This window comes from Salmo salar, chromosome ssa25, assembly GCF_905237065.1.
Source record: "Salmo salar chromosome ssa25, Ssal_v3.1, whole genome shotgun sequence".
In the NCBI taxonomy this organism is placed as follows: domain Eukaryota; kingdom Metazoa; phylum Chordata; class Actinopteri; order Salmoniformes; family Salmonidae; genus Salmo; species Salmo salar.
The window spans coordinates 11,180,968-11,237,727 of record NC_059466.1 but is presented as its reverse complement, the minus strand read 5'-3'; the positions used below and the strand labels follow the sequence as shown (position 1 = coordinate 11,237,727).

Here is a 56,760-nt window from a genome sequence, read left to right as displayed (position 1 = left end):
AACAACCAACACAATGTCAATAAGTGTGTACACAAAGTAACTTCACTGGCCTCACTGCCTACGGTTTACAGTGGGGATTCCACACTGATTGGTGATTGTTTTGACAAAATGTGCGCCCACAAATTCATTCAACTGACCTCAGTGTCTCCAGATTCCCCAGCTTGTCAGTATGCAGTCTCACTCCAGAATCCTTCAGGTCACTGTTACTCCAGCTCTCTCAGTTGTGAGGGACTTGACCTCAGAACTGAGGCCAGAGAAGCACAGCCTTCCTCTGTTATCTGACGGCCTGCAGAGAGTTTATCATGATTGCAGACTGGTACTGAGGTACAGTACAAATCATTTCAAAGTGTGAACAAACTAATACTACCCATCTCAGTGTCTCCAGTCTACAAGGTGGATCATTTAGACCATAAGAGAGTGGTCTCACTACTGAGTCTCCTAGGCAATTGTACCTCTGGTGCAGCTCAGGTCCCTGTGTAAGCATTCTTACACAGGGACACTCAAAGTCAATTTAAAATGAATCATTGTTTATTTGTCAGCATGCTGGAGAGGTTCCAACCAACTCAATGCACCACAGTACACATGTCAATCAGGAGCTCTCCCTGGGCAGACCCAGCAGTTGTCTTATATACAGCTATACACAGACAAGTTATATTTGCATGATTTAGCATAATGAATTAATCGTGACAGACCAATACCTCACGGGGCTTCTTCTCTCTAAGCTGAGACCTTGAAACCGAGATATCTTTCGTGGGTCTGGGCGTACTGCCAAATTGCAGCTATTGATAAGTGAGGATTTGTTCAGTCAGTCACTTGCATGAACACAGAAATTGGTTAATAGAACAGCACATAAATAGAACACAGAAATTAGCTATAAGAAAAACACAAACGTTAGGTTTTGAAGTGTCTGTCCTAAACTCAGCAAAAAAAGAAACGTCCTCTCACTGTCAACTGCGTTTATTTTCAGCAAACTTAACATGTGTAAATATTTGTATGAACTTAACAAGATTCAACAACTGAGACATAAAATCAAAAGTAACAGTCAGTATCTGGTGTGGCCACCAGCTGCATTAAGTACTGCAGTGCATCTCCTCCTCATGGACTGCACCAGATTTGCCAGTTCTTGCTGTGAGATGTTACCCCACTCTTCCACCAAGGCACCTGCAAGTTCCCGGACATTTCTGGGGGGAATGGCCCTAGCCCTCACCCTTCGATCCAACAGGACCCAGACGTGCTCAATGGGATTGAAATCCGGGCTCTACGCTGGCAATGGCAGAACACTGACATTCATGTCTTGCAGGAAATCACACACAGAATGAGCAGTATGGCTGGTGGCATTGTCATGCTGAAGGGTCATGTCAGGATGAGCCTGCAGGAAGGGTACCACATGAGGGAGGAGGATGTCTTCTCTGTAACGCACAGCATTGAGATTGCCTGCAATGACAAAAAGCTCAGTCCGATGATGCTGTGACACACCGCCCCAGACCATGACGGACCCTCCACCTCCAAATCGATCCCGCTCCAGAGTACAGGCCTCGGTGTAACGCTCATTCTTTCGACGATGAACGCAAATCTGACCATCACCCCTGGTGAGACAAAACCGTGACTCATCAGTGAAGAGCACTTTTTGCCAGTCCTGTCTGGTCCAGCGACGGTGGGTTTGTGCCCATAGGCGACGTTGTTTCCGGTGATGTCTGGTGAGGACCTGCCTTACAACAGGCCTACAAGCAAACAGTCCAGCCTCTCTCAGCCTATTGTAGATAGTCTGAGCACTGATGGAAGGATTGTGCGTTCCTGGTGTAACTCGGGCAGTTGTAGTTATCATCCTGTACCTGTCCTGCAGGTGTGATGTTCGGATGTACCAATCCTGTGCAGGTGTTGTTACACGTGGTCTGCCATTGCGAGGACGATCAGCTGTCTGTTCTGTCTCCCTGTAGCGCTGTCTTAGTTGTCTCACAGTACGGACATTGAAATGTATTGCCCTGGCCACATCTGCAGTCCTCATGCCTCCTTGCAGCATGCCTAAGTCATGTTCACGCAGATGAGCAGGGACCCTGGGCATCTTTCTTTTGGTGATTTTCAGAGTCAGTCGAAAGTCCTCTTTAGTGTCCTACATTTTCATAACTGTGTCCTCAATTGCCTACCGTCTGTAAGTTGTTAGTGTCTTAACGACCGTTCCACAAGTGCATGTTCATTAATTGTTTTTGATTCACTGTACAAGCATGGGAAACAGTGTTTAAACCCTTTACAATGAAGATCTGTGAAGTTATTTGGATTTTTACAAATTATCTTTGAAAGACAGGGTCCTGAAAAAGGGACATTTCTCTTTTTTTGAGTTTATATCTAGGAAATATAAGAAAGCTCAGGATATATTTGCTTTTTGGCGCTGTTGAGACTTCTTCACCACACTGTCTGTGTGGGTGGACCATTTCAGCTTGTCAGTGATGTGTATGCCGAGGAGCTTAAAACTTTCCACCTTCTCCGTTGCTGTTCCCTCGATGTGGATAGGGGGGTGCTCCCTCTGCTGTTTCCTGAAGTCCACGATCCTGAAGTCTACTCATTGGTTATTAGGAGCCGGTTTGGTCAGCATGTTAGTGTAATGTGCAAATAATTAGTTGTTAATAGTTTCCTTGTTTTTGTGATATATACCAAATTCAGTGTGGTTCATCCATGATAGCGATGACAAGTTTCAAAGTTGGTAAGCCACGGTGGAGTGGATTTACAGTGGTTTAAATGGGCATGTAAAATCTGATTTTCTCAAACTAAGTTAAGACATGTACCATGGGCCTACATTCCAAAGTTGGTGTCATTTAGTCCTATGGTTAAGATTTTTGAAGTATTTTTTGCATGGCCATCTTTGAATGCATCAGCATCATTTCTGAAACTCTTTAGGGACTATTGTGATGAGCCCAAAGACCAAATGTGGAGTGACTCTGACTTATAGTCCATTAGAAGAAGATTTTTTAAGATATCAATGCCAAACGTAACATGGCTCATCGTGGTAATGTCTTTGATTACCCTAAAAAGTTTAAAGTTCATAGGCCATTGTGAAGTGGATTTACAAAGGATTTAAATATACATGTAAAGTCTGATTTCCTGATTTATCAATAGCTCAGCCATCTCTTAACCAATCCCTTAGATTTTCTGAAACTATGTTAAGAGATGTACCACGGGCATAAATAATGAATATGGGGGTGTTATTTGAACTTATGGTTCATGAGAATATGTTTTTCAAAGGTTTTCCAAAATGTCCAAGACGGAGGAAAAGTTATCCTGACAGACGTTATGGGTCTCTGGGGCATATTTTTTCAGCATGAGGAGAGACACCTACTCAAAGTCTCTAGGTCAAATAGGGGGGTGGATATTATGGTTTAAGTGAGACTTCTTATAACAGTGCCACCGATAAGCCCATCGGTGACATTCTTTTTGACCAAGTTATTCATGGGATCTAGTTTCGGCGTGGCAAAGTAGAAAAAAAGTTACCAATCGATGCTTGAGATTTTTGACCATGTCAAAACAATTATACGAAAAAAAAAACTATAATATAAGAATAATAATGTTTCACAGCTTCGCTGTGAACCCCTAACATCTACTTGTGTCCGCATACGACATCGTGGTGATTTTGTCTATCCCCAACAGACGTGATCATAACACACAAGTTAAAATACCAAATCAACTGTGAATCAATTATATACATTTTAGGGCAGGTCGAAACACACAGTAAACGTTCATGGACATTTAGATAGCTAGCTGTTGCAAGCTAGTTTGTTCTGGGAGATGAACATTGGGTTGTTATTTTACCTTATATGCATATGGTCCTCTTTTTAGCTGGTTCTTTGTAGAATTTTTACCCCGAGTCATACAAAATCGTGTTTCTCTTCTCTAACTATTAATCCACAGATAAAATGAGAAACCTAGTTTGTTTTTAGTTAGTTATTTTTAATGAATCTCTCCTTGTTTGTCTTTCAAGCATCCACGTGGGTTTGTATCTTCCTGATATTCAATAAGGAAGGGACTTTCAGCATGTGGAGCATCTCAAATAGAACGAAGTCCAATTTTTAGCACGCCAGCGGTGTGGGTGAAATTGATATGTAGGCAATGTGTACCGTTTTTAAATGTATGTAGTTCTATCCTTGAGCTGTTCTTTTTTATTCACGTTCAGTATGGTGTATTGCTTTCGCAATAGCTAACAGGATACGCAACGTGGCCGGTGTGGTTTGCTTGTGATGATCAACAATTTATAATATGGCCGGAGCAACGCAATCATGTAAAAACGACATGTCCCATAGTTCCGCGCGGTATTTCGTAAGCGGAACTAATTTATGTTTGCGACGAGACGAGAGCGTTGGACGAAACTGCTGTCTATTCATATTAGTAAAAACGTATTGAAAATGGAAAAGGATTGCCTTGAAAGTTTAATCTTAAAGTTACATGATGTTCAGGCCGTGAAATTCGGAACGTTCACGCTGAAGAGTGGAATAACATCGCCGATTTATTTTGATCTCAGAGTTATTGTTTCCTACCCAACTCTTATGAACCAGGTTGGTAAACACGTGTTTCCTATGAGTGGCACTGTATTGGAAACAACATCGACAGTATGTAATCTGTTCGGAGGTAATCGAACCAAGACCAACTAGTTGTAAAATATGTATTTTAATTAATGTATATTGGAATTTGTTGGCGTTTGTTTTGCCTTTTAGGTGTCAGTTTATCTTTACCAACGCGCCAAAGATGAGGACTTGAAATACAACTCACTGTGTGGTGTACCATACACTGCTCTGCCCCTGGCTACAATCATCTGCTCCAAACACGAGCTGCCTATGCTGATTCGAAGAAAAGAAGCCAAAGACTATGGTGAGATTTCAGACCTGTCTATTCTCATTATGACAGTGTTTTTGCTGCATCCCATCAGTTCAGTCAACAGTTAAAATGCTCTAGTCTAACACGTTCTAGCTAGCTATATTAGATTTCAGATCACTCATCTCAGACATCAATCATCTCTTGATTCTAGGAACTAAGAAGATTATAGAGGGGACCATTCACCCTGGAGACACTTGTCTGATCATTGAGGATGTAGTGACCAGCGGCAGCAGCGTCATGGAAACGGCCCTGGTGCTTCAGGCAGAGGGTTTAAAGGTCACCGATGCCATCGTGCTGATGGACAGGGAGCAGGGAGGTAGGGCCATGCTGGCCAAGAAGGGCATCGCGCTCCACTCTGTCATCTCCATCTCCAAACTCCTCAACGTCCTGCTCCAGGCTGAGCGCATCGATTATTCCACCGCCCAAAGCGTGCGCAGGTTCATCCAGGAGAACAACACCTACAAGCCCTCAGGGGAGGAGGAGAAGAACGGCTCTCCTGTGGCTAAGAAGCCCAGCAAGCTGGCGGAGTTGACCTATGGCGACAGGGCCCAGCTCCAAACAACACACCCTCTGGCTGCCCAGCTCTTCAGGTTGATGGAGGAGAAGAAGACCAACCTGTGTGTGTCGGCGGACGTGACAGGCTGTGAGGATCTGCTGCAGCTGGCTGACTCTCTGGGGCCTCAGATGTGCGTGCTGAAGACTCATGTGGACATCCTGCAGGACTTCAGCCCAGCCTTCATCCAGTCCCTCAAGGACCTGGCCCACAAACACAACTTCCTCATCTTTGAGGACCGCAAGTTTGCTGACATCGGGAACACGGTCAAGCACCAGTATGAAGGTGATTAGTGGGCGCACTGATTTTGCATCGCCGTGTGCCCCAGTTGGGTGGAGATTTCACTTTAGGACCAATAGAATGGTCTAGAATGTGCAAACTCCGCCCAACCGGGCCACCGAGCGATGCAAAACTAATGCACCCATTGTTAAAATGGATGCATTGTCCAACCCCTGCAAATAAGGGCAATATTTGTCCCCTAAACCTTTTGAAGCATGCTTTTGAATCCTATTCCATCCTAATGAATGCCTTGTTGCTATGATTTCTAAGTCTCCTGACTGTTGTGTGTTTTCCTCTGTATTTCTCAGGTGGGCTCTACCAGATCGCCTCGTGGTCTCATATGGTGAATGCCCATGCGGTGCCAGGCCCTGGGGTGGTAGAGGGGCTCAGTGTGGTGGGCCTCCCACTGAACCGCGGCTGTCTCCTCATAGCTCAGATGAGCTCCCAGGGTTCCCTAGCAACAGGGGACTACACGCAGGCTGTGGTAAGCAAAGCGATCCAGCCAGCTGTCCTTCAGTGAGAATGCCATGAGAACAGAATGTTCTGTCCCTCTCTCTTACCTCCCACGCCCTCTGCAATGATTACAATTCAGGACATACTGTCACCTCGCAGGGCGACAGTGAAGGCCTGGTACATTTCAGTATGTTTTACTGATGTTTGCATGCGTAGCGTCATTTTACCATTCCACAATGGATGACTTTTTCCATCATCAGGCAGCTTAACTGAGGTACTAGTTGATTACCTTAATGTAATCCTTAAGCTTTCATCCTTGAGGATTTAATATGATTGTGTCTGTCATTCCTATAGGTGAAAATGGCTGAGGAGCACTCTGACTTTGTGTTTGGGTTCATCTCTGGCTCCAAGATCAGCAGCAAGCCTGAATTCCTACATATGACTCCAGGGGTGCAGATGCAGTCAGAAGGTACTACATTCTCTACCTGTTAACCACATCATTCATCCTGTCCAGTGTTCTTTATCACGTTTTACCAACAACATTCGCAGGCAATTTTTGTTCTTCCCTTAAGTAATCTTCCCCTTGCCACTAGATGGTGCTATTGCCCAAGAAATGTAGGCTGGATCACTTGTCATCTTGGTTGTTGTAGTTTCTTTTATTTGACCTTTATTTAACTAGGCAAGTCAGTTAAGAACAAATTATTATTTACAATGACGGCCTAGGAACAGTGGGTTAACTGCCTTGTTCATTTGTGACTGTATTGGCACCCTATTACCTACATAGGGCACTTCTTTTGACTAGGGCCCTACGTAGGTAATAGGGTGCGATTTTGAATGCAACCCTTGATTCCAGATGTTTGTTTTTTTAACCTCTGCAGCAACAAACTGTAGGGTGGCGTTTTCTTCAGCACCACACTGTTAATTGATCATCTCCCTCCTTTCTTATTCAGGAGACGGTCTGGGCCAGCAGTACTCCAGTCCTGATGATGTGATCTGTAAAAAAGACTCTGACATCATCATTGTTGGCCGTGGTATCCTGGGGGCCTCTGATAGGGTGAAGGCTGCTGCCGAGTACAGAGAGGCAGGCTGGAACGCCTACGTCAAGAGACTCACCGCATCAAGACAATGAAAAGTCGAACAATAGGGATACGTCCCAAATGGCACCCTATTCCCTGTATAGTGCACTACTTTTGACTAGAACCCTATGGGCTTTGGTCAAAAGTAGTACACTATAGGGTATAGGTGGTATTTGGGCTACAGACAGACTAGAGCAGGCACCACATCGCTAATGTGAAACCATGATTATTCCCTCCAAACAGCTGCTGGGGCCTGTTCTTATAGCTGCTTGTTATAACCCTTGCTTGCTAAATCAACTGAACTGCGACAATGCTCATTTTTGGCAACAGGGAAAGATTTCAGGATTTTTTTTTTCCCTCCATAGTGTTATTTGTATATGATAATTTTGAAACATTCAAATTTGATTATTTGTGTTAACCAATAATATGGAATTGTGAAATGAATTCAGTAGATACATTTGCTGTAATTATCAGTGTTCTTTTGAAGTCACTTTAAACATCCCTAGCCTAGGATTCTGTTCCTTTGCATCAAGGGTGGTTTCTATAGAACACAGTGGATGCTGGGGCTACTGTCTTTGTGATGGATAACTGTGGAAAGATTCAGTTTACAAAACAATCCTTGGCATTGTGTATTTGTTCATCGACATTACAACATTCACGTGTTCACAACAGTAGTTATTTGATGCCAATATGTGATGAACCACGTTAGTCCATAAACCTCTAGTGGTTCTGGGTGATGTGCCGGGTGTACGCTGTACCCTAATCATTAATAAACAGTGAATGTGCATGGCTTGTTTCAGCTATGGGATTACTTTCTTTCTACTATTTGTGACATCGGGCATGGCCTACATAACACACCCGTCTTTTTGGAAGGTAAGGTCTGACGTTGTGCATTAAAGGAACTCATTTGCAAGTCACATGATATGAAAATGTGTGTAAATGACATGGGAGTAGCTAGGCATGGGAACAAAGGTGGCAGGTGGGTTTTCTCCTACCTTCAACACAGGTGAATGAAGCCACCTTTCAATGGCCCATGCTCTGTAGGTTCTGCGCGAGCACAAAGGTCAGCGAATCCTTCCATTTCGTCAATTGGAGGGAGCGCAACGCACTGTTGGTTTGCATAGAGAGGGAAGGGTTGGCATAATAGAGAGGAGTTTAACTAATCTGCACTCCCCAGTCTATTGTGTCAATATTGGAACTGAGCAACGCGCCGTGCGACAGGTGTCCGCTGGAGAATCCTCTTTAAAACCAATCTGAAAAAAAAGAGGGAGAGAGTGAAGATAAATGGAAGGATGGCCTACGATGTCCCGAGTATATATAGGCTACCTGCAGCGGGCCACACTCCATTCAGTGTTGCCTACAAGATGAGCACAATTTGCAGGTGTTACCGATATAGTAGGTTTTTAAAATTCACTCGAACTTTTTTCGACAATAGATAGGCAATGGTAAGTTTTATCTAGGACAAATTTGTATGTAGGAATACATGTAAATGACCATTTTACAGACAATATAAACTTTTGCAACTTTCTTTCCAGGTGTGGGGATGGAGCAACATATGGAGACTACAAACCTGATGTAGTGTAGTCCAAGTACTTTTTTCCAAGACTGGATCATCATATTTGGATTGATTTTCTGTATTTGCCTCACGTTGAGCCATACGCACAATACCTGAAGATGAAGTTTTGTTCGTTCGGCTCGCGTTAAGCAGGTACAGATTTTCTACAAAGCAGCAAGAGCAAGTTCATATTGTGACAGATGTCGTTGTCGTTGATGGTGCTCTCTTGTCCTGTGACAAATACTGACTTTTTTGTACACTAAAATTATAGTCATACAACCTTTCGTGTTTTGCATTCGTTAGGCTATATTGAATATCGTATGTGGTTTGAACATTTGGGTTCATTTCCCCCCGAAGACAACGGATACAAATTATCGACCCCAATTTTTTAGCCAAGTGGGATAATTTTTATTGCTGTATGTATGGATAAAGTTTTCGTTACTATTTTTGAAAAAGTAGATATATTATTTTTTGCTCACTTAATATAACTTAGTATGCGCGCATTTCCGTGGCTTTTATGACTAGTTGTTATACTTTTATTAGGCTACCTAGTACTGCCTTTTATTAAATGCCATTTGGTTTTTCTTTATCGACATGGTTTAATGATGATAAAGTACCAGTTATGTTAATCATTAACCAGCCAAAGAGCATCTGATATGGACCATCTGCTGTTTGGATCCTCATCTGCCTGGGATCTGCACCTCTGTATAGGCTAGGCTACTCTGTTACATTAACTATGACATTCATGGAGGTGTGGACTTTATTCCAGTAAATGGAGAATGTAGCCAATAAACTACAGCTCATCATCAAAACACCACATGGCTGTAAAAAACATTTAAGCAGTGTTCTCCATTGCTCATGCACTGTAAAACATGTTGCATTTCAGTTTAGCACAGAGGCATCATACACTACAGGCCTATCATTGAAATCAGACACTTCCAGTTTCCTCCTCAGACAGTATCAACTGTATTACCCAATCCCCCACCACCCAGATTATTGACACCAGTACCTCAGGTATCTGTATAGTCCCATTCTATTTTGAGCGTAACTGCAGGTATGCATTTGCATATCCAGTTTTCGTTGCGTGAAACAATAAACAGCATGGTAAAAGCTTTCCCATGTCATTATTTCTGCTCTCATGTATCTCTATTTGACTAAGTGCCGGTAAATATTTGTTTAAAGTCGGATTAAGGGGATCTCACCGCCTGTATTCTGGTCACCTGCCAGAGACAGTTCATGCTGCAGTTACACCCTAAACCTTCAAAATAACACCTGCTCAATTTACTCTACAGAGCAGTTATTGGCTATGTAAAATATGTCAAACATTTAGTTTTTCTTAGTCTCAAGCAAGTCTTTCAGACTTTTGTAATGCAGTAGTTTATCATTTAATATCTGTTCTGTTTTATGGATAAACGTGACTAATTATTATTTGCCCTGTCTCAGCAACGTACAAACGTTTGGGCTGGTTCTCTCACAGATGCAACATAGGCTATTGTTCTAAAAAGTGAGTTTCAATTAAGCCTGACTTTTCAGCTATAAAACCAACCTTCTCTTAACCTATTATATACTTTTGAGAGAATTATGTATATGATCAAATAAGATCAGTTTCCCCCCCCCCCAGTATTATTCTTTCAACCTGTGGCTATCATAACACTTGGACATTTGTGTGTGTCTGTAGAAAAGCATGATTGCATTTGTGATGCCTGCTCAACTGCTACCTACTGCCTCTGTGGAAGACAAGAGTTGCCCCGTGGGCTGTGTGCTGTTTCAACTGACAGTTAAAGGGGTTGCTAATGGAATATGTATATGCCTGGGAGTTGTTTCTCCTGTAACTGCCTGGCTTTACCTGAGCAGTGAGCACAGAGATGGGGGTGGGGTATGGTGAGAGGGAGGGAGGGAGGGAGAGAACCCAGGACTGCAGCACCTCTCTGGACGCATCTGAAATGGCATCCTATTCCCTATATAGTGTACTACTTTTGACCAGAGCCCTATGGGTACCCTGTATAGGGAATAGGTTGCCATTACGGACGCACCCTTCCGCTGTCCTCGGGTAAAACCTGCCTGCCTGTTGTGGTCCACTCCGACGTAGAGCCATTCACAGAGCAGATGCCACCTGCATGCGCTGTCAGGTCCTTAGGAGGATTAGTTCCTATAGCAGCAGAGAGGGGAAAAAACACACACAGGGAGCAGAACATTTGGTGGTGGTCTTTGTCTGCTTACTCACTGACTATTCAAATGGTACCAACTCACATTGATGCAGAAAACAAGACCTGTCCATTTACAACCTTATAGCCATTACTGGAACTGAGTTTAGTTTAACAACAAAAAAAAGCAAAAAGAGAAATTGCCGATTCACGTTAGACAAAAGTGTGTTGTATGTGTCGCTTATCAACTAATGAGTTGTGTCTTCTCAAGGCAAGATTCTGAAGAAAGGTGCTACTACTGAATATTTGCACATGGTGAAATCAGTGTCTGATCAGGCACACTATAGATACAAAAGTATGTGGACACCCCTTCAAATTAGTTGATTCGGCTATTTCAGCCACACCTGTTGCTGACAGGTGTTCAAAATCGAGCACACCGCCATGCAATCTCCATAGACAAATGTTTGCAGTAGAATTGCCTTCCTGAAGAGCTCAGTAACTTTCAATGTGGCACCGTCATAGGATGCCAATATTGCAGTGGCGACCAGTCATTCAGGGCAGGTGGCCCACATTTTTTGCAACAATTGTTTTTAAATAAAAAATATATATTTTGGGCTTGCCTGTTTTGCATGTTATTTTGGCATTAATACGTGTCACATATCAGTTTGTAAACAATGTAAAAAAAAACATATATCATTTAGTTAATAAAGCCTCATACAAGCATGATCTCTTTTTTGTTTTCTTGAGTAAGGCAGCTTCAAAATGCAGGTGTTTCAGACTAGCTCAGTGCTTTCTGTGGTGATGGGGCAAGCCAGCAGAAAATATAGAGCGTTGTGCCGTGATTGGCTCAGTGTTCTGTCATTCATGGGGACACTACCGCCAAGTCTAAGGGTAGACCTCGAAAATTCTAGCCTCTTGGGTGCTGCCAAAGAGTTACATTAGAAGTGCTCATCCAAGGAGGCTTAAGGTCATTGGCCACAGATAAAATGACGTCAAATCACGTTATATCTACAGTAGCTTTGATTGGACTGATCATGTCAACATCATACTTTCAAAATCTTAGATAGCAGTCATCATCATGAATCAAGTCGACAATCTACTGGCAAAATCATTTTTAATCCTTGGTATATGAAGAGAAATAATGAAGAGAAATTATAGATAAAACGTATCGGTGCTCATTGGCCATCGGACATAAACATTACACAAGTTGGAAATCGCAAATTCAACAATGAGTGGTTTGGAAGGAATCAGTGGCTAACTGCAAGCGTTACAAAGCAATCATTAGCCTGCTATTCAGTGGTGTGGCTGTGGCTGTGTGATCCAAAGTCTGAGATTAAGGGTCTCTTTTCCTAGTGTAAAACTAAAAACATACAACATTGGCAATACTGTCAATGAAGCATGATTTTTACCGCGTTCAAAACAACTGTTAACTCTGAACTGAAAAATCTGACTTTAGTGAGTTCAAGACAACTGGGAACTCGGGAAAAACGAGCTACAAGTGGGAAAATACATTTTGAATTTTCATCCAACTCGGAATTGCAAATCGGGAACTCTGGCCTCTTTCTAGAGCTACGACCTGAAGAACACTGATGTCATCATGATTCAACATATTTTTTTTTAGTTCCCAGTTGTCTTGAAAGCACCATAAATACAAAGAATGACAGACTTTGATGACAAAGTTTGATGACAAAATTTGCCCACGAAGGACGCCACCTTCCTGTTCAAGTGAGCACAGAATCCAAAAATGTCTTGTATGCTGCTGCATAAATTCCTTAATATGCCAGGGAGATATGTATACTGTAGCTAAGAAAGTGATACTAAGTGTATGTTGTGTAGTAAACTGTTAGTAGCCCATGTGCCTCACCTTAATAATCTGGTCTATTTTCACCTCTTAAGTTCACCTACTGTTCTGACTTGATGGTGCACATGTAGCCTATAACCTGTTTTTCAGGAATGTAGTCATCGAATATTGTAAGAGCTTTCATTGTCTGCTTATATGCCCCCTTTATTTATCCTACGGTTCTGACTTGGTGTACAGGGAGAACACTGTAAGAATGGCCCATGTTCTGAATTCTGTCGATGTACATTTCAAAAGTGCTGAACAAATAGTTATATTGACTACGTCCATCCTACTAATGTCTTAATCGAAACAACGGGTTGCTTCTTATACGCTTGTCGTACTCTATGCCATAATTTGTACATCTCAATTGTCAGTAGAAACTACGTTTGTTTAAGCAAGTCAGCCATATCAGCTATGTTTTTTTAAAAGGCAGTAAAAGAGGCTGAATGAACTGTTTTGCTGCCAGACAAGGCTCCGCTGATAGCCAGGTGTAGCAGTGGTAAGGTGTTGGGACTGCTGATGGGACTCTACTGTTGGGACAGCTTTATGTAGGCCCTAACAGTTTGTGGGCACCATTTGTCACTGTTATAGTGCAGTTAATGTATTGTTTAGTGTTGTGTTGTGTAGTGGCTTTGCTGGAAAACATCCCACATTGCTTTTTTTTTGTCCCACCAAGATTTACATGCTAAAATCACCACTGCACCTTTCCAACAAGTCAGTTCTTCAAATTTCTGCCCTGCTAGAGCTTATTGCGAAGTGGAAACGTCTAGGAGCAACAACGGCTCAGGCACGAAGTGGTAGGCCACACAAGCTCACAGAATGGGACCGCCGAATGCTGAAGCTCGTAAAAACCGTCTGTCTTCGGTTGCAACACTCACTACTGAGTTCCAAACTGCCTCTGGAAACAACGTCAGCACAAGAACTGTTCGTCGGGTGGTTCATGAAATGGGTTTCCATGGCCGAGCAGCCGCACACAAGCCTAAGATCACCATGCGCAATGACAAGCGTCGGCTGAACTGGTGTAAAGTTAGCCGCCATTGTATTCTGGAGCAGTGGAAACGCGTTCTCTGGAGTGATGAATCACGCTTCACCATCTGGCAGTCCGATGGACGAATCTGGGTTTGGCGGATGCCAGGAGAAAGCTACCTGCCCCAATGCAAAGTGCCAACTATAAAGTTTGGTGGAGGAGGAATAAAGGTCTGGGGCTGTTTTTCATGGTTGGGGCTAGGCACATTAGTTACAGTGAAGAGAAATCGTAACTGTACAGCATACAATGACATTCTAGACGATTCCGTGCTTCCAAATTTGTGGCAACAGTTTGGGGAAGGCCCTTTCCTGTTACAGCATGACAATAACCACGTGCACAAAGCGAGGTCCATACAGAAATGGTTTGTCGAGATCGGTGTGGCAGAACATGACTGGCCTGCACAGAGCCCTGACCTCCACCCCATCGAACACCTTTGGGATGAATTGGAACGCCGACTGCGAGCCAGGCCTAATTGCCCAACATCAGTGCCCGACCTCACTAATGCGCTTGTGGCTGAATTGAAGCAAGTCCCCGCAGCAATGTTCCAAAATCTAGTGGAAAGCCTTTCCAGAAAAGTGAAGGCTGTTATAGCAGCAAAGGGGGGACCAACTGCATGTCAATGCCCATGATTTTGGAATGAGATGTTCGACGAGTATCATGTAGTGTATGTAAAGCAGACATCTCCAAGTTAAATAAGCCTGACTTACCATGTGATCTCAGGATATGTATGGATGTGTACTTGGTTCAAATATGTAACTAGCAGACTTCTCTTAAACACTACATGCATTGCATTTTTGTATGTTGTTTGCTTGAAGAGATCTGTGTCAATGTTGCCTCCCTGTATAAATACAAATCAAATAAATACAAAAAGCATTTGAAGGGCTACTTGAAGCTATGAATTTGGGAATAAAAACAGAGCGTGATGATAAAACAACATGTCTGTCTTCCAGAGCAATAACAGCATCACTTCCTGACGATACATCAATGCTTATGCAACCTCCCTGACTGGGCTGGCTGGCTCTGTTACCATGGAGAAACTGGATCCTGAGAAACAGTCTGCCTCACTTAATCCACACAGTTATCACACATACGCATGTTGTCCCATGGAGGGGTATTGATGTAAATGAAGTTGTCTCTATCCTGGTTCATCTCTTATCACTCTATGGTTTATTCCCAAACAGTGTAAGATACAATGAACGGATACGAGAAAATGCGGGGAGGGAGAAAAAAAAAAAACGGATATTCAAACAATGTTGTTTGCTCTAGTTGCTGCCTGGCTGACTGGTTCTTCCAGCCTGCACCCCAGCCAGCTGTTTGCAGGTTAGGCTACTCAGAAGTGCAAACATTGCTAACATTGCTAAATAAAATACTCAACCTGTTGAGGTGTGGTCTCTGGGCTTATAATGCATTACAGCAATGTACTATAAGGATGTTAGAACTACTTATGAGCAATGATGATATCTTATAGTGAGTCACTATAAGTGTATGAAAGTGTATTAGAAGGCATTACTAATGCACTTGTAGGCATTATCTGGGTATGTATCATGGAAAGTGTTACCGACATTTCTTTGTGTTGTGTCTGTTTTTATCAGACACAAATAAGTTATTTCTTAGAAAAAATGAATCCACTAACTGTAATTCACTCTGGATAAGAGCATCTGCTAAATGACTAAAATGTCAAATGCATCTGATCAGTTCATATTTCACAACATACTGACCATGTATAAATGTACAAATGCTACAAACGATATTTCCATACTTAATGAGCAATATCCCTCTTTCAGAGACCCATGTAACCAGTTCAGAAGAATCAACGAGCCTACTGTACTACCACTGCAGAGAAGATAAAGATTCAAAGTAGAGTGTTGAGCTATGAAGCTGTAGGCTACTATGGGCCTATGTTGTCAGATGCAAATAGGGAGAGCTACATTTCCCAGTGAAATGAGGCGTCAGCTGACGAGGTGACAAATCTAATCTATCCAATGGGGGATCAAAGACCAGCAGCTGGGCGACTAGAGCTCTGTCACCGTGTCTCATTGTCCACCTGCCCCAAGCCAAACAAGGCCACACAGGTAAGACAGAACAATGGAACCAGCCCACTCAAAGGGACCGCTGTACACACAAGCAATGAAGCATATAGGCACACGTATGGCCACACACAGAGACAGCAAAAAAGGGTGTAAATACAATAATAACACATTGCAGAGGAACCATCCAAGTCTGAAGTCTGATCATTTGTAGATTTCCAGCAGCAAATACAATATCGGGATGCATCCCAAATGTCACCCTGTTCCCTACATAGTGCACGACCTTTGTCCAGGGCGCTGGTCAAAAGTAGTGCACCATATGGGCTCTGGTCAAACATAAGGAATTGGTGTCTTTTGGGACACAAACAAAGACTAAAGCAGGCACCACATCGCTAATGTAAAAGCATATCTAGTATAACCTAACCTGACCGGAACCATATGTTTCTGTGATATGTTGCTTCACGTCGAATGTATCTTCATTCAAACAAAAACGGGTATTATCACCAGTCACTGTAATGAACTGTTATGCCACAAGATGTCACTACAGACAAGTACTATTCCAATTGACTTCCATCACTAGGTTCCATTTGTGTTATTATACTGACAATCCAGAACATAAAGTAAAGTTGCAACATCAAAGTGCCTTTTTAAAAAAAAATGATACACATTCATCCACATTCCACTTTGCATTCATTAGCCTCACAGAGGCACAGGAACAATTCGGACCCATTCACAATTCAGTAACTGACAAGCACTGAACATTAAAAACAACACTGTAAATGGCTGAGAAACGAGTGCTGCTAGAAACATGTCAGAATGTTTTCTCGTGATCTCTTTCAGTTCATATCAGAATAGATTTAGCATGGGAAAAACAACAGGTATTACAAAGGTTATACACTTCAAAAGCTTTCTTTTCAACCTCATGAAGTACAAACACGATCCAACATTAAAGAATATGAATAAATGATAAGCAAATCTGTCTGTCTTCCCATGTTGAATCCTATGAAAGACGACAGTGATGCCTTGTTGGGTGGGTGCTGTGCAGAGGCAGGGGTAGAGGTAGAGTCAGCCATACTTGTGGACTGAGGGAAGCATTGGTGCCCTTGTACCTACCTCTGGGGTAATCTCCCAGAATGCTGCCATAGTCCCCAATTTCCAATTAAACTGTCGTGTCAGTGTGTTGCTATTGTGGCCGGCCGTCAGGCAGGCACAGTCCCTGGGTGCCATTTTGATGAGTCAGTGGATCTAAGCCTCTCACAATGGGCCTCGGGAGCCTCCACAATGGTGTGGACTAATGCGCGCATTCAGTTTGCCGCTGCTGAGTATGCAAGGCTTGTACGAAAGCGGCATTAAATGAGGGGCTTGGTAGTATAAAAACAGAAGTGGGGGCCTAGGACTCGATATTGTTACTCTGGATCTGTCCCACCTCAGTACTCTCTGTAAGTATTCACACTACCTAGGTAGAACGTGAACATCTGATTTCTGTGCATTGGTGTACCAAGAAAGGGGATTGATGACATCCAATATGGGAGATATATATCTCATATTTGTATCGGATATTTCCCCAGTGCAAACTGAGAGCTCAACTCCTTTGAGAAAAACAAAATGGTAGTACGCTCTTGGTCTTTGCTCCAGAATCAATGTTCACTTTCATGTAGAGAAACCAGAGCACCCAGTGAAGCACTCCATTTTAGCCTAGTTTCCTCACCTCTGGTCTTCCTTGTCCCCGTTTGGTAGAGAGCAACCCCACGGTGGAAATAGCAACCATGAACACTCAGCAGATGGAGCAGATGGGCCAGTTCAAGATCACTGTCTGGGAGGAGGAGAACTTCCAGGGCAAGCGTTGTGAGTTCCTGCTGGAGTGTCAGAACATCATGGATAGGGGATTCCACAAGATCCGCTCCATCAAGGTCGAGAACGGACCGTAAGTGGATTTCTACCCTACTAGGCTACAGCCGAGGATCTGTACCACATTATTAGCAGAGTAGTACTTCATTACTACGACAGAGTAGTAGTAGTACTACATTACTACGACAGAGTAGTAGTAGTACTACATTAGACCCATGGAGCTTGTTCGGTCAACAAATGTTTTTTAGGTTTTTCAGGTAATTGATTCTAGTTGTGTGTGAGTGAGAAGTGAGACATGTATTCCATATAACATTCATTTCTAGACCTAGTTCCTCTCAGAAGCTAATGTATACTTGAATATTATATTATACATCGCATTTGTACCGCACTGTTGTGAACCGGCCCTCAAATCAAAGCTGTGTAATTCCATTTGTTGTGATACTACAATGTATGACAATGCAACATTTCATTATCATTATCATGTCCCTTAACACTTGACGGTCTGACTGTAAAATATGGAATCTTATAATGACTGTTATTTTCGATTCGATGATTTTGGCAAATTTCTTTGCAATTTAATTTCCGCATGCTTTTTTTACATTGTTATGGACCAAATGTTATAGCTGAACACTAGGAGAGATCACCGATTGGTGTGAGTTATTAGCCTGAAATGTAGCTTGTTGTTTTGTTTCTGACAGTCAGTCAAAGTCAAGCTACAGATGTAATCTCCATTGAGTCCCAGCTGCCTGCCTAGTGTTCTGTTGCAGCAGCTGACTGATGATCTGATAATGGTCCATATGCGCAGCATGTGGTGTTTGCTTTGGCCCTTTGTCCTCTAATCAACAAAGATCTCGCTGCCATGGGGCGTTGCACTTTTGTTAACTAACCTGATGCTCTGTTTTCTCTCGTTCTCGTTCCCTCTCTCTTTTTCTCTCTCCCTGCCTGTGTTTTAGCTGGTTGGGTTATGAGTACCCTGAGTTCCAGGGCCAGCAGTTTATCCTTGAGAAGGGAGACTACCCCCGTTACGAGGCTTGGAGCGGAAACAGTAGTTACAGAACCGAGCACATGCTTTCCTTTAGACCTATCAAGTGCGCTGTAAGTTCCTCCCACAGAAATATGTCATTTCAAGAGGGAAAAAAAGCCTACAATCTGAAGCACATTTAGGAATGAAGCACAGGAATACTAATGTTGTATTGAAGGCTACTAGATCCACACATGATTCTAGTATTTATATCGTATCATCACACCATCATACCACAACTCTCAAATCTGTCTGTTTTTGACCCCCCCCAATTAATGAAACCATATATGAAACGATTCAAGGCTCTCATCTCTGTCAACAGAACCACAGTGACAGTAAAGTGACTCTGTACGAGTGTGAAGACTTCCAGGGACGCAAGTTCGAGATGTGTGATGACTACCCCTCTCTACAGGCTATGGGCTGGTGTAGCAAGGAGGTTCCCTCAATTAAAGTCAACTCCGGAGCGTGAGTCTCAAATCAAATCAAGTTGTGTTTGTCACATGTGTCGTAAAACAACAGGTGTAGACTAACAGTGAAACACTTACTTACAGGTCCTTTTCCAACAATGCAGAGTTGAAGATAAAATGTCAATTAAAAATAGAAATAGTGACATGAGGAATAAATACACAGTGAATAATGAATAACAATAAGGAGGAAAAATAACATGGCTATTTACAGGGATTACCAGTATCCCATTATCTCAGCATCCGATATGCCTTCATAAACACTTTAGGGCAGGGTTTCCCAATCTCGTTCCAAGCTTTGATTATTTGAATCAGCTGTGTAGTGGTAGGGCAAAAACCAAAATGTGGGGCCCCAGGCTATTGATTCGTAACACATTGACAAGGACATCATTTCTCCACATAATAACAAGAAGTTCCTCAGTCACCCATTACTTTCCAAGACGATTGGTTTTGTAGATTTTATAACAGCACAGGACTGCATCGTGGCACATATTATCTACAAAGCAGCCGCATCAGTATTTTGGTCATAGAGAGAACAATGATCAACTGACTAACACATGCCCTTCTCTTTACAGGTGGGTGGCCTATCAGTTCCCCGGTTACCGTGGTTACCAGTACATCCTGGAGAGAGACAGACACCAGGGAGAGTACAGACACTACAACGAGTACAGCACTCAGGCTCACACCAACCAGGTCCAGTCTATCCGCAGAATCCAGCACTAAGTCCACTTGACCCTATCCTCCAGCGGCTACCATGTACCGACCATGCCATGTATTAAAATAGGCAATAAAGGCTTTATTCAAACTACGGAAACAGTGCTTGTGGCAATTCCAATTCCTTTTTGTTGTACTGCCTTTTCTCGATCAGGACACAGAGCTATCTGTTCAACAGCCTGTGGTAGATTCTTAACAACCCATCGCCAAAGTGGCTATTTCTATACTCCAACAGAAGTAAACCACAAAGGCATTTTATGATATGACCATTTCATCAATACATAACCCAGGGTAAATACCACCTGTCTGTTAGGATATGATGTATATTGTTCCTGTCAGGGTGTTATCATATTTCCAATAAACATGAGCACAAGATCACTATTGTTTCCACCATGTTGTGTTGTGTAGTTGCCTACCATGAAGCCTAACATAAGAGGGTTTGGGAGCTAAATTGACTTCACTGGGGGATTCGATAGATCCACTACCTTTTACTGTGGCATCAATCAAAAGAGCGATCCAATTTTACGAAATGAAATCAACAACAAAGGCCACGAGTATGCCCCTGGAGACAGCGGTTTCATTCTCCGAATTCCCTTCACTTTCTCTACTATATCCCTGTACTCTATCTCCCCATCTATGTATCTAACGTTGGTCGTGTTCCCCTGCTCAGATGTTGCATCCATCAACCAATGGTTGCGCGCCACGTCATCGACCGTGAAGTCAGGAACCAGATTGCTATAACATACGGTGTGCTCAGCTGATAGGTAAAATACCTATCCAGGCCTTGTAAGATCTGGCATACGGCAGCAACGTCTGACCAGAGTAACACGACCATTGGGTGCGACGACCACTGGATGTGTTCGAGCAGTAAGGCTAACAGCCAATTAATGTTTGACTTTTTAAAAAATGTTTAATGCTCTTAAATTGTGTAACAATGCCGTGGGCTCCTGTAGCTCCTCATTGACATGATTGGTTGACGGTAGGTACGGGCGGGAGGTCCTGTATAAACACAAACTCACGTCCTTGTCAACTTCCTTCACGACAGCTCTGCGCTGCTCGGCGAAGCTCATATCAACGTAAATGCTGCACTACCAAACGCAGACGGACGAAAGAAGCTGACTGTAAGAGAGAGTCCTTGAGTGAACTCGGGGGAGGGGCATCTGCGACAGCCAAAAGTCAGACAGTGGTGATTTTTCAAGAGCAAGACTCAGATTAACATGGCAGTGCTAACATGGCTACTATTGTTTCTTTAAAAATATATATTTCAATACCCCTGTATCACACACATACAAACTGAAAACATAACATGTGACAGTGGAGGCTGCTGAGGGGAGGACGGCTCATAATAATGGCTGGAACTGAGCGAATGGAATGGCATCAAACACATGGAAAACATGTGTTTAATGTTGTTGATAATTTACCACTTATTCAGCTCCAGCTCATTAACACGTGCCCGTCCTCCCGAATTAAGGTGCCACCAACCTCCTATAGTGTACAATGAATTGATTAGAGAGGTCTCTAATAGGCTCCCTTTCATTTGTATCCGCTGTAGCACAGTTGGTTCCTGTTTCAGTCCGGTCAGAGAAGAAGAGACGAAGCGCGAGGGTCGTGCAACATGGTAGTGTTGCCGTTGTTTATAAACGTTTTTTTAAATGTTTATAATGTTGATAAGCATGTCTCCAAGCCCAAATCACTCACTAACCTACACACAATACCCCATAATGTCAAAGTGGGAATTATGTTTTTAGAAATGTTTACAAATAATTTTCAAATGAAAAGTTGAAGTGTCTTCAGTCAATAAGTATTCAACCCCGTTGTTATGGAAATCTTAAATAAGTTCAGGAGTGGAAATTTGCATAACAAGTCACATAATAAGTTGCATGGACTCACTCTGTGTGCAGTAATAGTGTGTAACATTATTGTTTAATGACTACCTCATCTCTGTACCTCACACATACAATTATTTGTAAGGTCCCTCAGATTCCCTGAATTTCAAACACAGATTCAACCAAAAATACCAGGGAGATTTTCCAATGCCTCGCAAAGAAAAAGCAGACATTATTAATTACACTTTGGATTGTGTATCAATACACCCAGTCACTACAAAGACACAGGCATCCTTCCTAACTCAGTTGCCGGAGATGAAGGAAACCCCTCAGGGATTTCACCATGAGGCTAATAGTAACTTTAAAACAGTTACAGAGTTTAATGGCTGTGATAGGAGAAAATTGAGGATGGATCAACAACATTGTAGTTACTCCACAATGCTAATCTAATTGACAGAGTGAAAAGAAGGAAGCCTGTACAGAATAAAACTATTCCTAAACATGCATCCTGTTTGCAACAAGGCACTGAAGTAATACTGCAAAATAATGTGGCAAAGCAGTGAACTTTTTGTCCAGAATACAAAGTCTTATGTTTGGGGCAAATCCAATACAACACATTACTGAGTACCACTCTCTATATTTTCAAGCATAGTGGTGGCTGCATCATGTTATGGGTATGCTTGTAATCGTTAAAGACTACGGATTCTTTCAGAATAAAAAAAACTGGAATGGAGCTAAGCACAAGCATGGCTGCATCATGTTATGGGTATGCTTGTAATCGTTAAAGACTACGGATTCTTTCAGAATAAAAAAAACTGGAATGGAGCTAAGCACAAGCAAAATCCTAGAGGAAAACCTGGCTCAGTCTGCTTTCCAGCAGAGACTGGGAGATGAATTCAGCTTTCAGCAGGACAATAACCTAAAACACAAGGCCAAATCTACACTGGAGTTGCTTACCAAGAAGACAGTGTATGTTCCTGAGTGGCGGCCGAGTTACAGTTTTGACTTAAATCTACTTCAAAATCTATGGCAAGATCTGAAAACGGTTGTCTAGCAATGATCAACAACAATTTTTGAATAATGGGCAAATGTTGCACAATCCAGTTGTGGAAAGCTCTTAGAGACTTACCCAGAAAGACTTACAGCTGTAATCGCTGCCAAATGTGTTTTTATAAAGTATTGACGCAGGTGTGTGAATACTTATGTAAATGCGATATTACTGTATTTAATTTTCAATACATTTGCAAACATTTCTAAAAACATGTTTTCACTTCGTATTTTGGGGCATTGTGTGTAGATGGGTGAGAAGAAAATACGTTTTAAACCTCTACGGGATCGGTGTCCCTAAATCGGCACGGTTGTTGCTAACGTGCGCTAATGTGACTAGAATGACATTGTAAGTAATGGCCAACTTTCCAGGACATAGACATGTCTTATATGGGCAGAAAGCTTAAATTCTTGTTAATCTAACTGCAGTTTCCAATTTACAGTACCTATTACAGTGAAAAAATATAATTCTATTGTTTGAGGAGAGTGCACAACAGGAAAATACTTTTATCACGGCAACTGGTATGATACATTCACCTCTGAAGGTAAATAATATACTTACATTCATAAATTTTGCTCTGATTTGTCATCCTGAGGGTCCCAGATTTAAAATGCAGCATTGTTTGATAAAATCAATTTTTATATTCCAATGTAGGAACTGGGTTCTACAGTTTGAATCCCATGCCGTTGTCATGTAGGTGCAAGTCTGACAATTTTTATCCCCATAATGCAACCCTTTGGAAGGCGGTGACCAACGATGACTTGACAAAAGTGATCCGCTCGAACATGCAACTTTTGCAACACTGGCAACACTGTCATGTTGAGCTGAGCCTTGCTGTTGGAAAACCACATTAGTGTCTGACTTACATCTCCCCAACTTCTCTTCTCGACTTTCATCTACATTCAGTTGCTTAGTCTCACCACTCAAATATCTGGGCCAGCTATTTCTCTTCTTAAAATCTGATTTGAAACCTAACTTAACCCTAAACTTAACCACACTAACCTTATGCCTAACCCTAATCTTCAATTAAGACCAAAAAGTGACATGTTTTTTTCATACATTTTTATGATATAGCCAATTTTGTCTTCGCTGGTGGCCCATCTAGTGTGAACCCTCAATCAGTGCTGGTGGAATCGTTGCGCTATCTGACGTAAGACAATGCGTATCTATCCTAAAGCTGTCAATATGTATTTATGCCTTGAAATAACAACGTATGTAGCACTCAACCACAAACATATCAATGAACGAAGGCAGCAGGGCCATTGCCATGTTTTAGTGAGGTCCGGAAAAGAGCAAAAACAAGAAAATGTTACTACAGCCATTATCATATTGGTTGCTATAGGTTCATTCACCTCAGTTGATCTACAAACACATAGCCTATTGGCTATACAATTAGCCACTACACATTAACCCACATTAGCTCAGCACCGGGATTAAAAACTGGAATTTAATATGTACAGAGGGATCTGTTAGCAGAAAAGGTATTTTATTAACGAAAGGTTAAAAAATACATTTGCTTTACAGAACTTTTTTCTTGTTGCAGTTTTGCAGCTTATTTCCTGCAATTCTACACATTTTGACATGGGATGGAGACATTTTTTGCAGTTTTAAAGCCAATTTCCTGACATTCTACACATTTCGCCATGCCATGTTAATATGAAATCTGAGTGAGAGTGACTAACAAAATAAGTAGGGGGCTCCCTGGAGGTAAGGGCCCGCCCTGCATGCCTGGTCAGTAATTTGGCATGCAAGTTTAGATAGGTGGCTAGACTAACTAGACTAATTTACCAATCCAAAAATGTTTTAACTGGCATATGCTAATTGAGTGACTGTCAGTGAGGCATATCAAGAGAGAAACTGCTAATGCAAAAACCAAGTTTCGAAATTGCACTTTGTGTATTCTACTATTCTAACTCTCAACTGTAAATGTACGGCCCTGGAAGGCAGAGCTTATGTCTGTAGTCTAAAGCCTACTCTGAAATGACTTGCTACTCTCTGAACCTGGCCCAAGGCGAGACAACGTGCTGCCAGACCATGTGAGCTGTCCAAGGTGCTGACCTGCCAGTGTTACTAGTTACTATGGCCATGACAAACTCATTTACCAACAAATAAACTATAGAAATAGGTATAGGCCTATTATGTATCGTTGAGACTGCCATTGCATGATGCTGCTAATAAGTCTGCCACGTTGTGGTTGGATAATATATACATGTTTTCTTGAACATGATCACTTTTCAAGCAACACTTGTTACATCCTGCTTTGAATCCGTTGCTTTGAATCCTCTGTTTGCCAAGTCGTCTCACAGAGTCCCACACCCAGTCCAGGATCTTTTAATAAATGTTCAACTATACACACACCTTTCTCAAATACACATTTCTGTTCAGACTGATTAAAACGGCTGCACAGCGAAAAGGAGCTGGCCAGGCGTTTCGGGTGGTGAGGAGAATAGGGTAGGCCACTGTTGGTTTGTGTTTCAAATCCTGAATAAAAGGTCAGTCCAACAATAAGAGAAGGTAAAAACATATTTTAGGAAGCCTAACACTCTCTGTGCCTGTGAACCAGGTGGGAAGTATTTGAAATGCAGGAGGTAAGACACTTGGATACTCCCCATTGGTCTAATATTTGCAAAAATAGGATGTGCTCATTTTGTGATCAGCTATATAGACTTCTAAATGTATTTCTATGGGATTATGTTAAAGTCAGCACGCCTAATATTGAGTGTTATTGAAGGTTGAAATCCTAATTTGAGATTTGCGCGCGTAACTCCCGTTACAACCGTTGACGTTATTCCGATTTACCCACGCAGGTGTCAAATTATGATTCGACCTGAACTGTTTTATATCCTTTGTTTTAATAATGGGCAAATGTTAAGGTGAAACTGCAAAAACGATAGAGGACACCAAAACTTAAACCAGAACTTCTAGTAGCCTATAGACGCCTGAATGGACCAATAATATTTCATTCAAATCTTTCAGAAATGACCTAGCATTCGAGGCTTGTTTTAAGTTGCCTGCGACCTGTTTAAAGACTCAGGCAGCTAAAGCAAGTCTGGGACGCCAGAGACCACTCTTCAGAACACAGCGGCAGCGGCATAACTGGTGGAGAGGGAGTGGCGTGGTGGGGATGTGGAGTGATAGCCGACTCCAAGAGTCATATAGGCCTAGCCTTGCTTAGCAGTCACATGCTCTCAGGTCTCATATCGTTTGCTCCTGTTATCGCCCTACCGGGAAACGAATCATAACTTGACCTCCGCGCGGGTAACTGTAAAGGAATTTTCGTCAAAATATTTCATTTGAATTAATGCATAAGGATTTACGCAAAATGCAATTATGCACGCGTAAGATAGGCATTATCAAGTTTGGACTCGACCCATAATGTGTATTGTGATCGAAAATGTAATGTTTATTATGTCTGTTTAATTATTGCCATGTGTTGTGATTAGAAATCCCAAAAGGCCTACTATTGAGTTAGTGTAAGCAGTGGAAAACCTTTTAGAATGCAGGCATATGCAAAATATACAATTTGCTGTACATTTCGCATGTCCATGGTATATGCCAACTAATAACGTTTTTTTTGCCTTAAATACTGTTTGACTGTCATTGCCTTTTTAATGCACTTACTCACTGAATATTTTCACAGCTAATCTCAATAATGTTATGTACCCCAGCACATGTATACCCGCACATTGACTCTTTACCCGTAGCCCCTGTATATAGCCTCGTTAATGTTATGTCATTTCCTTGTGCTAATTATGTTCATTTTTGTTATTTTCTTTTTTTACTTGAGTTTATTCTGTAAATATTTTCTTAACTCTATTTCTTGAACTGCATTGGTAGTTAAGGGCTACAAAGGTCTACACCTGTTGTATTCGGTGCATGTGACAAATACAATTTGATTTGATTTGATCTACCCACAATGTATCTTCTTCATATTCCTTAGGCTTACAATAGAGGCAGGCAGTCTTTGTATTATTATTGTTTATCATTATTATTATTGTTATTATTATTAGGCCTATTGTTGTTATTATTATGCTATTATTCATGATTTTTTTTGTGGATGGGGATTTGTGAGGACAATGACTTGGAAGGATTGCTTTTAATTAATAGTGAATTGTTCTGTCATGGCTTTACATCAATAAACATCATAGCCTATAAGACATGGTTTTAAATCCACAACCTCATTACAAGACGATTGTATACAGCCTTATACCTATAAACAGAAGGTCGTGGATAAAATGTTCTTGTTTTCCCAGGTGCATTGAGGCATGTTTTTAAGGTAAATATTATTTTTTTCCAACATGAAATAGGCCTTTGTGTTTGCGAAGAGGTAAAGAGGCGGAAAAGAGAGAGGATCTGAACTGGCTTCCATGTCATACACTTAAATTCTCCATAGAAACTCTGATCTTAACGCGGAAACTTTATTAAACCCTGATGGTGGATTGATAAGAGCGAATTTCTCTGCTTCTTTTTATTGTGTAGACCGGGGAGGGATGACAGAGGTAAATTGCTATTTTAATTAAAGCAATGCACCAGAGGAAATTGCTGTCTGAATATTGTCTCAGAGATGGGGTTTGTGACAGTTGCCTGGAAACTTCAATCTGTCTCACATTTATTCCAGATCACAGTTATAAGATAAAGTTTAATACAAATCTTTGCCCGAATGAAATCCAACCCTTTCTTGAACAACAGCTACAATGAAACAGAACTGCGGAGGAAACCTTATGTTTAACATGTATCTCTCAGGTTAGTGCTTTTGTACGTGAAATGATCAATATCATAGCTTTATATTCAGGCGAGGGAAAATAGTATTTTGTCCTCGGGTAGTGATGCTGCTTCCAGCTAGCGTTTGCTCTGCCTTTTCAATCTGAAACCCGTCTCCTCTTTTGTCGGAAATCGGATATCCTCTTTCCTGAACGCGTTTCCTGGCTTCGGTTGTGAAGCGTGGACGAAGAAACCACAAATATGAGAAAACAGAGCATTAGTTAGAGAGACTCGATTATAAGATAGAATCATAGCTTTTAAATGATTTTATAATATGTTCAATCTGAACGGAAGTATTTCCACAAGGAATAAAGTTATAGCCTATAGAATAATCCAAATGTGAATTGTGTTTTAAACATATACCTTTGCAATTAATATTTATTTTAGATTAGATTTTATACTAATCTTTTTTTTTACTAACACATTTATTTGTGTTAATGACCGTTCTATTTATTTTGCAGATCCAACAGAAAATCTGTTGAAAGAAAGCAAAAGTGGACCCTGGAGTCCCATAAATACAGGAGCGCAAAAAGGTAAGAACATTTTGAAATGTTGATTTATTATATGCATTCCAACCCCCTGTACGCGTTTAGAACATTTGTATTACATTTATATATTATTATATATTACTTTGAATATTTTAGAGTCCATAGGAGCACTATTATTGATTTGATTAGAGATCATTACTCAGCTGAAAGAACCCCAAAGAGCCCTTTTTTTTCTTCATGATTGTGTTGTTTGTCCGAGAGGCATGGGTTTTAGACAAATACTTTTCTTTCGTGATTTGGTTTTTGCAAGACATAGACATTGACGACATTGTTGTCCAACGGATAGTGTATCAACATGTTTATTCTATGCGTAATTGGCCATTTCTTTCGGAAACCAAGTGACATTTGTTTTCCAGATTGCCTATCAAATAAATGTTTCTTTCCCCCTTTTTCCCCCCTTCACAAATCTGTATAATGTGTTATTTTGAATAGGTAGTGGACAGATTCAACTATGGCAGTTTCTCCTCGAACTCCTGTCAGACAGCGCCAACATGTCCTGCATTACCTGGGAAGGGACGAACGGAGAATTCAAGCTAATTGACCCAGATGAGGTGGCCCGGCGATGGGGCGAGCGCAAAAGCAAGCCCAACATGAATTATGACAAACTCAGCCGCGCATTGCGCTACTACTATGACAAAAACATCATGACAAAGGTCCATGGGAAGCGATATGCTTACAAGTTCGACTTTCACGGCTTGGCCCAGGTGTGTCAACCCTCAACAACAGAGCAAGCTCTTTATAAATTCCAGAGTAATTTTGCCCCTATTCCCTTTTCAGGGATTTCCAAGCTAAGCCTTGTTGGTCCAGGCGTTGGTCCGTCCGGATTCTCCTATTGGCCGGGTTCGCCAGCCACTCTCTACCACAGTCACAACCTCCAACCCCCGGGACCATTTGGTGCTGTGTCCGCTTCGCACATCAACTGTGTCAACAACATCAACAACCTGAATAACATCAATAACCACTACAATTAACTACTATTAATCCACCAATGAGGCCTAATCATAATTCTCGATGACTGATGTAGTTTAAGGCGTGCCTTTTTGGATTAGGCCTAATTATGATTTTTCCTTTCGAAATGTTATCTTGTGAACCAAAGACATTGTCTTATCCTAACTGAATATGCCAAGGCGCAATTCATTAAACATTTTGTGGAATGTTTCAAATGTAATAACATGCGTTTTCAGATAGGCTATGTATTTTAGACTAAATCCAGATTAAGAACCCTTTTCTTGACAATTTTTTGTTGTCTTTGATTCGACAGGACACTGGTGCCTACACCTCTGAAATTGCCTGGGCTTTTAGCGCCATCATGTGGCTATAAATGAAACATATAAATACTGAATTGATCTCAGATCGGCTTGCAGTGCACTAATTTTAAAGTAGGATTATTAGTGCCGATCTAAAAACATTATGGAGATAAAGACATGTCGTCGCCAATATATTCCCTGATGACTCCCACTTTAAATAGCCTTCGTTATTTTAAAGTTCCAATGCAGACGTGTTTATCTCAATATCAAATAATTTCTGGGTAACTATTAAGTACCTTACTGTCTTTGTTATCAATTAAAATGGTCAAAAAGAAAAAAATAGCAATGAGCAATTTCTCAAGCAAGAATTTTGTTAGCACTGTCTGGAAGTGGTCTGAGTGGGGAGGGGAAAACAGAAAATTTAATTTTATTGGCAGAGAGGTTTTGAACTCTCTTTCATTGCAGACCCTGGTTTGATTCCAGGCTGTATCACAACCGGCTGGGATTGGGAGTCCCATAGGGCGGCGCACAATTGGCCCAGCGTCGCCCGGGTTTGGCCGTTATTGTAAATAAGAATTTGTTCTTAACTGGCTTGCCTAGTTAAATAAAGGTTAAAATAAAAATAAGTACATTCCTATTGGTCGATTAACTCAAATAGCGTCTGGTGATGTCACAACGTAGGCCAAAACTCTATCCCACCAAACAGGCTGAAATTTCAGGTGGTCTTTTCAAACAGCTCTTACACTAAAAGGGCATTATCCTAATTTTCACAATTTAACAGTAACATTCCAACCTCATAGTGTAGAATATATATATATATATATATATATATATATATATATATATATAAACCTATATATTCGCTAAATTAGTTAATAGACCAATAGGAATGTATTTATTTTTATTTTAACCTTGATTTAACTAGGAAAGCCAGTTAATGTGTGTATGTATAAAACACATGAAAATCACGTTTTTGACTGCACTGGGCCTTTAAGTCTACTTTAGACATACACAGGCAGTCTACGATACAGTGCAGGTATCTCCTTTAGTTTTGACAACAACCACGTTTGTTTTTTCCTTTTATACGTTTTATTTGGACATTTTATGCATTAAAAAAAGCAATAGATTATTTAATTATAATTTTAAACCTTTTCGAAGTTATTTCTTTGAAATTGTAGGCTAAAAATGCCAGTTGATATCATGCATGAAATTGCGTGATGTTATTTTATATAGGCCTACATTTAATTTTGCCGAATTATCACATAAAGTATGAAAACATACAACCATGTTGTATAAAACCATCACCATCCTCAGAATTTGCAGATCATTTTGCGCAATACATTTTTCTCTTTCAGTGTGGGTTGATGATCTGATAACATATTGTAGATAAGGCCTACATTGTTTCCAGCCACACGGGGGCGCTACGTCTCTGCATATAACAGGTGTACTGTTTGCATGATTCATTTTTTATTTTATTGAACCTTTATTTAACTAGGCAAGTCAGTTAAGAACAAATTCTTATTTACAATGACGGCCAACTGGGGAACAGTGGGTTAACTGCCTTGTTCAGGGGCAGAACGACAGATTCGATCCAGCAACCTTTCGCTCTAACCACTAGACAACAACACAGCATGGCAGCAACACATGACAACACAACATGGTACCAACACAACATGACAACACAGCATGGGAGCAACACAACATGGCAGCAGCACAACATGGTAGCAGCACAAAACATGGTACAAACATTATTGGGCACAGACAACAGCACAAAGGGCAAGAAGGTAGAGACAACAATACATCATGCAAAGCAGCCACAACTGTCAGTAAGAGTGTCCGTGATTGAGTCTTTGAATGAAGAGATTGAGATTAAACTGTCCAGTTTGAGTGTTTGTTGCAGCTCGTTCCAGTCGCTAGCTGCAGCGAAATGAAAAGACGAGCGACCCAGGGATGTGTGTGCTTTGGGGACCTTTAACAGAATGTGACTGGTAGAATATGTGCTGTATGTGGAGGATGAGAGCTGCAGTAGATATCTCAGATAGGGGGGGAGTGAGGCCCAAGAGGGTTTTATAAATAAGCATCAACCAGTGGGTCTTGCAACCGGTATACAAAGATGAGAAGTTTACAGAGGAGTATAGAGTGCAGTGATGTGTCCTATAAGGATATGATGGGCAATTGGTTCATCTACATTTAAAAAAGATGAGCCGCTGTTCCATGTGCTATTCTGTTTTGATGGAGAAACGTTTTGTCCAAGTTTAAATTTGTTTTCAGCTTCATTGCTGTGGATGACATCTCATACTTAGGTTGTGTCCCAAAAGGCACCCTAATACCTATGTATGGCACTATTATTGACCAGAGCTCTATGGGTCCTGGTCAAAAGTAGTGCACTACATTGGGACATAGGCTTACTATACAGACCCCCAGCCCACTCCAGTCTAAAAAACAACAGCCTCATTAACCAGGGGGATTGCCTCCTTTCCAAATGGTACCCTATTTCCAACATAGTCCACTACTTTTGACCTGGCCCACGTAGTGCACTATATGAGGAATTGGATGCCATTTGGGACACAGAAAAGTCGAACGTGGTGCACTATGTAGGGAATAGAATGCAATTTAGAACACACAGAAAGTCTACTCAGTAGGCAGAAATGAAATACAATTATTTATGTAAAAAAAAAAAAATCCTACAAAAGAAAAAACAATATTCAAACAACAGAAAATGCTGTATTCCTAATCCCAGTTAGCCTAGATGAATATTCTACAAACACAGCAGTGAATTTAAAAAAATCTAAATTGATGGTATACATGCACCCATCCATGTCAGATTGCCTGTATCTATCTGGTAAAGGATTACTTGTGGTAAGCTCTTATGTAACCTAAACCTTAACCTACATTCAGACATGCAGTGTTGTCAGGCAAGTGGTTTGAGAGCCAGAGGAACAACCGTTCACCACTCTCTGTCTGTGGAGCTAATTTGATGTCATAGGTAGAGAATGCCTCCTCCATGGTTGCATATTGTGAGGAGGCTGATAAGAACACAGCAGTGTGTGTGTGACCTGCATATCAATAAAGCCACCAGGGACCCCGTCATCTATTGATGGCAGACAGGCAGGCAGGCAGGCAGGCAGCGCTCGAGACACCAGACGCATTTCAAATCCCCTGCCTCGCCTCCCTCTGTCCGCACATTGCCAGGCCAACAAGAGGCAAAGACATGATCTCAGTTTCTCTCTCTTCCTGTTCTCACACTATAGGCAGCCTACTTAAAACAAGTTTCCCTATCAAGACGTATTATGAAATGCACTTTCAAAGGATGAAAAGAAGAATGGATCGCAAGCAAGACGGTTGCTGATATAAACTCTTTAAAACTACCAAAATATGTACACTAAGGGCTCTAAATGAAAATGTTTCATTGGTAAAACTGGTGCCCCCAACTTAAAAAAGTTAGGATTACCACATGAAATTTAGGAGCACCAGAAAACATGTTTTTTTAAATTGATTGAGATACTGCCTATGGGCCTACATGAATTTGAGCTACTTTTGAAGCACATGTTGTGCACAAGAAACTAATAGGTAACACTGAATACATTAGTTTATTATAAAAGCTAAAATGTTGATAGGAACACCTGCCATTGAAAGTCATTTGCAGAATATTAGGTTTCTTCGTTGTGTAAAAGCACCATTTTCCTATTGAGATGCGTTACATTGGAAATTGTACACTGTCTCTTTAAAAACTTCAGGTTTGTCACTATAACATGCAAGAGATGTGTCTTCATTCATTATCGCTATGATCATTGATCTCCTGAAGAAGGTATCCCTTTTCCTTTCTTTCTGTGATCTCAAATGTTTGGATATAGCCTACTGGTAAAGGTACCAGGTTGTTAGCTAGCTAGCCAATTAGGTAACATGACTGAACAAAATTTCAACAAATGGTTAACAACGCACGAGTAGTTTTAGAACGGCCCACGACATGGTTTATGAAGGTAAAATGAAAATCTTTTGACCTAGTTGGTAAACAAGAAAGCCGTTTTTGATGTAGTAATGGTGCCACCATGACGTTAACAAATTTGCACTCTAGGGCACTCAGAAACAACGGTATGGAGTAGCCTTTTCATTCCAATTATTATTATCTGCAACAACAAAACAATCATAGTTGCTCAGTGCTCCCAAATTATAAAAAATATTTAATTGCAAATGCGACTAAATTGGTTGCACTTTAGAGCCCTGTTTCCACTACCGCATACATAAAGAGACCACTGTTATGTGCAGCAGCCCATTGATTCTGCGTACCATCGTATTGTATCATACGTTTCAAGCCAAATCAAATTGTATTAGTCACATGCGCCGAATACAACAGGTGTAGGTAGACCTTACAGTGAAATGCTTACTTACGAGCCCCTAACCAACAATGCAGTTTAAAGAAAATACAGATAAGAATAAGAAATAAAAGCAACAAGTAATTAAAGAGCAGCAGTAAAATAACAATAGCGAGACAATATACAGGGGTTACCGGTACAGAGTCAATGTGCGGGGGCACCGATTAGTTGAGGTAATATGTACATGTAGGTTGAGTTATTAAAGTGACTATGCATAGATAATAACAGATAGTAGCAGCAGCGTAAAAGAGGGGGGCAATGCAAATAGTCTGGGTAGACATTTGATTAGGTGTTCAGGAGTCTTATGGCTTTGGAGTAGAAGCTGTTTAGAAGCCTCTTGGACCTAGACTTGGTGCTCCGGTACCGCTTACCATGCGGTAGAAGAGAGAACAGTTTATGACTAGGGTGGCTGGTGTCTTTGACAATTTTTAGGGCCTTCCTCAGACACTGCCTGGTATAGAGGTCCTGGATGACAGGAAGCTTGGCCCCAGTGATGTACTGGGGTGTTCGCACTACCCTCTGTAGTGCCTTGCGGTCGGAGGCCAAGCAGTTGCCGTACTAGGCAGTGATGCAACCCGTCAGGATGCTATCGATGGTGCAGCTATAGAACCTTTTGAGGATCTGAGGACCCATGCCAAAAGTCTCCTGAGGGGGAATAGGTTTTGTCGTGCCCTCTTTATGACTGTCTTGATGTGCTTAGACCATGTTAGTTTGTTGGTGATGTGGACACCAAGGAACTTGAAGCTCTCAACCTGCTCCACTGCAGCCCCGTCGATGAGAATGGGGGTGTGCTCGGTCCTCTTTTTCCTGTAGTCCACAATCATCTCCTTTGTCTTGATCACGTTGAGGGAGAGGTTTTTGTCCTGGCACCACACGGCCAGGTCTCTGACCTCCTCCCTATAGGCTGTCTCGTCATTGTCGGTGATCAGGCCTACCACTGTTGTGTTATTGGCAAACGTAATGATGGTGTTGGAGTCATGCCTGGCTGTGCAGTCATGAGTGAACAGGGAGTACAGAAGGGGACTGAGCACGCACCCCTGAGGGGCCCCTGTGTTGAGGATCAGCGTGGTGGATGTGTTGTTACCTACACTTACCACCTGGGGGCGGCCGTCAGTAAGTCTAAGATCCAGTTGCAGAGGCAGGTGTTTAGTCCCAGGGTCCTTAGCTTATTGATGAGCTTTGAGGGCACTATGGTGTTGAACGCTGAGCTGTAGTCAATGAATAGCATTCTCACATAGGTGTTCAGGTGGGAAAGGGCAATGAGGAGTGCAATAGAGATTGCATCATCTGTGGATCTATTGGGATGATATGCAAATTGGAGTGGGTCTAGGGTCTCTGGGATAATGGTGTTGATGTGAGCCATGACCAGCCTTTCAAAGCACTTCATGGCTACAGACGTGAGTGCTACAGGTCGGTAGTCATTTAGGCAGGTTACCTTAGTGTTCATGGGCACAGGCACTATGATGGTCTGCTTAAAACCTGTTGGTATTACAGACTCGGACAGGGAGAGGTTGAAAATGTCAATGAAGACACTTGCCAGTTGGTCAGCGCATACTCGCAGGACATGTCCTGGTAATTCATCTGGCCCTGTGGCCTTGTGAATGTTGACCTGTTTAAAGGTCTTACTCACGTCGGCTGCGGAGAGTGTGATCACACAGTCTTCTGGAACTGCTGGTGCTCTCATGCCTGTTTCAGTGTTATTTGCCTCGAAGTGAGCATAGAAGTAGTTTAGCTCGTCTGGTTGGCTCGTGTCACTGGGCAGCTCTCGGCTGTGCTTCCCTTTATAGTCTGTAATGGTTTGCAAGCCCTGTCACATCCGGCGAGCGTCAGAGCCGGTGTAGTACGATTCAATCTTCGTCCTGTATTGACGCTTTGCCTGTTTGATGGTTCGTCGGAGGGCATAGCGGGATTTCTTATAAGCTTCCTGGTTAGAGTCCTGCACCTTGAAAGCGGCAGCTCTAGCCTTTAGCTCAGTGCGGATGTTGCTTGTAATCCATAGCTTCTGGTTGGGGTATGTACGTACGGTCACTGTGGCGACGACGTCATCGATGCACTTATTGATGTAGCCAATGACTGATGTGGTGTACTCCTCAATGCCATCGGAGGAATCCCAGAACATATTCCAGTCTGTGCTAGGAAAAAAGTCCTGTAACTTAGCATGTGCTTCATCTGACCACTTTTTTATTGATCTAGTCACTGGTGCTTCCTGCTTGAATTTTTGTTTGTAAGCAGGAATCAGGGGGATAGAATTATGGTCAGATTTGCCAGATGGAGGGAGAGGGAGAGCTTTGTATGTGTCTCTGTGTGTGGAGTAAAGGTGGTCTAGAGTTGTTTTCCCTCTGGTTGCACATTTAACATGCTGGTAGAAATTTGGTAAAACGACTTTAAGTTTCCCTGCATTAAAGTCCCTGGCTACTAGGAGCGCCGCCTCTGGGTGTGCGTTTTCTTGTTTGCTTATGACCTTATACAGCTTATTCAATGCTGTCTTAGTGCCAGCCTCTGACTGTGGTGGTGTGTAAACAGCTACAAAAAATAGTGTCGTCTACAGCTTATCATGAGATACTCTTAGATATCCTTCCTTAGATATTGTGCACCAGCTGTTATTTACAAAAATACATAGTCCGCCGCCCCTTGTCTTACCAGACGTTGCTGTTCTATCCGGCCGGTACAGCTTATAACCAGGCAGCTGTGTGTTGATAGTGTCGTCGTTCAGCCACAACTCCGTGAAGCATAAGATATTACAGTTTTTAATGTCCCGTTGGTAGTTTAATCTTGTGCGTAGGTCATCTATTTTATTCTCCAAAGACTGCACATTTGCTAGCAGAATGGAAGGAAGTGGGGGTTTATTCAATCGCCTACGAATTCTCAGAGGGCAGCCCGCCCTCTGGCCCCTTTTTCTCTGCCTCCTCTTCATGCAAATCACAGGGATCCGGGCCTGTTCCCGAGAAAGCAGTATATCGTTCGCGTCGGGCTCGCCAGACTCGTTAAAGGAAAAAAAGGATTCTGCCAGTCCGTGGTGAGTAATCGCAGTCCTGATGTCCAGAAGTTATTTTCGGTCATAAGAGACGGTAGTGGCAACATTATGTACAAAATAAGTCAAAAAATACATTACAAACAACACAAATAAACAAACAAAAAAACACAATCGTCTGCTTTCTTTTCCGGCGCCATTTGAATAATTTGTATTGGTACCAGTGGAGGCTGCTGATGGCTCATAATGGCTGGAACGGAGTAAATGGAATGGCATCAAACGTGTTTGATGTATTTGATACCATTCCACTTTTTCCGCTTCAGCCATTACCACGAGCCCGTCCTCCCCAATTAAGGTGCCACCAACCTCCTGTGACTGGTACTGTACATTTAGTACATTGACCTGGCTAGACCTTTGGGGCTTAGACATTTGTATTGGAAATTCACCTAGGTGAGTTGCAACAGTATTGTGTTCTTAAGATAGACAGTCTACGTTGGAGTTGATCTCCACATTATCTGTGCTAGAATCCAGCATCCCTCTGCTTACATAACACACAGGTGGGTGCGGAATTGTTTTCCCTGATCAGGGTTTACATGGTGCGAATGAGAAAGTACAGCAAACAAGAACAGGTACACAACAGGATCAACACACTAACTGAGAATATTAGGAATAATCTTCATATGCCTGCATTTCCTTTATCCCTCCCTGCACAATCTATTTATGGGACATTGTCTCTGTCTATTTGCTGTTGGCCAGAAATGACATTTTAACATGAATTCTTCATTTTTGTCCCTTGCGATTTCACTAATGGATCCACCAGGCTCAACTTAAAAGTCTCCCAAAAACTTTAGAAACTGAAAAGTTTAGAAATGGGCAGAATGTCTATCCACTGCCTGCTCATTCGTGCCATTGATTTCATGGTAAACCCGTTCAAATTTTTCAGATGCTCTTCAACATTTTATTACTCTAAGTACCTCAGTACTCTGTCTGCGAGGAGGTGTTATCCCGAGGCTTGAGTCATTGTGCTGTGCCTGTTGTGTTGAAGTGATCCAGTCAGTGACTAACTAACTCCCAGCCAGGGTGAGGTATTATTGAGTTCAGTCACACAGCACACCTACCGGCTATCTATATATAACTGCCTCAGAGGAGAAGAGGGAGAGACAAGATGATTATTTGACTGTTAACCCAGTTCTTCATTCCTTTGAGATTTTGCAAGTCAAAGTGTAGATGAAATCAAACTACTGATATACTGTACTTTGATGCTTAAATGTAATATACGGTAAACGGTTGCTAAATCTCTTTTGGATGACATAAGCATTTTGAAAAGATAGGGCTGCCAAAGGCCTACGTGTGATTTTTTTCTCATCAAGAAAGATGCCTCTTCCCCGTGTGTCCTCTGCTCTGCCAGTCGTCTATTAACGTAAACGACTAGATACTCTAGGTGGGACGCAATTACCCGAGCAAAGTTAAACGTGTGCTATTTTATTTAATGATCACTATTCTTGTTTATGCATTGTTTCATTTCTGAAAGTGTTTGTAATCATGCATTTTCAGCAGAGGGAGTTTGAGAAACCCCCCCCCCCCCAAAAAAAAATAATAATGTCTGCCATCTTTCTCATAAGGAAACAACATGAACCTGTGTCGTATAAACCACCATACACAATTACATGTTCTGCCACCCACAGTGTGATCTCCTACCTCAACCCGTTCCCTGTAAGCTGGGCTAAAATGGATTAAGATCCCTGCATATAGCTGCAGCTGAGTGGTGTCCTACACCGTAGCTTGTCGACTGCAGCTACATGCAGGTAGAATCTTGTTTGACAGATTAGGAGTGTAGTTAAAGTAAGTTGAGAAGAAAATAAATAGCACATAATCCTTCATGTTCGCTGTTCCACTTTAGTTTCCACAAGGTTGAACTTTGCATTTAGGTCATACCTCTAACCACAATCACCTCTAGCAAATCAACTTCCGTTTTAAGATGTCAATAAACACAACATATATTCCCATCGTATCAACGGTCATAAACCCTTCTAAACATGACATAAATGATTCGACTACTTATAGACATCATGCTCAAGTACAGATTATTTTTACCCTTGAACACAAAATGGAAATGTTTCAAGGTGTAAATGGCTGGTCGGAAATAATCCCACGCTCGAAGGAATATTAAAAGGCGTGTAATTGTACTAATTATGGTCAGCACAACATTGTTATTCACCACTGTCTGATGCCGTGTCAGTGTACGTAATAGAGATCTAGAGAGCAGCTTACTTTGTCTAATTACAGTGTTGATCAAACGACAGTATTGTAGCAAACGGCGGACAGGAAGGTGAGGTTGCTGGCATGAAAGGCAAACACCATACGCATCACACCAATAGAGTTAACCCACTTGGTGGGAATTGCAACATGGATCATATAACGAGGATCGCTACAGTATTAACAGCTAGTTGCCGATGGAAATAATGTTGGTAATATAGACATAACTAGAGGGACTGAAGAACACTATTAGTATATAGAAATGTCACTCCTTGATGACAGTCACTGGCTCAAAGCCACAAGAGAGTAGAACATATTTCAAACGTTGCTTGTTAAGGGGATGTAGTTGCAGAAACAAAGGAAAGGTTCCGTTGACCTTCTCAGTAGTTGGTCCAGATGATCCACACGTAACACATAGCACAGGATCAAACACTTTAATTGTCAGGTCAAAGGGAATTTATGGAAGTGTAGATCATGTGGACTTGAAATTCTCTCTCAGGCCATTTCTCTCAGAAATCAATGTTGATATGAACACCGAGAGGAGTTGGTTGATGGCGGAACCACCAAGAAATCCTTCAGCACCACTACAATGACATTCTGCATCATGTGTTAGGTATCCTTTACAGATAACATACAATGCATTTGGAAAATATTCAGACCCTTTGACTTCTTCCACATTTTGTTACGTTACAGCCTTCTTCTAAAATTGATGAAATAGTATTTTTCCCCCTCAACAATCTACGCACAATACAACATAACAGGTTTTTAGACATTTTTGCAAATGTATTAAAAATAAAAATTGCAATATCACATTTACATAAGTAATCAGACCCTTTACTCAGTTCTTTCCTGAAGCACCTTTGGCAGCGATTACAGCCTCGAGTCTTCTTGGGTATGACACTACAAGTTTTGGCACAGCTGTATTTGGGGAGTTCATCCCATTCTTCTCTGCAGATCCTCTCAAGCTCTGTCAGGTTCGATGGGGAGTGTGTCTGCACAGCTATTTTCAGGTCTCTCCAGAGATGTTTGATCGGGTTCAAGTCCGGGTTCTGACTGGGCCACTCAAGGACATTCAGAGACTTGTCCCGAAGCCAATCCTGTGTTGTCTTGGATGTGTGCTAAGGGTTGTTGTTCTGTTGGAAGTTGAACCTTCGCCCCAGTCTGAGGTCCTGAGCGCTTTGAAGCAGGTTTTCATCAAGGATTGCTCTGTACTTTGCTCCATTCATCTTTCCCTCGACCCTGACTAGTCTTCCAGTCCCTGTCGCTGAAAAACATCCCCACAGCATGATGCTGCCACCACCATGTTTCCCCGTAGGGATGGCGCCAGGTTTCCTCCAGAAGGGATGCTTGGCATTCAGGCCAAAGAGTTCAATCTTGGTTTCATCAGACCAGAGAATCTTGTTTCTCATGGTCTGAGAGTCCTTTAGGTGCCTTTTGGCACACTCCAAACGGGCTGTCATTTGCCTTTTACTGAAGAATGGCTTCCGTCTGGCCACTCTACCATAAAGGCCTGATTGGTGGAGTGCTACAGAGATGGTTGTCCTTCTGGAAGATTCTCCCATCTTCTCAGAGGAACTCTGGAACTGTGTCAGTCAGAGTGACCATCAGGTTCTTGCTCTCCTCCCCAACCAAGGCACTACGACCCGATTGCTCAGTTTGGCCGGCCGGTCAGCTCTAGGAAGAGTCTTTATGGTTCCAAACTTCTTCCATTTAAGAATGATGGAGGCCACTGGGTTCTTGGGAACCTTCAATGCTGCAGAAAGTTTTTGGTACCCTTCCCCAGATCTGTGCCTCGACACAATCCTGTCTCGGAGCTCTGCGGACAATTCATTCGACCTCATGGCTTGGTTTTTGTTCTGACATGCACTGTCAGTTGTGGGACCTTATATAGACAGGGGTGTGCCTTTCCAAATCATGTCCAATCAATTGAATTTACCACAGGTGGACTCCAATCAAGTTGTACAAACATCTCAAGGATGATCAATGGAAACAGGATGCACCTGAGCTCAATTTCGAGTCTCATAGCAACGGGTCTGATGTCGATGAGGTATTTCTGTTTTTTATTTGTAGTACATTTGCAAACATTTTAAAAAAAACTGTTTTTGCTTTGTCATTATGGGGTATTGTGAGTAGATTGATTAGTTAAAAAAAAAGATTTAATCCATTTTAGAATAAGTCTGTAACTTATCAAAATGTGTAAAAAGTAAAGGGGTCTGAATACTTTCCAAATGCACTGTATGTCAGTATGATAGATAAAGAAGCTTTGAGAAACTTAATGTGCTTCATGTGGCCTATATCCGCCCACATGTAAGGCTACCGGCTGGGCACACACTTGTTGAACCAACGTTGTTTCCACATCATTTCAATAAAATTACGTCGAACCAATGTAGAATAGATGATGAATTGATGTCTGTGCCCAGTGGGTACAGTATATGGGTCATGTAGGCCTTCCCTGTGGCTCAGTTGGTAGAGCATGGTGTTTGCAACGCCAGCATGGTGTGTTCAACGCCAGGGTTGTGGGTTTGATTCCCACGGGGGGCCAGTACAAAAAAAAAAAATGCATGAAATGAAATGTATGCACTCACTACTGTAAGTCGCTCTGGATAAGAGCGTCTGCTAAATGACTAAAATGTAAATGTATGTCATATTCAGACACTGTGAATGAGTGTCCTTATTGATTCTACAGTATGGCTCTGTCTGCATTGTTGCTGTTCAGCCCACGCTTGCTTGATGTGATGATGTGGCCAATAGTCATTCAGTAATCCACTGGTTACCATAGAGACAAGGAGGAGAGGAATGAACCAGCCAGCCATCAGACCTGGCCTGCATCTCAAATGGCACCATATTCCCTATATAGTGCACTACTTTTGATCAAGGCCTTGGTCAAAGGTATAGGCTCACATAAATTAAATGAAAACCCACACTAACACACAGTTATATTAACAGTGTTGCACTTTTCATGTAGCCTACTTTTGGCCAGACAGTTGCCTAACCACGATCAAGCAACATTACGGACTAAATGTTCAAATCCTGTTGCTGAAGGATCATTTTTCTGTGACAGTATAGGTCAAATTAAGGCCCTATATCTGTAGGTCAACTATATAGGGAAATGGTTGGCATTTGGGATGCAGCCCTGGATTATAAACTCCAAGTAGAACTCTACTGCTTCCTGTTTCATGTGAGCCACACAGTCTCATGAAGATTCACTCCGAAATTTCAGAGAAAAGTGGGTCAGGAAATATTTTCCAAAAGCTAAATTGAAATAAAATATTAAGTGAAAACTCATCTTTTCCTGACCCAAATTGATTTCCAAAATTAAATAGGAATCTTTAAAGACCAAGTATGTTAACTGGGTGTCGAATAGCCCAAAATGTCCGTATCAGTGTTTCACCCTCTTGAAATGTGTAAAATCCTTTGAATAGTTTAAGACTATTTCACCAAAACCCTAATGTTATGATACTGTAGTAGCCTATATGTTACATTTATGTTAAGCATATGTAGGCATGTGTTACAGGTTGCTTAATACAGTACAAAGTGGATAACAAGGATGCAAATAGCCCACAGCTAAAGGCTTAGGACATGAATGTGGATGAGAGGCCTTTCAGGTCATCACTGCCTCAGCAAGAGTTTTCCTTTCAGCACTAGGGCCAGCTCTCTCTCAGATATACACACAAACTGACAGACAGCAAAATCTACTTCAAGTTCTTTAATTCCACAGCAATAACACAGACAAGTATTGACAGCTCACTAGTGTATCATTGCATTGTTTACGTTATATTATGTTTGAGAACAGCTCTCCAGAAATGAGTGCTATACCAGAGTGGTTCCTGACTGAGCACATAATCCCAATTGTGCAAGTGAAACCCATGTATGATAAAACATATGCAAATGAGCCACAGTAACAGATCAGCTAACTGTGAACATGGCGGCTCATCAGATGTCGGAGAAAAGTCCCATCTTCCGAAGCAATTAGTAGGGGTAACGGTCCAGTTCCTTCAAGCACTAGCATATTACCATGACACTAAATAAGGTAAAATGCTTTACTGTTAGCGAATGCTGCACTAGTTTAAATAAACACAGTTACATGACATTGCCAGGGGCTTCTTTCAGGCTCCAATGTTTCAATGCAGAGCACTGAGCCACAGAGAAACAGTAGATTGGAGAGATGCACCTACAATGCTGAAAACAACCACCAGCTTTGACCAGTAACTATTGCACCATTACAAGTTCACAAATATGGTAAATTACATTAATAAACCATTAGAACAGATTTTTTTTGTCACTTCAACAAGTACATCAACAAAATGGCAACAATTATTTTTTAAATTAAAATATATATTTTTCTCAAATGGAAACAATCTATAATAGTTAAAAAAATAAATATGATGTAAACCACAGTGTTTAATATTGTGATAATTGGCACAAATTATGCTAAAGAATCTCTTTCTTTGTGCATTCCCTTCTATGTCCTAAGTGCTAGCATAGGTTTACGATGCGTAAAGGCTACGCCAGTACCTTGGATAGCTCCACCTCTCGACGCATAAAATACTGCTATTTTTTTTGCCCCCAACAGAACTCCATAAGTGAACATCAAGGCAATTATAAAAGTAGTCCAGATTACCCACACGTTTATGCATTTGCAGACATTCCATTGATCCACGGAGTCCCTGTGACTATCCTACAGTATTCGCAGAAGTGTACAAAAGAAGACTGGCCTACATTTAGAATACAACATGCATGTACTGATCCGTGGTTACGCAATACAATTAGTTTTAACACTCACTGGTACAAGTCAACACGAATGTCTTAGAAATGTATATTCACTTTAGATTAGGAGAATCCAATCTCGTAGGCATAGGCCTTAAACTGTTGAATATTACATTCAAACCACTATTTCAGCGGTTTTGTGAAACATACATCGGAGCTCTCCTTTGATTTAACGGTCCAAGTCTTTGTCCCTCGACTCGCCTTCATCTTTTAGCTCTTGAAACACCTCCGTGAAAAAGTGCGGGTCTGCATTTAACTGCAACATTTTGGCACTCGTGTTATTGATAATGCTCATAGAACAATCCCAGAAATTATCCTCATTTTCCATAATCATGAATGGTTTCAGAGGGTATGATATCTCGCAACCCATGTACGAGTAGGATAGATAGAGACAGAGCAGGAAGATACCGTGGAGTTCAGATGCGCTGTCGATATCATCGGGTATCGATTCCTTACAGAGCAGGTAGACGAAGACTAAGTTAGCAGGTGTAATGAATCCCTGGTCCTGCCAGCCTTGGAGGAGAAGGGTTCGGTCGACATTTCGGAACCATAGGATGACCTCATTGTAGGTGAGTTTGACTTTACAGCATCTCCTGCACATAAATTCGCCAAGACAGCGCAACAGCTCCCCGGTCGATGCCTGGATAATCACACGCCTCGGCGAGAGGTCTACTTTACTAGGTTGCGTTTGGACAGGCAAAAGCGTCTCATTCTCAGAGGGGACCTGGGGCTGGTTAGGTTCAAGACTTTGGGTAGGAACCGCCGGCACTGGTACAGCTAGTGGTGCTTTCTTACCATCCGTACTCGATTGCTGGGATTTCTTGTTATTTTCATTATTTTCCTGGTCTACGTGGCTGTTGTTCACCAGTGCGGCGTTCGGGTTGACTTTCTTACAACTATTTTTCTTGGTCGATGTGGTAAACAGTTTCTTCAATGTGAGAACTGGGACAAACATGGAATTGTTCTTTACGCTCCCCGTTTTGATTACGTGGTCACCCTCTTTTCTGTCATCCAGAATAGCCTCCTTCTTAGATGCTGGAGATATGGAAAGCACCGTCCCCATTCTTGCGGCGTAGGCTACGGCCTGGAGAGACGGCGTTCCTCGTTTGCGGACGGCGTTCCTTGCTTGCGGAGAAGTCGTTCTAGACGACGGCGGTCAAGTCAGAGCAGCAAATTGAAATCCATTGACTATGCGGGTCCATTGCGTTGACAGATGGAAATAGATTCTCATCGGAATTGAGTGGATGTTGATGAGTGAAATTCCAGGAGGCAATGGTCGCCTCTCACACGACACTCCCTCTGCAGCGCACTACACCACGAGCAGTCAGCTGTATACAGACAGACCTTCACACTCAGGGAATGTTCGGAGAGAGTCAAACTCAGCAGGGATAATTCCTTAAACGAGGATTAGTTGTTCAAGTCTGAAGATTAGCCAAACCCCCAATCAGGGCTCTAAATTAACGTTTTTAATTGGCTGCACTGGTGCTCCCAATTAAATAAAAAAAAAAAGTTAGGAACGTCACATGAAATTTAGAAGCGACAGAAAATACATGTCTTATTTCGTTATTGATTGAGATACTATATTGGGTCTATATGAATTCTAGCTACTTTTGAAGCACATGTAGAAACTGACATGTAGCCTAACACTGTAAATACAAACATTTATTATAAAAGCTAAAATGCTAATACGAATACCTGTTATTTTACAAAGTCATTTGTGTAATATTAGGTTTCTACATTGTGTAAAATCAAAAATGTTTCTCTAAACATCAGGCCTGTGATGACGACATGCAAGAGATCTGTCATTCATTTATCGCTATGATCATTGATCTCCTGAAGAAGCTATCCCTCTTTCCCCCTTTCTTTTGTGACCCCAAATGTTTAGATGTGTCGGTAAAGTAACCAGGTTGTTAGCAAGCTAGAAAATGAGGTAACATGATTGAACAAAGTGTAAACAAATGGTCAACTACGGCGGGAGTAGTTTTAGAACTTCCCCTGACATGGTTTATGAATGAAAAATGCTGTCCAGGCGATCCACTACAGGTATATACAATTGTTGTGGTGGTAATGTGTGTCAGATCTTTTGACCTGGTTGGAGTAGAAGCAAATAGGTCGCACTTTAGAGCCTTGCCCCGAATACATAGGAAGAAGGTCAGCTGGTTAGACCAATGAGATAATCAGTGACCACGTTACATTGCATTTCATTGGATATCATTTTTTACAACAAGCTTCCAATGATAGATTACCTTATCTATTTAAGCTAATCAGTAGATGAGTTAATCGTATTAAACACCATAAAATCAATCATCTGTCTTTGAGTCATAAGGATTTGAATCAAATAATAAGACTTGAAACCTCTAGGCCAACATTGCACAAGGCAATATGAATCATTTGAGAATAAGAAAGGCAATTGAAAGGTATATCTTTAGAGGAAATTAGGGCTTTTGAAAGAAAATACTTAATGATAACTTAATAAAAAAAACCTCTAACAATAAAGTTGTAATCTAAAAGGGTTGAACAATAATGCATCATAATTGCTGGAAATTATTATTGCCTTATTCATACAAACCTTGACAAGCAGTCATGTTGCAATATAACTGATCAAAACTATACAACTAAGCCAAATCCATGACCTTATGATATGTTTTTATTAACCATTATTTGACCAAGAAGTCATACTGAGACCAAGGTCTCTTTTACAGATGAACACTGAATGACAGAAATTACAGAAATACACATGTCAAAATACAAATGCAGAATGTAAGCAGAAAGAAAAACATGGTACTAAGCATAAAAAAATCAAATAAATGTAATTCAAAACCAACACATTAATTCGTAATAAGATCCTCAATCAGCTTTCTGAATTCCCCTAGAGGCACCAAAACATCAAATGTAAGAATATTTAGAAAATTGTTACATAAATACGTAAAAACATATATATAGCTGTTTTACATACTGAGTAGAGACGGAAGGAATTTCAAAAGTTAGCCATCTATGAGACCGGGATTGGTAACTCATATGTCTAAAGGTTAGTAATGATGTTTGGCACAGTGGGAGTTTTTGTAAAAGGGATTTATAAATGAAAACATAGTAGTGTATCAACCTACGTGAAATCAAAGAAGGCCAACCAACTTTCTGGTAGATAATGCACTGATGAGTACTAAACCTGTCGCCCGTGATAAAGATCAGTCCGCTATGATAAACTGCATCTAACGGCTTTACTGAAGTGGCAGCTGCGTTCATGTTGTCGCCATAGTCTAGGACTGATAGAACCGTGGACCTAACAATCTGATTTCTACTATTTAGCAAGAGGCATGACCTGCTTCTATAGAAGAAGCCCATTTGTTTCTCAGCTTCTTATCTAACTAATCAATATGTTTTTTTAAAAGACAACTTGTCTATCTAGATGCCCAGATATTTGTAAGTGGGGACAAAATCAATATGGGAACCATCCAAAGTACATATGCATAAATCATTAAGATGTATTTGTATGCGCTCTAGATAACATATACTTAGTTATACCTGCATTCTATACTACTTTCAGGTCAATAAAGTTTTTCGGGTAAAACAATGAAGACACACTGTAGTCCAGATAGAGCCTTGTCAACCGTGGGGGAAATAACATATTCAACAGTATCATCGGCAGATTATTTTTGTTAATATAAACTGTAAAAAGTACAGAACCCAGAATCGAACCCTGTTGAACACATTTTGTTATGTCCAAAAAAACCTGATTTAATACCATCAGTAGATACACATTGAGTTCTCTGTCAAGTAATTTTTTAACTTGGTAAATGAACAAGGCAGTTAACCCACTGTTCCTAGGCCAGCATTGAAAATAAGAATTTGTTCTTAACTGACTTGCCTAGTTAAATAAAGGTCAAATAAACATAAAAAAATAAACATGCAGGTTGGTATAGGCCAATTGAGGAAAGCCTGAATTAGCAGTGAGTGATCAACAGTATTGAAGGCCTTTGACAGGTCAATGAAGAGGGCAGCACAATGTTACATTTATTCATACAATTAACCTGTCAGGTGCGTCGTAGAAAGTGGACCCAGCGCAGCGTGCTCATCTTCTTTTATTTATATACGTGAACACTTCAACTAAATCACCGTCACCTAGCAGTTCCATAAGGACTATACAAAAAAAAAAAAAAAAAAAAAAAAATAATAAAATAAATAAAAACAACTACCCACAAACACAAGAGAAAATAAACCCACTTAAATATGGCCTCCAATTAGAAGCAACGACAACCAGCTGCTTCTAATTGGAGGTCGTTCCCAAAACTAACATAGAAATAGAAAAAATAGAAAACCCACATAGAAATAGAAAACATAGAACATACACCAAAAACCCCGAAACACACAAAGCAAACACCCCCTGCCACGCCCTGACCAAACTACAATAACAAATAACCCCTTTTACTGGTCAGGACGTGACATAACCACATCATTTATTACTAGGGATGCAACAGAGATAGCACTATGACCTGGTCTAACACCAGACCAATGTACATTTACAATACATTAGATAAATAAGAAAGATCTTAGCTGAGAATTAATCAAGAATTCTAATATTTTAGTTGGCAAGAAAGTTCAGAAATAGGGCGATAGTTATTTAGGTCACAAGGCTCACCACCTTTGTGAAGGAGGAGTACATGGGCCACCTTCCAAACCTTGGGGATAGTACCAGATATAATCGTCAGGTTGAAAATATGGGTTAATGATTCAGCAATCAGGGGAGCAGAGAGCTGCAGCAGAAATGGATCAAGCATATCAACCCCAGTGGATTTTTGTAACATCAATCTTAAGCAAGGCATCTAGCACATCACAAGTACTAAATTGTTGTTTATCTGAGAAGTAGTTGGTGAACCAGGCGAGGCAGTCATTTGAGAAACCAAGGCTGTTCAGTCTGCCGATAAGAATGCGGTGACTGACAGAGTCGAAAGCCTTGGCCAGGTCGATGAAGACGGCTGCACAGTACTGTCTTTTATCGATGGCGGTTATGATATCGTTTAGGACCTTGAGCGTGGCTGAGACGCACCCATGACCAGCTCGGAAAACCAGATTGCATAGCGGAGAAGGTACAGTGGGATTCGAAATGGTCAGTGATCTGTTTGTTAACTTGGCTTTTGAAGACTTTAGAAAGACAGGGTAGGATAGATATAGGTCTGTAACAGTTTGGGTCTAGAGTGTCTCCCCCTTTGAAGAGGGGGATGACCGCGGCAGCTTTCCAATCTTTAGGGATCTCAGACGATACGAAAGAGAGGTTGAACAGGCTAGTAATAGGGGTTGCAACAATTGCGGCGGTTAATTTTAGAAAGAGAGGGTCCAGATTGTCTAGCCCAGCTGATTTGTAGGGGTCCAGATTTTGCAGCTCTTTCAGAACATCAGCTATCTGGATTTGGGTGAAGGAGAAATGGGGGAGGCTTGGGGATAGCCAGTCTAGATTCAAATCCCCTCAGAGGACAGAAAAACTCAGAGGACAGAAAAGGTGTTAAACACTCAGATATAGCATCAATACCATTTGACATGGCAGCATGGGGGGGGGGGTAAATCCCAGCAACAAATACGTGTGTATTCTGGTTTATGGACACATCTACAACCAGGAGCTCAAATGTCTTGGCAACAGAAATATATAAAGATGGGTCGCCATGAAATTAGATTTTATGTTATTTGTTAATTAGATATGTTCTTTGTGTCCTGCAAAAACTGTTATAGGATTACAAACCATGGAACTAACTACTTTTTAAATACTGTAGTACCACAAGTTGGAACTAGTTTTTCAATGAAGAAGACAAGCAGCAAACCTTTGTGAATGAGTAGTGCTGTGTGCTTTAGAAGCTGGTGAATTGACTTACAGTATTTTCATTTAATTTACAGATGACAGAACTGTGACTTGAATGTTGAAGGTGTAAACTGAACTGCTTCATTTTTTATTCAAAATGTTATACACAATACTGTATTTATACATTATAGCACCAAATTGCATTGACATTGTCTGTTGTGTTTCCTTGCCCTATAGTCTAATTTACTAATCTCTTTGTCCAAGCATACTGGGCATCCTCTAGGAACCCATATAGTAGATCCTATTAGCTAGAACACTGTACACTGTACAAGGCTGACCAGACTTGGCAAAAATACACTGGGTTACTTAACCAGAGCTTAATGTTCTTTTCCGAGAGCTTTACAATGGAAACTGGCTGCGAACATACACCCCAATGTCTGATGACGTTCATAGCATCATCTACCTTCATCCTGGTCTCACAACTTGTAAGTCTACTTCATAGGCAAGGTAGTTGCGAGGACAATTTTATTAGCTCGCAGGAACTGACACTGGTTTGTAAACTGTGAACTGGTTCTAGGCATGTTTACATAACCTCCTACAAGAAGGATCTGTCTGACAAATATGGTTGTTCATGGCATGGGGAAATTTGAGACAATGGCTTCGTTCCAAACGGTGCCCTATTCCCTATTTAGTGCACTACTGTTGACCAGAGCCCCATGGGCCTTTGTCAAAAGTAGTGCAGTATAAAGGGAATCGGCTGCCATTTGGGACACACCCTGTTCGTTCCAACAGTCTGGCCAGTCTTCTTCTTTGTTCAGTGACTTGGCTCATGGCCCTCTTTGAGGGGAACTGAGAGAAGCTCTGATCAATGTGATCATACATGCTAGCCAGTAGCCAAACTGTGTCAATAGTGAAGTGATGAAGACACACAGAATGGAAGTGGGAAGTGTTCTTACCTAACAAGACTTCAATGAACCTTGATGATGACGAATGATCAAATCGAATCAATCATTGATCAGCTCTTTTGTTATGCTAATTAGAAATGGTTAAATACATTTATTCCACATCTGCCATGCTGATCCTCAACACAGGGGCCCCTCAGGGGTGCGTGCTCAGTCAGGGACGACTCCAACACTATCAGTAAGTTGTAGGCTTGATCACCGACAATGATGAGACAGCCTATAGGGAGGAGGTCAGAGACCTGGTCGTGTGGTGCCAGGACAACAACCTCTCCCTCAACGTGATCAAGACAAAGGAGATGATTGTGGACTACAGGAAAAAGAGGACTGAGCACGTCCCCATTCTCATCGACGGGGCTGCAGTGGAGCAGGTTGAGAGCTTCAAGTTCCTTGGTGTCCACATCACCAACAAACTAACATGGTCCAAGCACACCAAGACAGTCGTGAAGACCAATTCCACCTCAGGAGACTGAAAAGATTTGGCATGGGTCCTCAGATCCTCAAAAGGTTCTACAGCTGCACCATTGAGGGCATCCTGACTGGTTGCATCACTTTCTGGTATGACAACTGCTTGGCCTCCGACTGCAAGGCACTACAGAGGGTACATCACTGGGGCCAAGCTTCCTGCCATCCAGGACCTCTATACTAGGCGGTGTCAGAGGAAGGCCCTAAAAATTGTCAAAGACTCCAGCCACCCTAGTCATAGACTGTTCTCTCTGCTACCGCACGGCAAGCGGTACCGGAGCGCCAAGTCTAGTTCCATGAGGCTTCTAAACAGCTTCTACTCCCAAGCCATAAGACTGCTGAACATTTAATCAAATGGCTACCCAGACTATTTGCATTGCCCCCCCACCCCCTCTTTTACGCCGCTGCTACTCTCTGTTATTATCTATGCATAGTCACTTTAATAAATCTACCTACATGTACATATTACCTCAATTACCTCGACTAACCAGTGCCCCTGCACATTGACCCTGTACCAGTACCCCATGCATCTGGTCTCGCTATTGTTATTTTACTGCTGCTCTTTAATTACTTTTTCCTTTTTATTTCTTATTCTTATTTGTATTTTTTAAACTGCATTGTTAGTTAGGGGCTTGTAAGTAAGCATTTCACTGTAAGGTCTACCTACACCTGTTGTATTTGGCACATGTGACTAATAGAATTTGATTTGATTTGAAACAGTTGACCATACTACCAGCTGATGATTTGTTTTTTGAATACTTTTCTCAGAGATTGCACTGCAGTGGATAGCATCTGTTTTACGGGCTCCTGCTATGTGTTTGGGGGGGGGGAATTGAAAATGTTTTTATGGGTCCGCTAATTCAGAACTTGTAAAAGCCTAGTGCACTACTTTTGTGAGAAATGTCTATTTGTTCATTCAAAAAAATAAATATATATATATATACAGTTGAAGTCGGAAGTACATACACCTTAGCCAAATACATTTAAATTCTGTTTTTCAAAATCCCTGAGATTTAATCCTCGTAAAAATTCCTTGTCTTAGGTTAGTTAGGATCCCCACTTTATTTTAAGAATGTGAAATGTCAGAATAATAGTAGAGAGAATGATTTATTTCAGCTTTTATTTCTTTCATCACATTCCCAGTGGTTCAGAAGCTTACATACACTCAATTAGTATTTGGTAGCATTGCCACTAAATTGTTTAACTTGGGTCAAATGTTTTGGGTAGCCTTCCACAAGCTTCCCACAATAAGTTGGGTGAATTTTGGTCCATTCCTCCTGACAGAGCTGGTGTAACTGAGTCAGATTTGTAGGCCTCCTTGCTCGTACACACTTTTTCAGTTCTGCCTACAAGTTTTCTATAGGATTGAGGTCAGGGATTTGTGATGGCCACTCCAATACCTTGACTTTGTTGTCCTGAAGCCATTTTACCACAACTTTGGAAGTATGCTTGGGGTCATTGTCCATTTGCGACCAAGCTTTAACTTCCCGACTGATATCTTGATATGTTGCTTCAATATATCCACAGAATTTTCCTCCCTCATGAAGCCATCTATTTTGTGAAGTGCACCTGTCCCTCCTGCAGCAAAGCACCCCCACAACATGATGCTGCCACCCCCGTGCTTCACGGTTGGGATGGTGTTCTTCGGCTTGCAAGCCTCCCCCTTTTTCCTCCAAACATAATGATGGTCATTATGGCCAAACAGTTCTATTTTTCTTTCATCAGACCAGAGGACATTTCTCCAAAAAGTAGGATCTTTGTCCCCATGTGCAGTTGCAAACTGTAGTCAGTTTTTTTATGGCGGTTTTGGAGCAGTGGCTTCTTCCTTGCTGAGGTTATGTCGGTATAGGACTCGTTTTACAGTGGATATAGATACTTTTGTACCTGTTTCCTCCAGCATCTTCACAAGGTCCTTTGCTGTTGTTCTGGGATTGATTTGCACTTTTCGCACCAAAGTACGTTCATCTCTAGGAGACAGAACGCGTCTCCTTCCTGAGCGGTATGACGGCTGCGTGGTCCCATGGTGTTTGTGATTGCGTACTATTGTTTGTGCAGATGAACGTGGTACCTTCAGGCAATTGGAAATTGCTCCCAAGGATGAACCAGAATTGTGGAGGTCTACAATTTCTTTCTGAGGTTTTGGTTGATTTTCCCATGATGTCAAGCAAAGAGGCACTGAGTTTGAAGGTAGGCCTTGAAATACATCCACAGGTACACCTCCAATTGACTCAAATGATGTCAATTAGCCTATCAGAAAAGCCCTGACATCATTTTCTGGAATTTTCCAAGCTGTTTAAAGGCACAGTCAACTTAGTGTATGTAAACTTCTGACCCACTGGAATGGTGATACAGTGAATTTTAAGTGAAATCATTTGTCTGTAAAGAATTGTTGGAAATATGACTTGTGTCAGGCACAAAGTAGATGTCCTAACCGACTTGCCAAAACGATAGTTTTTTAACAAGAAATTTGTGGAGTCGTTGAAAAACAAGTTTTAATGACTCCAACCTAAGTGTATGTAAATTTCTGACTTCAACTGTATATATATCTTTTTTTATGAAATTTCAAGGGGTGCTACAGCACGGCTATGTCCTGATTGTAACTTTTTTGTACATAATTTCCTATGACCGAAAACATCTTCTGGAGAAGAGCTATCACAAACTTTGATTTTCAACGAGTCAGCAGCTCTGGACATTCTGTTTACTCTGGACCAGGCCCTAATCCCCGGGACTTGAAAGAGGAAGTGATGGCGCAAAAAAGGCAGACGAGCCGGCTTCCTGACTGCACTACTTTGGCACGCAAATAAACCTCCTCTGCCTTCCGTTCTGTTTGCAAACGTAAGGTCACTAGAGAACAAACTGGATGAGCTCCGTTTGAGACTATCCTATCAACAGGACCTGAACAACTGTAATATTAGATGTTTCACAGAGTCGTGGCTGAACAAGGACATGGATAATATACTTCTTGCTGGCTTTTCCATGCGTCGTCAAGACCGGTCGGCAGGCTCGGGTAAGATGAAGGGGGAGGGGTGTGTCTCTTTGTTAACAACAGCTGGTGCGCAATCTCTAATGTTAAGGAAGTCTTGAGTTTTTGCTCGCCTGAGTTAGAATACTGTACATCATGACAAGCTGCAGAAAACACTATTTACGAAGAGTTTTCATCTATGTTTTTTGTAGATGTCTATTTACCACCACAAACTGATGCTGGCACTAAGACTGCACTCAACGAACTGTATAGGACCATAAGCAACCAAGAAAATGCTAATCCAGGTCCACTGCTGTTCACTGACTACATCTCAGCGTTCAACAACATAGTGCCCTCGAAGCTCATCTCTAAGCTCAGGACCCTGGGACTGAACACCTCCCTCTGCAGCTGGATCCTGGACTTCCTGACTTCCTCAGATGGTGAGGGTAGGCAACAACACATCCACCACACTGCCACACTAACCCTCAACCTGGGGGTGCATGCTTAGTCCCCTCCTGTATTCCCTGTTCACCCACAACTACATGGCCTAGCAAACACAGCTGATTAATCAAATTCCATTCTAAACTGAAGATCATGATTAGGTGATTATTGGAGTCAGGTGTGTTAGCTGGGGCTGGGGCAAAACTGTGACACCGAACAGGCCCTCGAGGACTGGAATTGCCCACCCCTGGCCTATAGGGAGGTCTGTGACCTGGCGGTGTGGTGCCAGGACAATCAATCGCTCCGTCAACGCCAGCAAGACAAAGGAGCTGATCATGGACTATAGGGAACGCCCCCTTTCACATTGACAGGGCTGTAGTGGAGCGGGTCGAGAGTTCCTCGTTGTCCACATCACTAAGGAATTAACATGGTCCACACACACTCTATCAAAGTCGCGAAGAAGCCATGACAATGCCTCATCCCCCTCAGGAGGCTGAAAAGATTTGGCATGGGTCCTCAGATCCTCAAAAGGTTCTACAGCTGCACCATTGAGAACATCTTTACTGGCTGCATCACCACTTAGTATCGATGTGCAGGGGTACGATGACCACAAAGCATTACAGAGGATAACGCGTACAGCCCAGTACATCACTGGGGCTGAGCTCCCTGCCACCCAGGACCTGTATACTAGGCGGTGTCAGAGGAAGGCCCTAAAATTATCAAAGACTCCAGCCACCAAAGTCATAGACTGTTCTCTCTGCTACCGCATGGCAAGCAGTAAAGTAAATAGTTAACCAAATAGCTACCCAGACTATCTGCATTGACCCTTTTTGCACTAACTCTTTTGACTAATCAAATACGCTGCTGCTACTGTTTATTATCTATCCTGTTGCCTACTCACTTTACCCACACCTATACGTACATATCTACTTCAATAACCTCGTAGCCCTGCACATCGACACGGTACTGGTACCCTGTGTATATAGCCAAGTTATCGATACTAATTGTGTATTTATTCCTCACGTTATTATTCTGGGGCAGCAGTGTAGCCTAGTGGTTAGAGCATTGGACTAATAACCGAAAGGTTGCAAGATCAAATCCCCGAGCTGACAAGGTACAAATCTGTCGTTCTGCCCATGAACAAGGCAGTTAACCCACTGTTCCTAGGCTGTCATTGAAAATAAGAATTTGTTCTTAACTGACTTGCCTAGTTAAATAAAATATATATTCCTCTCTGCATTATTATGAAGGGCCCATAAGTAAGCATTTCACTGTTAGTGACAAATAAAACATTCACTTCATTTGATGTGAGCAGAGGGAGGAAAGTCACAGTGTTGTTGCAGATGGGGCAGATTTGACACTTGTGATGAATATGCAAAGTGACTGCTGTGAAAGTATGATCCAGGCTCAGTGGGGTTCAGGCAGGTGCTGCCTCACACTGTCAGTCATCTGGTGACCACTGGATGGCAGGGAGCTCAGCCCCGGTGATGTACTGGGCTGTACGTGTAATGCTTTGTGGTCATCTGTCAGTCATCTGGAGAGAGATGACTGCTGTGTGAGATAGAGAGAGTGAAGGAGCAAAAGAGAGGGGAGAATGAGGGATATAGAGAGGGAGAGAGAGGTAGAGAGGGAGTGGGTGAGAGAGAGCTTCATATCACATCTGTTCACTAAGGACAATTGGAGTTGGGTGGAGGGAATGATTTTATCGGTTGGAAGAACTCAGTTCCTCTCTAATAAAAAGCAACTTGAACCACAATGCAATTCATGATCACCAATAGCATGTATTCCAAAAACACTGAAGTTGCATAGACAAAATAGAATTAACATTGATTTTGTAGTTCTATTGTAACTACAAAGTAATAAATTTTTCGAAGTTTGATTAGTTCTAACTCAAGTGTACTGGAATAGCTGTTTATATTATGTAAGCGTCTAGATAAGCTTAATGGCTGAGTGCTTGCTGTGCTGAAGCAATGACAGACTTGTGTTCCACTCTCACACTGGTTGAATTCTTCCACCTTGTGGTTATTAAATGCTAGTGCAGTGTACCACCTGTATCCATGTAATAATAAAAGTGTCTGTTCATATTTGCAGTTTTTATGAGGATATAACAAAATATTAGCTTAAGTCTTGTATGCATTGAATAATTTAGAAAGAGAGGGTCATGTCATTCTGAGAAAACAAATTATGGGCAAACCTTTGCTTGTCGGGTGATACAGATCCAATGTAATCTCTTTTTTTGCGTTCTTGTGGTAGTCATTTAAAGACATGGAAAGTAGAGGAACTGATGTCTCAATTTACCATCCTGGTTGTTTCTGAAAAATGAAAACGAACACCAGAGGGCAGCCATGTCCTTCAGTCACAGGTACGGCAGCTTGTTGATCTGTTCTGTCAGCAACAGTCTTCACCACTTCAAGCTAGCATTTAATTAGTCCACAAGGTAAAATGGTAGACCCCAAGGCCTCTATCAGGGCAATATTGCTCATCATG

At 41.7% G+C, this 56,760-nt stretch overlaps 4 protein-coding genes across 5 annotated transcripts; 3 read left to right on the top strand and 1 right to left on the bottom strand.

The window, feature by feature from the left end:
• The first annotated feature begins 4,337 nt into the window (after nucleotides 1–4,337).
• pyr5 (Uridine 5-monophosphate synthase) lies at nucleotides 4,338–8,008 on the top strand. The gene is given in 6 exon segments (NM_001173890.1): nucleotides 4,338–4,541; nucleotides 4,701–4,854; nucleotides 5,012–5,698; nucleotides 6,001–6,176; nucleotides 6,500–6,614; nucleotides 7,096–8,008. Coding segments are annotated over 6 exon segments (1,461 nt in total). The 5' UTR covers nucleotides 4,338–4,391; the 3' UTR covers nucleotides 7,275–8,008.
• Nucleotides 8,009–17,136: 9,128 nt separating this feature from the next.
• LOC106586156 (beta-crystallin A2) lies at nucleotides 17,137–19,961 on the top strand. The gene is made up of 5 exons (XM_014173060.2): nucleotides 17,137–17,253; nucleotides 17,552–17,738; nucleotides 18,616–18,757; nucleotides 19,006–19,148; nucleotides 19,723–19,961. Exons 2-5 carry the CDS (start codon nucleotides 17,581–17,583, stop codon nucleotides 19,868–19,870), a joined length of 591 nt encoding a protein of 196 aa, XP_014028535.1. The 5' UTR covers nucleotides 17,137–17,253; nucleotides 17,552–17,580; the 3' UTR covers nucleotides 19,871–19,961.
• A 5,189-nt stretch (nucleotides 19,962–25,150) lies between these two features.
• On the top strand, nucleotides 25,151–29,280 carry LOC106586155 (protein FEV). Of its 2 annotated transcripts, none has more exons than XM_045707549.1 (5): nucleotides 25,151–25,323; nucleotides 26,989–27,011; nucleotides 27,354–27,478; nucleotides 27,958–28,029; nucleotides 28,477–29,280. In XM_045707549.1, the coding sequence occupies exons 3-5, from the start codon at nucleotides 27,430–27,432 to the stop codon at nucleotides 29,013–29,015; spliced, it is 660 nt and encodes a 219-aa protein (XP_045563505.1). In that variant the 5' UTR covers nucleotides 25,151–25,323; nucleotides 26,989–27,011; nucleotides 27,354–27,429; the 3' UTR covers nucleotides 29,016–29,280. The 2 variants fall into 2 exon arrangements, with proteins under 2 accessions (XP_045563505.1, XP_014028534.1); XM_014173059.2 differs by having other exon boundaries at nucleotides 25,152–25,323; nucleotides 27,425–27,478.
• A 13,302-nt stretch (nucleotides 29,281–42,582) lies between these two features.
• cdk5r2b (cyclin-dependent kinase 5, regulatory subunit 2b (p39)) lies at nucleotides 42,583–45,099 on the bottom strand. The gene has a single exon (XM_014173058.2). The coding sequence runs from the start codon at nucleotides 44,719–44,721 to the stop codon at nucleotides 43,828–43,830; it is 894 nt and encodes a 297-aa protein (XP_014028533.2). The 5' UTR covers nucleotides 44,722–45,099; the 3' UTR covers nucleotides 42,583–43,827.
• Between the last annotated feature and the right edge of the window lie 11,661 nt (nucleotides 45,100–56,760).

What these genes read in the sequence shown, in the direction of transcription:
- LOC106586156 (XM_014173060.2), top strand. Translation starts at nt 17,581, where the DNA reads ATGAACACTCAGCAGATGGAGCAGATGGGCCAGTTCAAGATCACTGTC. An exon ending in TTAGACCTATCAAGTGCGCT is followed by an intron (nt 18,758 to 19,005) that starts GTAAGTTCCTCC and finishes CTCTGTCAACAG; the next exon opens with AACCACAGTGACAGTAAAGT. An exon ending in ATTAAAGTCAACTCCGGAGC is followed by an intron (nt 19,149 to 19,722) that starts GTGAGTCTCAAA and finishes TTCTCTTTACAG; the next exon opens with GTGGGTGGCCTATCAGTTCC.
- LOC106586155 (XM_045707549.1), top strand. Translation starts at nt 27,430, where the DNA reads ATGAAACAGAACTGCGGAGGAAACCTTATGTTTAACATGTATCTCTCA. An exon ending in GTTTAACATGTATCTCTCAG is followed by an intron (nt 27,479 to 27,957) that starts GTTAGTGCTTTT and finishes TTTATTTTGCAG; the next exon opens with ATCCAACAGAAAATCTGTTG. An exon ending in AAATACAGGAGCGCAAAAAG is followed by an intron (nt 28,030 to 28,476) that starts GTAAGAACATTT and finishes TATTTTGAATAG; the next exon opens with GTAGTGGACAGATTCAACTA.
- cdk5r2b (XM_014173058.2), bottom strand. Translation starts at nt 44,721, where the DNA reads ATGGGGACGGTGCTTTCCATATCTCCAGCATCTAAGAAGGAGGCTATT.